Source organism: Thermobia domestica, chromosome 9 (assembly GCF_964235325.1).
Source record: "Thermobia domestica chromosome 9, izTheDome1.hap1.1, whole genome shotgun sequence".
NCBI lineage: Eukaryota > Metazoa > Arthropoda > Insecta > Zygentoma > Lepismatidae > Thermobia > Thermobia domestica.
Window position 1 is genome coordinate 283,057,889 of NC_137462.1, and position 72,089 is coordinate 283,129,977.

General features: G+C 35.2%; 1 protein-coding gene across 4 annotated transcripts; it reads left to right on the forward strand.

Moving 5' to 3' along the window:
- Window positions 1–3,338: 3,338 nt before the first annotated feature.
- LOC145660731 (uncharacterized) lies at window positions 3,339–41,566 on the forward strand. Of its 4 annotated transcripts, XM_081726134.1 has the most exons (4): window positions 3,339–3,619; window positions 9,790–9,982; window positions 18,233–18,720; window positions 38,987–41,566. In XM_081726134.1, the coding sequence occupies exons 3-4, from the start codon at window positions 18,308–18,310 to the stop codon at window positions 39,978–39,980; spliced, it is 1,407 nt and encodes a 468-aa protein (XP_081582260.1). In that variant the 5' UTR covers window positions 3,339–3,619; window positions 9,790–9,982; window positions 18,233–18,307; the 3' UTR covers window positions 39,981–41,566. The 4 variants fall into 4 exon arrangements, with proteins under 4 accessions (XP_081582260.1, XP_081582258.1, XP_081582261.1 ...); XM_081726132.1 differs by lacking the exon at window positions 9,790–9,982 and having other exon boundaries at window positions 3,340–3,619; XM_081726135.1 differs by lacking the exons at window positions 3,339–3,619; window positions 9,790–9,982 and adding an exon at window positions 3,712–3,848.
- Window positions 41,567–72,089: the final 30,523 nt, after the last annotated feature.

Consider the following 72,089-nt stretch of genomic DNA (forward strand, 5'->3'; position numbering starts at 1 on the left):
GTGATAGACTGAACAAAATTAAATTATCTCGCAGCAATTCAATAATATATTGAACAATAAAATTTTAAAAAAATCAATATGAAAATGCAAATTTATACATGCAATGACGTAAGGAATACAATATCATCGTAATGTCTTTCAGTTACCTATTTTTTAATGGTGATTAGATCAAAGATCATCATGAAGCGGTCAATGGTTGCAGTAAATCTGTCTGCTAACTCGTCTAGGCTGAGGTCTAGTAAATCATGACGTGTGGGACAGATGATAACATGATTCAATCTCTCCTGTGTCATTGTGTTTCTAATCTTCGAATAGAACTAAAGCTCTGTTCAGCTTCACATGAAGAAACTAGCATCACAATCAAAAGACGCAATAAGTTTTCAAAATTTTTAAACATTATTCGAACTTCTGGTTCCACTTGCAAGCATGACTGACACAAGACACACCAGTCTTCTGCAGAAACATTTTTATCTCAAGAGAAAATGACACTGCATCTATTTCCGGATAATTTTCAAGTATGTCAACTTGTTCCACCACACCTGATAAAAGCCGTATCTTCTAGTTGCCGAAGACGCAGGAAATCCGACTGAGTAAATCTTGATTACAGGCCTTTCAGAGCTACACCAATGATGGCATAACTTTTTCCCCTATAGTACGCACTGATATATTCAGGAACAAAATCTTCTACCGGTTGTGTGTACTTCCTTGGTACTCTCTTCATTCTTGGCAATGTAAAGGGGTTCAAATGATATTTTTCTACTTTCTCACTACCTTCTTGCATTATCTTTTCAAACCTTTCTTCGTTGTGTAGGTTCTGAATATTTCCTGAAACAATTTCAACACCTTTAATCAAGCCTGTTACAGTTTATTTCCGACTTTGGAATGACTTCTTCAGAAGTACCAGCATACCAATTATTTTCTGTCTAACAAGGAGAAGGCAGACTTCGGTAAGAGAACTTCATGGCCATTTTTTGCGAGGTGGTAGTGCACATTTAAAATGTTAATAATATAAACTGGGAGAGCGCAATGGGCAAAAATAACGGAGAAAAACCGTCTTCAAAAAGTTTTCTACTCGCCGCATATATCGTACGACGCGCAAATTTATCAAGTGGTGGCGTGGCAGAGAAAGAAAAATCTGCTACTCATATACAAAGGATCCCGGGTTCGAATTTTGTTCTAGTCAAACCTCGTTTTCTTTTTTACTTCAACAAATAAAGTAGCCATTTGTAACTATAAATAAAATATTAATTCACCATATGTTAATAATGAATAAAACAATAGAAATTTTCAAATCACTTGTAAAATCTTTCAATGTTCTATGTTAACTAGCAAGAAACCTTAACCTATTCCGTAAATATATGATATCACGAGTTATATTATGGTTACGACAATCGTTATGTAATAAATGTTCTTGACGCTTCCTGTCTACATCTATTGACAGTGTGCGAATTACAATGAAGTTGAGGGGGAAATCCTCTTTGCTAATACTGGATGTTGCTAAAACCAAAGCAGATTTCTCCCTCATTCTCCTTGTAATTCGCACACTATGAACAGATGTAGACACGAAGCGTCAAGAACATTTTTTACACAACGACTGTGTTAACAATAATATTTACGAAATAGATTAAATTTTGTTCCCAGTTAACATGAAACGTTGAAATATTTTACAAGTGATTGAAAATTTCTATTGTTTAAATTCATTATAAACATATGGTGAACTAATATTTTACTTATAGTTACAAATGGATATTTTATTGGTTGAAGCAAAGAAAAGAATGTTTTACTCCAACGGAAATCAAACCCGGGACCCTCTGCACTTGAGTCGCAGATCCTTCTCACTCTGCTACGCCGTCACTTACACGCCATAAGTTTGTGCGTCTCGCGATATATGCGGCGAGTAGAAAACTTTAAGACGGTTTTTCTCTGTTATTTTTGGCCATTGCGCTTTCCCAGTTTGTAATATTAACTCCTTAAATGTGCATTACCACCTCGCAAAAAATGACCCCGAAGTTCATTTAGCAAAGTCTGCCTTCTCGTTGTAAGTAATAAATCCAACAAGCTTTATTCCAGTTTCAAAATGGGATAGAAGAACTGGAGCTCTTGTAAGCTCTTTTTCGGTTTTAGAAATACCATGCAGAGTTTCTAGTATAACATCATATTTATCTAGAATTTCTCGCATCTGGTCACCTCTATAAACATCTTGTAGCACAAAGCGGTTTTATTCTAGTGACATTGCCTATTGGTCCTTTAGATTAGATTCAAGTATAGCAACAAAATTTCCTCTTGCTATAACTGATTGACAAAACAAGACACCTAACCCATTAGCTTATTGCATTGCATTCATGAGTTTCCAAACATTGCCCTGAAGGACTATTACTCCACTAATGAAGGAAGATAAAAATATTAGGCCTACATTAACATAATGTTATAACCCAACGGTTCTTAATCTTCTTTTAGTCACGGTCCCCTCTGAGACTATGATTGGAGCTTTGAAACTCCTTCCAAGAAATATGGACTTAAATATAGATTTTCATATAATTCTTACTTTATTTTACAGAAACTTGATCGTATATAACAAAATAAATTACTACTTTGCTATCTAATACTAATAATACTCAACCAACACTGTAATCTAGCCCAACCTGTGTATTATCTTCGATTCAATTAGTTAGCTTTCATCTTGTCCTCAAGGACGACCTGAGACATATCAAGAACTTTGTTATAATTGTTTCACAGCCTGAATATTATATTCCAAATAAATATAATAATTATTATTTAAATGTTATTCTGTCGTTAGTAAATAAATTAAATTAGATTTAAAATATTGACTATTTCATATTTCAAAATTTTGGGAGGGACGCATCCCCCTCGACCCCCTGCCAGAGATGCCCGTGGTATCTAGCGTTTAACTTGTTGTATTTTAAAATAATTAAACCCAAGGGCGCCCATGTTGTGGTTCCCAAGGGGGGGGGGCAAGCATAAGCGACGTTTCAAAAATAGTTTCAAATTTTGCTGTAACTAATGTAAAAATTCTATTGGATTTTCGATATTCTGAAGTACAATTTCCTCTAGGGGCAACTGTCCGACCTGGCCCCCCTGATGGGCGCCCTTGATTACACCTACATAAAAATATTTCATACTTAAATAGACATTAGATATATTACAAATGACTATTTGAAAAGAAAAAAAAGAAATTTAGAAAAAGAAACGAGAGACAATGTTTTTTTCTTAAAAAAACGTACATTGCTGAAAAAATACGAACGTCTTTTTTTTTTCTATTTACAACAGTAGTCCCCAGTCCTACTTTCTCTTGTATGTAACTTATTCTCTTGGCCGTTTCAATCTGGATATCAGTCATTTTCAATATTTTTTCTTTTTTATCTTTCACTAATAGAATTTTCTCATGGAGTCCATACTTTTCTTCTGTTATCCATTCTCTAGTTGTTACAAAAATGTGTTTTTCTTTCGAAAGGCAATGGTAATTAATCAGTATATATTTACATTTAATGGGAAGAAGAAGAAGAAGTAGAGAATAGTTTCGTGGAATATGATGTATTTTTGCAAAAGATTACGGCAGATTCCGTAAAGGGCAATTATAGTGTTTCTGAATATATAGAAAGTAAGTCGTAAAGAACTTCTGTACACAATTTTAGAGCAATCGTCACTGGTATTATTTTGCTGTGTGTGGAATTTCTAATTTAGTTTTGACTACAGCACTATATTTTCACTTTGTGCTTTGTACTTTCTTTCTGACTTGTCATATATACTTCATTCTCTAACCATTATGTACGAAAACAATGGTAAACTAAACCTAATAAAAGAGGATAATGATACGAATGGAATATAAGGTACAGATTGCGAATAGTTCATCAAATTAAAAGCATTTATTCCGAAGTTGATCGTCCGCCTGGTTTTCGTCAAAAAGCGTAATAGCAGCTAGGAAATTTTAAATCATCAATTTTAGGACAGCTTTAAAATGGTATGGTACGGATAAGTAGGGTACTGTAAGGTCGGGTTAGCTTAGGATTGGGTAAATTTGGACGCATTTTGTTAAAATTAATGGAGTGGTGTCTCTGTGTGAGCACATCAACTGGAGCGTCTGTTGACGTACAGCCATGTTCAGAATCAAAAATGCCAGTTACCTTCCCACAATCGAATCATGCGGTAACCTTGCGCGAACTATATCCCTCCGCTAGCCAAATAGTTCCATGTTTGTAACAGCTTACAAAGACCGCTAACACAACTTCCGCTTTCCTCACATATTATTAAGCACATAAACGAAAAAATTATCCATTCCTGGTAAATTTTCAAAATTTTGCTAGAAACGGGCAACCTGCCTTGGAAGTTAATCCAAATTGTAAAACATTTTTCTTCCTTCAAATGATTCCCTACTACATTCTCTGGTGTAATACCCTGGCATATGCACAAATAATTAAGTTCAGATTGATAATATGCATGCTAACTCATGTGCTCTGGAAATAATTTGGAGCTATCCTCTTAGAAGGAATCATTTCATCACGAAATTCATTCGTATTGCCCTAGAACGAGTTGTATTAATGGACGCAGATTTACTTTACTAGGACTATCCCTTACAGGTGTAAATACGCGTTCGAATATAAGCTATGAAAATGACTCGGCCAAGAGCACAAACCAATTTGAGCTAGGCGATTACAAAGCGAGAACACGGTACTTTTTTTTACTATTATTTCATTTATGAATTCACTATTTCTAATTATTTCATATATTTTATTCAATTCAGTCATTTGGATCTTCTCTTTCCGGTTTTGAGAACGTATGTGTTACAGATACATTACTGTTATCAAGCCAGGTGGTGACTTACTGTTGATGGTTCCTGTTTTTCTCTTTGAGCACGCAAGCGTGGATACGACTTTGCCCTATTTTGTTAGGACAATGTTCCTCTGCGTGTTGTCTTGCTTATGATTTTACTTCGTGCTGTGCGTCGTTGTGACCATGTATTTCGTGCATAATTCTTCCTGTTGGTTGCGTTAATCTGTTTTCTTAAATGCACATGTCTAATGTGATGGATGTTTCCTTTGACGAAGAGGACGTTAGGAATTGAATTTATATCGGTTGTCAATTAGTATGCGTTAATGAAGTTAGCACTTTTTTTTTAGTGATTTTTCGTCCTTAGTGGTCAGTGGAGAGATTTAATTGTGAATTAATTGTATTAGTGGGGCATACAGCAAAATATACATAACGTTTCATGCCATTTGATAAGGAGTGGTTGAGCAATACACTTTTCAGAGGGAATGATAGTGCAGTTCGGCTATTATTTAGGGAGCAGGAAATTGTTCTAGTTGTAATTGACCGCCACAGAAATTGAATTTTTAGTAATTGACCACTAATTGTTACAGTAGTTGACCATACAACAAAAGTGGCGCTACATAAATAATTTGTACAAATAATACTCATATTAGTGAAATATGTTGTAATTATAATTATGTTATGACATACAAGACAAGTATAGTTTATGACAACAATGTGGCTCTCCGTCTAAGATGAGGTATAAAAACTTGAATAGCGACTCATTTCAGGTATCATGTATGAATCCCGCCCATTACACAATTTTGGAGTACAAATTTTCTTTTCACTTGTGCAGAGGTGTAGATGAGCTTGTCTTCTCTCTCTGGCCATCTAAATGTAAACATTCCACTTGGAGTCATGGTGGTAACCTCGTAACTATTCTCCAATACTTTCACGATTTTTTCAGGAAAATGACTACCGTTATACTCAACTATTACACAGTCACCTTCTTCCAAGTTTCTTGTTGTTTCCTGTTCTAGATCACTATGAACAAAATACCAGTTGTCCTCCGAATCACTGGTCAGGTTACACAAATCTTCTTCGTCAAACTCAGAAAGTTCAGGAACAGAAATTGAAGACTCGGAATCAGAGTCTTCATACTTTTCTCGCTTTATTGGCTTAAGCTTACATTCTCTCTTCCGTTTCTTCTCATCCAATTCTTTTCTCTTTTCTTCTTTCTTCTTTTCCTTTCAACTGCTCTTTGCATTTGCAATCTTTCCTTCTCTAACTTCTTACTTATTTTGTTTTCAAAATATTTTTTTCCTAGCTTCCCTGAGACTACAGAGGGTATTCGTTCTTTTGGCACTCTTTTCAAACTTTCATTGCTGCTAGTGGCAGTAGGACATATTAAATATTTTTTTAATGGACTAGGGAGATTTGATGGTCCCGGTACTGAAGTGGCACTATTGTTAATATCAATATCCTGTTCAAAATATTTTTTATCCTTCCGAGGTGTTTTCTCTGGAGATGTTTGATTAAGTACCACTGTTTGGTTTTCCTTATGAGTGTTCCTCTTGTTCTTCAATAGTTCGTACCGGTTCAGAGACCATATCTTCTTGAATCCCAATAGTGTTTTCTTCAACATTACTTCCCGATGGGGTAGGGTGCACTGCTGTAACAGTAGATTTGTTATCTGAATTTCTTGCAGCATGCAGGTTTCTACTAGCGAACTCAATTTCCGTATCCTCTTCATTTTCAGTCCTACCTATTCCCATAGATGTTAGATTCCGTGTTGCTAAAGAGAGTCATCTTTGCGACTGTTCGGCTGGTAGATTACAACTAAGTGGCTCGAGTTCCTTCTGGGCTTGCTTTCACAAATCATACAGCGACTAATCTGAGGGATCTTCTTGCCAAACATCTGAAGAAAACTGAAACACGTAGCTTTTCTTTCCCAATTCTTTCATTTCATTTCTGCTCAAGAAATTCTAGACGTCTCTGAATACTTTCATCTTCCATTCCGTTCTTTTCATTATTTGTGATATGACGGGGAACTGTAACAGCACTTGGATTCCAGGTAAATAACCCGCACTTTTAAAATCCGTTCACTAGAAGAGATTCTGTTACATTCTGCTCTACCACTTCTTTTAGCAATTTTGCAAAGTCGTCTCGCCTAATAATAGGGTCATCCAAATGGTCAATTCGCCATTGATGAGCTTTGTTATTATAGCCGTCTTTCAACGAACGAAATACAGGAAATTTTGGCAAAAAAGATATGAGTAGCGTTGGAATAAAGAGTAAATAAAATATTTTGTTTTTCGTCACAGAGTTGACTAGTATAAAGGCTTAAATGAGATGCGTGTCCATCGACAAATAATATAACAGGAAACTTTATATTATTTCCCATCAATCACGGATATCAAAAGTTTCCAATGAATTCGTAAAATAATTCACACTGCATCCAACCGTAGTTTTCCCTGTGCCCATGTGGGTGGAAAATTAAGCGTTATTTCTAGGGGTAATCGCTTATACTTGTACACTATCAGAGGAGTAACAAGGTCACCATTAGCATTTCCTGTCAACAAAACAGTAAGACCCTGTTTTCCATCTGAATTCACCTGTAGGTATACATTTTTATCACCTCTTCGAGCGAATACCTTATTTCCTTTTGGATTTAAGAAAAAGGCCGTTTCATCACAATTGTATATGCTTCAAGCGTCTTCCAGCACGTCCTGTAAGTTGTTCTCTTTAAAATACCGTTCCACTTCAGTAAACCAATCTGATATGCTTGACTATGTGACTGATGCCCGTGATGATATCAGATTTTGGCAGATTCTTCTAGAAATCGTTGGGTTTCTTTTTAGGAATGATTGTAACCAGCTCCTTCCCGGAGGATCATTTACAAAAGGGTTTTCTTTTTTTGGTTTCTCATTAACCGTTGCACATTATCTTGTAACTGAGTCACTGTCACTGGGAATCCGGCTGATGACATCCTTATGCCAGAACGTCTCCTTGTGCTCGGCTAAGAATAGATGGAAAGGATATACGAGTATCCCTGATGATAATGAATGAAACATTGTATTCGACGAACGGCAAAATATAATATTGTGTATATGTTTCTGAACATCAAGATAACAGAAACCTTTCTAATCAAATATTTGGTTTATTCTCATAATAAATTATTTGAACCGTACGCAGCAGAAAAATGTGTTTTAACCATTTGGAAGCTGGGCTGAAAATGAAATAGAATAGTTAGGCGAGATCAAAACACAATGTACGTAATACCATGACACAAAAGAGTATCTAAAAATAAAGTTACATCATGAGAGTAAATTATAATATTTACAAATGGATGTAACTGGTTTATTTATTGTCTTTAGTTAATTATGTTCATTGTTTAAGTATTAAGAGGTAATTCGAATCACAACTAATTATTCGTACGTTATAATTTTATTTAAAATGAAGAGGAATCAGGTTTAGAAGTTGACCACTCATAGCGTTAGTAATTGACCACGTGGTCAACTACCCTATTCTCTTGTGATTGTAAGCTAAGAATTTAGTATGGTGTTCTTATTACCTTATACTAGAAGTAATAACAATATGGCATGATCATAAAATAATTAAACCTGAATTAGTAATTGACCACCCATGGTCAACTACTGGAAATCTGAACATTTCTGGTTCAGTAATTGACCCCCTTTCTGTGACGCGTAATTTGCACTATGGAAATAAATATTTTGTATCTTTTTAATTACTAACACAATTATATCTTATCTCCTTACAAATAAAAATGAAAAGCTAAGTTACTAGTAGTTTTTGATTAGATGTATATATTCACAGTATTCTTATCAAAATACCTAACAATACTACGAGAATCACATAAAAGCGATATTGTAAAAAGCTTTTCGCCATCAATATCCCATAATTCATTGCGTGTGCCCAACTTACAGTTCTTCTCCACAGAGGTCAGAAGCGTACATTCGCACCGAGTTTGTAATTACAGGGCTTTTAGAAAACTTATTTTCTTGGTTTTCCACGAAACGGTCAATTACTGGTACATGGTCAATTACTGGTGCCATTACCTTATTCTTGGGATGGCTAGGCTAGCTTGCCCCTCCCTTTATGTATATAGTCTTATATTTGGTTCATAGTTTTCATTCGTTGTCTTGTGTGTGTTTTGCTTTCGGGCCTTATTAATTTAATCGTTTTCTTATTGTCTGTTTTGTGCCTTTTATTACAGAGGAGAAATATGCTGTTTTTTGCTATACTTTTTTCAGCTTTTATTTTATACATTGCGTATTTCAAATATTGATAAATTTAGAGGTGTATTATCTTGGGAAATTAGCATATTTCTAAAACTATCAGCATGTAAATCTGTCAATGTTTAAAATAAGTCTCGGAATATTACACTCTGAACCACCATATTTTCTTTCGATTCGAGTCGTGAGGAAATTGTTCCTAGTGATATGTAACGAGATTTTCCGAGGAAAGAGATCCGTAGAAATTGATTCACTGAACGATTCGTTGAATGAAATGACCAAAGAAAAAACCTGCCCGAGAATGCTATATAACCGAGTCAGGGAAGGAATGTACTAGGTGGAGCTGGAGTGTTTTCACGACAGTGCGGAGGTGCATCAGCATGAAGCAGACGTGTCAGCAGCTGAGGATATGTCCCTAAATGAGAATAGTGCAAAATAACACTTCAGATCGCATAAAATCATATAGGTTAGTACTCTTGTTTCGGTTACGCACTTGTAACTTCATACTTGTAAATATAAAATACATATTTCCTACATTGTGCAGAAATAAGGAAATACCCCGCCAGTGAGAATTAATTCTTGTCCAAAGTTCATGACTTGAACATGCATGACTGGAAGTATGCTTCCTGTATCATTACACACGAATGTTACTTAAGTGAATTGTGCTATTTGTAACGTATTGCTTTAGTTTCAGGTATACTAACTTGGATATTTCTATTATATAACGCTAATTACTAGATTTCTTAGATATTACTCTTTCTTTTTATAGTTTTTACCCGTAAATCGTCGAAATAGTACCTCCATATTTTTATTGTGCTCGAAAAGATACCTGTTATTAAAAGGAAAAGATGTGGTGCAGTTGTACAATATGAGGAACAAAATTTGCATAATTTACAGGAAAAGGAGAATACGTTACTGTGAAATACCAATCTATAAAGATCTCATGTGCAGGTTGGATAACTGTAAGTAAAGGCGAATAGTAAAACTAACAAAAAATGTACAATTATTACCGGATATAATTCCTTAAATGGAGCCCTGTACATTGAATATGTACTCCAATACTAATATGTACATCATATTCAATAATAGATGACCGTATTCTTTATTGCTGTTGTGAGGCAAAAATTTTCTAAGTCTAACTTCGGGTATCTTCAAAAAAAGTAAGCCAAAGCTGCAGGTTCGAATCTCCAAGCGAACTTTAGGAATTGTCAAAACTTCTGTAGATGTGTGTTCTTCTTCTTTTAAATATAAAAGGATATGTCTTAATGATATTAAGTGTAGAAAAAAGTAACGTTGTTTGAAAAACTTCACGATACAATATTTCGAAAATATGTTTTCACAAAATTGTTTTGTCATATTGCTTTTCGTACGTAAAAGAACATTTTTTTATGTAAAGGAACATTTCCGTATGTAAAAGAAGAGTAAAAGGAAAGACATCGATCATAATTCTCGCCTGCGTAGTAAAATAAACACAAAGTAGAGAAAAACAGCGTTTACAATGGATATGAATGTCATTGCCTTAAAAAGCAAGTTATATTACGTTAGGAGTTCATACTGAAAGGTCGTGAGTTCGATTCCGATTAGTGTCAATGTTTTTTTGTATGAAATTCTATTTTCCGCAATTCATGAAAACTTATATAAAATTATTACATTGAATAACATTAGTTGTATATATATATTTATATAAGCATTTCAGAACATAAGTAATTATTAAGTTTAAACTATAATATCTGAGGTTAGTGTTCATAGAACGTTTGTATAATATATGTGAATGTTAAATACAAATTAAGACAATCATGTAATATCAATTAATAAGTTATGTAGTGTATTTGTTTACAGCTATTCATCACATAGAGGTTACTTCTCAATATTCTTATTACAGCATGTCATTTACGTTCCTGAAATATATTCCTAGCGTAAAGAGGGGTAGGAACAGAGAATACCCAAAGTCAAATTGTTGTTCCGGATAAACAACTCAATAGCACCAAAACTCTTGCAAGAGATTTTTGATCCCCAAAAATCACGTAAAGGAACTTCAATTGTCCTTATGAAGCACGCCAGAACAGAAAGCCTTTACATAGGGTTTCAGTTCAACACTTTGGTATGCTTTTATGACATGAAAGTGGTGATACCTTCGTCGCTCCATCTCTCGCTATCTTATATATAAGTGGATGTATGTATGTGTGTTTGTTCGAACATAATTGTGATATGTCTAGAGCAATTTGAACCAAATTTCTTACACTCTGAAAAGAGTACTGTCGGGTTAGCTATGGAAAGTCGGATACATATAAAAAATGCCAGAAAACGATCGATGTTTGTGTCCAATCCATAGTTTCGGACTCGCTAGGAGAAATAGTAGTACTTTCAATACCGCTTAACTGCAATTACGATCACGTTAGCACTCAGGATAATTACATAGAGGCGTAAATATGTCGAAATCCACCGATATTAGTGTCGAATCGTAGGTTTTCAGCGTTGCCAAGTTAATTGGTAGCAGTTGCAATGTGCTTTAAGACCAAATTCAGCCCCAGCGGGGGCAATACCCTCTTAGCTTTCCTAGGAGGAATGGGAGGGGCTGACATCAAAATTATAAAAAGACTGACATTAGGAGTCGCATCCATAATTTTAGGAGCCGCCTAGATAAAGAGTGTTACTCCAGATGACATAAAAGTTAAGCCCCGTTAGCATTCTGAAGTAGTGTGTAAAATTGTGACATGTAAATATAATTGAAAATGACCAATGTGAGTTTTCAGTCCATAGTTCCCGGGGTCCCCAAGTTCATTGGGAGCAGTTCTGATGACCATTAAGTTTCCAGTAAGGGTAAGATCACCTATCACATCAACAAATGATAGTCATAGGTAGTAACATATAATTCAAAAGGACTGATTTTAGTGTAGAGTCCACAGTTTCGGTATGACCGAGGTAAATAACAACACTTTTGAACGAAAATATCAACTAAATTTTGAATTTAATGTCAGTATCGAAGGCTTTGCTCGCATAGCTGTAAATATTTTAATATATCTGTATAAATGTATATTCCAGCGTAACTCCGGAATGTCTGGAGCAGTTTTCACCAAACGTGGGAGACGTATTACCTTCACTCTAAGAAGAAAATATTGTTGTAAGAATCTTAAGTTATGGAAGTTGGGATTTATGATATGTAAACATAATGTAAAACAACTGATTTTAGTGTGTTATCCATAATTTTCTCAGTGGTTGAGATGAATATTCATGAACCCAGTGGGGTTTACATCCAAATTCATCCCCTTCTTCACAGAATGAGGGCATAATAAGAAATATAGACTGTACAATCACATTATGCGGGGCAGAAATGTGTGCGTACATATTTGCCGTCTACATTAAACGTGACAAAAATGTACCGTATGTGAAAAAAGGAGCAATGTAACTCTAGGATGACGTGTTCATATACAAACTATTACAGAATTTTCATGAGTAAATTCAATATTAAATTTGGTTCCACCAAAACAGATGTTTTGTTCTTTTTGTGTTACGAAGAGCGCAGAAATTAGCAAAACTACAGACGAAGACGTGAAGCAAAAAGGAACAACAGAATTCAAGTTACATCGTCTGCGAGCTAAGATGTTTTACCAAATAATGAAATCAGATGAGCCTTCAACTCTAAAGTAATTTTTGACATGCAACAGAATAAACCATTACCTGAAATTAATGTGGGTGATGCTTACTACGCTAGTCAGATCTGGTTATACAAGTTAGGGATTATGGTTCACGATGGTACATTTGACAGAAACAATATTTTCTTTTATACCTGGACTGCAAAGGACCTTCGAAATAGGTGGTGTCTGCATTTTCAAAATTTTTAACAGTACTAGAGCAGAAATATCAATCCGAGCATTACTACTTTGAAATTATTTGCGGATTCTTGGCCTGGGCAAAATAAAAACAGATCAATGATGATAATTTTATTATCTTATATGGAACAAAGTGCTTTAGTTGATGTGATTGAAGTAATATTCCCAATTAGAGGACATTCTTCTCTGCCTGCAGATAGACTATTCGGGATAATTGAAAAGGTGTATAGAAAGCATGAAATTTTGGAAGTTCCAGTTGAATACTATCGGATTTTGAACAAATTCGGACAAGTGATAGAGTGTGGGGAGCATTGGGTGTGCAAGGACTTTAAGAGATGTTCCAAAGATGCGTTGAAATTAGCGATGCCAATAAAAGTATCACAAGTGTGTTTACTTAAGTTCTGCAATGAATATAAATCTACTGGGCACAGAAATACTTACGCAGGGTCAAACTCTCAGCTGTTTTAAAGAGGAGCCTTACAAAGTCCCAAGCTTTAGAAATGCAGCTACTCTTCCCAGTGTAAATTGTATAAGTGATGAAAGGAAACAAGACTTTAAAAAAAACTTTTAAAGTTTATAAAGCTCAATGACGACGACCAAAGATTCTATAGAGAGGCTCTTAATAGGAAGAGTTCATTGAAGGAAATTGCCAATGAACTGCTATACGATAATTTTGAAAAGTCTTTCCTATAAAGACACTGTCAATGTCTGGAAGTGTTTTATTCTTGACAGGTAACAAAGTCATAATGTTTCTTCTTTGTTGTACTGAGAAGTAGCATTGTTGTTGTTCCGAAATTTTGTAAATTTTTGGTAATTGGTTACTTATGTGTAATTGGTTACTTATGTAATTTGTTGTTTTATGCAAATATTCAATGTCCAAATAAATAATAAATCGTAATCAAGATAAAAGTATACTAAATTAAAAAATGTTTAAAATATAAATCGTAGAACTAACAGAAATAAAAAAATCATTAAAAACACACAACTCATGTTAATCTTAGTATAAATAAGCACACAGTATAATGAAATATAAATTATTATTATTATTATCTTATATGTTATACAAGATATAGTGATAATAGAGTGTAATCATTGAGCAGTAGCTGATTTTTTTCTAGAGAAAACATATGACTTAAGTGGTTTTGGAGGGAAATGAAACGTTTTCCCGCCATTTAGGCCTAAACCTAAAAAAAATGACCTTAATGGGATTTGAACTCAGGACTTTACGGTTTGAACTCCAACGGTTTACCACGGAGCTATCATTGCTACTTCAGCCCAGCTGCTTCTAACGAGATATAACTTGCTTTTTAAGACAATGACATTCATGTCCATTGCAAACGGTCCTTTTCATCTACTTTATCTTATTTTAATAGATAAGAGAATTATGTTCGATGTCTTTCGTTTCAGTCTTCTTTTACATATGGAAATGTTGTTTTACATAAGGTTCCTTGGTCAAGTATAGTCAGAAGAAAAAAAAATATTAATAAGAATTTTAAAAGTACAGTTGTATTTTTGTACTTTTAACTAACGCTCTTGTAACTACACGAAAGGGATTGATTGTTTATAACCGTTTCATAGCAGGTGCAATGATGTTATTGTACGAATTAAGAGGAATTTATCAAAACTGATAATCGTATAGGAAGAAAATTTTGACCTGTATTTCACGTTTTTTTCAGATGTCGAATATGCAAAATAATTCGCATATTACGTTTCTTCACACACATCAAGAGCAGTGAAATATTATAGTCTTGAAAATAATCAAAACTAACAAATTATCCGTGCTAACTACAAATCAACAGTTGCAGTTGTATCTGTAGCCATTACTAGTAAAGAATATAGACATTCGTTATTCTGTGCTATAGTTTAAGCCTTTATATCGTATAAAGTAAAATTTTTAATTTATTTGCAAATAGCTTCAATATTGATAGCCGAATTATCACAATTGAGCTACGTGACCCATGTAATATTTCAGCGACACATGACGTTATAGAATAATTAAGGATATTATGTGGTTACATTTCTTACACAATTTTAAATTTCATTGTATACTCAGAGAATGAGTTGTTGTTTTGAGTTTGTAAAGTTGGTCCAATAGTTTTCGTTGTTTTGAGTTTGTAAAGCTGGACCAATCGTTTTCTTAAAGAGGGCCGGAGCGGTGTATTTTTATCGCAGGTGGAGTCTCGCCTTTAAAATATTACTTTGCATTTTGAAGATTTTCCCCTAATGATTAGTTTTTTCAGATAATTTGCTGCCTCAAATTAAGAGTCTGACCCTATTTCTGAGTAGATGTAATCCAGTCTATTTCTTTAATACAAAGGCAAAGATTTTTAAATACAAATTTATAAGCTGCACTTTTTCTATAAATGGTTTCTTTGGAAAATTTACAATTTTTAAAATGATTACAAAAACGTATAATTTTCCGTTGAAGTCATAAGCCCACGGTTCAAATTAACTCTTGTACTCGAAAATGATGTTTTTTTAACGCAGCTGGTGAAGCAGGTCCTGTCAGACCTATATAGTTCAATGCAATACCATTCAAAATCAACTTATATACTCGTTATATTATTTTAGTATATACCTATATCTATCCATGTATCTAGAGCTTCTTTGCGGCTTAGCATACACGCTTTTGGCGTGGGAGACGCGGGCTCGATTCCCGGGGAGAAATTTTTCAGTAGGTCCATTTCTTGTATAACACGCCGCTAAAAGGAACGTTACAATCAACTAAACACACTCTCCCTCTCTCTCTCTCTCTCTCTCTCTCTCTCTCTCTATATATATATATATATATATATATATATATATATATATATTCAAAATAATTCGGATATTACGTTTCTTCACACACATCAAGAGCAGTGATATATATATATATATATATATATATATATATATATATATATATATATATATATATATAAATAGAGAGAGAGAGAGAGAGAGAGAGAGAGAAGGTGGATCATTTATCTTAATGCATACTTTCAACTTTTAAACTAATGGTATAAACACTGAAATTTTGTACCAGAGGGGCATTGTTTCAGACCACTGTGACACTACAATTTGAATAGTGCTGCCAAGTTACGTTGTATTCTTTTTCATTTTAAATTGTGCTGTAGCAGGTTAAGACAAATTTCAAATTACACCTATATTGGAAACATACAATGACACTCTTCGGGTGTAGTGTTGCAAATTGAAGACGTTACAGTATCGTAAATATCCAGATTTTGGTGGTCTCTACAGCCGTAGCAGTAGGAAAGTGACAGACTGGAATACCTGCATCCAAAGTACTTTATTGTATAATATTATGATCATGATATGACCGATTTCGAGTGCATAGGAATGAAGTTACAACATATTGACAATTTGACCTTTCCCAAAAGCCTTTATTCGAGAAATTTCTTGGATAAGAGCCTCATCCAATTGTGTAGATAATTTTCAATAAATGCATATATCTGTAACCAGTAATATGATGTCTAAAACCATTCTGGAAGTATGGTGTAAATTTCACGTTTGCAACACTGTTTAAAATTATGTTCTCCTGAAACATTGTTCTATGTACCAAAAAATATTTTTGTCATAGAAGCAAAGAAAACTAAAAAAATAAAATAAAAAAATAAAACGTTCACAGGAACACGCCATTTTAAGCTTTACTGTAATATTTTTTAGGATATGTGTTGTTCCCGGACTAACGTAAGTTTTCTTTAAATTACTTTGACTAAAGGGCAGATCCTCAAGGAGGTAGAGAGGGATACAAAAAATACAGTGTCTTTGCAAGCCCATCAGATTAGGGAAGTGAAAGTTTGCGTGTGCTAAAGGATATAAATGATTCAAATAAGTGATTATGAATGAACTGACACACTCAGAATTAAAGAGAAAACTTGAATCTTTCAGATTTAGAAATATATATACATCAACTAGTTTCACCAGGACTCGAAATTTGGCACTATTCACAACATTTGTATTGATATTTATTCGTTTCTGGCTTTCATTTTTAACGATGATAGCAAGTGCACACTAAATTCTTTCAACTCAATGTTACTGTCAAAACCTGTCTTTGTAGCACCTTAAATTAACTTCAATTGTATCTCGTTTACAGGAGAATAATGTTTTAGAAGCAAATCTCAAGTTACTTTTATGCTGGCCATTTTCAGATACTAAGTGTATTAGTTACAGATGCCAAATGTGAAATTAACAGAACATTTTTATTTGCAATTAAACTCGTTTGTATATTTGAGATTTAGAATGTACTCCTGCACCATTATAAGAAATAAATTAGGAACAGCGTATCTCCGTATTGCGGAAAACTAGAAGTTTCAAATAATTTTTGTTAAAGAAACTTGTTAGAAGGAACTTGTTAGTTATAGTACTATATTTGTATTGTGAAACAGATATATTCACTTTTTTTTTCATTTCTGACGCTGTTCTTAGATCTCTGTCGACCTTAAAAGGCAAATGAGTAACTTTGATAGTTATATAGAATAGCCATTGTAAGCATTAAAATCTTGTCATATACAGCGTGTTTCAAAACAACACCGACAACGTTTGGGAGGTGATCCCTGACAAAAGAATAAGACAAACTATAGACCAACTTGGGTGCACAAATGCTTCCTCTTGGAATTATAGAATGCTGAGAAAAAAAATGAACGTTAAGGGTCCATTGCTCCAAAACTATGGGACCTACTTTAGTCAGGTCGACTTCAGCTAGGAACTAGTATGTGCCCTACCCAAATATGCATGTTCCAAAATCCTGCAGTACTTCTGCAACAATTTTAATAGAAGTAGTAGGTGAGTACTTCAAACTATATGCCCGTAGGAAACTGTCTATCAATATTGTTGTGTGAGTACCTTAGGATTCTGAAACATGGCTTTTTGGATAGGGCACATATTAGCTCCTAAGTGAAGTTTTGACCCGACTACGGTAGGTCCCATAGTTTTTTAGCTATGGAACTTTAAACTTCATTATTCCATGTTTTATGCAGCCTATAACTACGAAGTGAAGGATTTTTACATCCAGGTTGGTCTATAGTTTCTGCCTTATCTTGGTATCAGGAACCACCTCCCAAACGTTATCGGTGATGTTTTGAAACACCTGTATATCTATAAAAAGAAATAACTTCAATACTGTTTGAATGACCAACAAATATATAGTTTATCCTACATTAAATCATGCTTCAATTAAGTATCTTTCATTCCTGGATAATTTATCTTAATGATGTCAGTTTGCGCATGTTTTTAGTTCTGGGGTCGTAGGTTCTCTCAATTTTCTAGTATTGTAAGTGATGAAAATCATTTTCAAATTAACTTGTAAAGTTTCTTTTGTACTTTGGTTTTCTTTTATTGAGTATCGTGTAATATGTTGGTTTAATCTTTTTATGTTTTCAGAATTATCCTTCTAATGGACACCAAGTAGTGAAGATTCAAAACTGTACTAATCAGTTGTTGAAATCAAATGATTAAATGGCTTTGGATTGTCCAAATATTGCTTGGATAAAAGTTGAACTACAGGAAGAAAATGAGCCTGTCGAAGACTCGAAGTATGAACCGTGTAATAATGAATCGGCAATTGCGGATCCAGTTTCAATGTGTTCTGTGTCTATGGAATGTAAGAAGGAAGAAGATAGTGAAACGGAAGGAAACGATGTGATTGATCAGTTCATGTTAAGAAAAGGTGAAACTGAAGAGGGTAATGTTATTGAACAGTCCATTATAGAGGAAAATGTAGTGCCTGATTGTATACTTAGTTTCAAGTGTAAGGAGGAAGATGCGTTGGCAGAATCAACGAATGAAACAGGTGATATTACTGAGAATCAGACCAGAGAGAATGAACAAAGTGATTGTCTTAGAAAAGGTAGCGATGTTGAGGAAGTCAGGTACGTTTTCATGTAGGCATTTATTGAGTTACGCTTTATATAATTTTTCTGTATTTGAAATACCATCTTATTTATTCTTTCGTCATTTTTCTAAAAAAATAATCGAGCGAAATATGAAGTAACTATTCCCAAAATTTCAAATTGTTTTTATCCAGGCCCATTGAAAATATTGGACAGTGAAATATGCCAAATTGGCATAATCTCCCAACTTTACGATATTTTTTCAGGCGTTTGGGAGCAGCTACAGGTCTGCAAATTTTTGAGTATATACTTATGACCCCGCCCTATATGCACACACAAATTCAGACCACTTCGCCAGTTGCTTCCTCTTCCCAAACATGTTCTCAATGTCGAAAAATGTTGCTACTGTAGGCCCTGATTTCACCCCTTTCAAGTGGTTTTAGATAAAAATGTTAAGAGGACAAATTTCTAGCTCTGGACAAGTTGAGCACACCCAGCAATTTTCAAATTGCTAGGATAAATACATGCTGAGATATTCAAAACAACGTAAACACCTGAAATCGGCAAATCGCAAAATGGCGGCAGAAGCTGTGTCGCTACGAGATGTTTTAAAAAAATAATTAGTTGTGGTTTTTAATTATTGTGATATAGTATAAACATTCATGAAAAAATTCGATTTGTTTGGAAAGGTCGAGCGGCAATTTTTCTTTTCTCTCGATCACTTCGCATGGATTGACCCATATGCCGTTGAAATAACTGGCGAAATGATTTAAGTAGAAAGAAGTGTTCCTTTAATCGTAAATTTCAGGGGAGCTGACCATGATCAACTGTATTAGAAAGTATTACAGATCTAGTAGTATGTTTCAAGAAGATAATTTATGACCGCAGTTTATAATCGAACAAATCACGTATCTCGCGAAGTAACGATATAGCTTGAACATATCACTAATCTAGTCATAGATTTGGTGTGTTAAAGTGCTTTCGATTTGCAGAATTTATGTTGGTCAAAATACAAACTTAATTCAAACAATTTTAAAATAACTTCGGAACCAGTTAAACTGGTGAAGGCAAACATTATTCTTTTAGAGTTTATTGGTTCATTAGTTTAGTTCATACAATTTTGAGAAATATTGAGGTTAAAAATTTAATAACATTGCTTTATTTTGTTGCATATAGTGAATTGTCTTTTAACCGTTGGAAAGGCCCCCTAATTGAACTGGTGCTTAGTATGCGCAGTTTGTCTGCACGAGGTCTCTGGTTCTATTCCTAATGGAAAAACATTGAATGTTTTAAGGTGGTTGGTATTCTGCTTACATTCTACATCCAAGTCTCACATTCTCGGTGTGGTAAAATGGTGCTAAATTTCAAAGTACACTAATCCATTCAGTTAAATTGATTTACTGTGAATTTAAATTTTACAATGACTCTTGTTAGTTTTTTTTAGGGCTATTATAATTTTATTTATTATGATCCTTCTATAACAAGATGATGTGGCAGGTTTAAGCTCGTGGCTGTAAGGCTGGTGTACACTGCTTCTGCACTAAGTTCGATTCCCGTTGGGAGCACATGTGATGTGGATCCCATGTTATAATTTAGATCCATGTCACATATAGCTTCTGTGTTTGAAAGGAAAGCTAAGCTAAAATCCAAGTTATCTGAACGGATGTGAATTGACATTATATATCGGTGTACAGAAAACATTAGAGATAATAACTTTTCACACCAATTTTGTTCATTAGACTATTTTGTGCAGTTTTTACTTTTCCAAATATACATTTCGAAGGAGAGAAGAAAATGCTTCGTGAATATATTAGTTAGATTAACGAGTCCTATAAGTATCTCATTAAATCTCCATTGATACGTTGGTAATTTCAGGTTCGTTATATTCCTTATTAATTTGCTGGCTTAAGATTACTTTATTTATGCTATTTCAACTGTTATCTCGGTACTTTAGCTTCTTGCTGGCATCTGAACACATATTTTCGTCTCTCTCTTAATTTCGTACTTCATCTTGGATTTTTCAGTCCAAATATCATATTCACAGCATTTTCTCAGAGGACCGTATACCGCAAGCCTCCTTATTTACAACGTGTTTCAGATAAAATGACCAGTGCTTATTAATCATAAGTGAAGGTAAAATTATAAAACGTAAAGAAAGTTAGCAAATAGCAAGGTCAACTCTGAAGTTATTCCGCGCACCTAATGATTTTTTCTGTATATCTACATCATTAGTTTACTTAAAACTCTCATTAGTTTCACAGAAATGCTTTTTTGGTTGACAAAGATCAACTTCACGTTCTTCACCTACAAATGAGTTTTAATATCCTCAACTTCATATCGTTAGTGTACGTTATTTTCGTTGAAATTATCGTTAATTTTGCAAAACCATAGGTTTTATTCCAGAAATATTTTCTGCTAAGCGTGGAGTTAGCCCACCCGTAAGTAATTTTCACATCATATTGTTAGTTTTTTGTTCCTTCGTAAAATTTCCATGCTTAAAAATTTCCATGCTTTATCTTCAGATATTGTAACTAACTCTTATTATGTGAAAGTTAGTGTTCACTTTTGCATGTATTTAAACGCAGTGTAAAAACTTTGTCCCTTTTTCTCATAAAATTAGTGATTGTACTTGAATCTTGTGGTCTGAACGTCCCATTTGTGAAAATTCTTTAAGAGCAGCCTAATTTCACACTTGAGGGGAAACTTCATACTTCAGCAAAAGGTCTGTTATTGGGAAACAAACCATTGTCTTTGCGAAATTAACGTACACAAAAGATTTCAGTTGAAAATTGTAAGATTTGATAATTGGCTAATTTCACACTTGACAAGCATCTTTATTCCACGAATAACAAGTGAATATTTTTGGAACTGACGGTACTTTAGGGTAAACTAATGTAACCTCACAGTGAACTAATGATACGAATGTTAAAATTATGAAAATTGTGTACGGGAGTGCTAACTTCACATTTGGCGCTAAAGTTTTTTCTACAATAATAAGTGTATTCGTGCGAAATCAATGATAGTTTTAGCAAAACTTAGGTAAAGTGACATTAAAATGAATAGATAAATCGAAGAGTGTTGCAATTTGGTTGTAGGTGGAAAACTGTTAAGTTGGTCTGCCCATTTATTTTTCCAAAGTTAAATGTACTTTTAGCAAAACAAACGATAAAGTAATAATATGATGTGGAAAGTTACAAGATTTGTCTACGGGCTCCCTAACCTCACAATTGGCTGGAAGCATGATTTCTTCGATAATCGAACGATAATTCTTGCAAACCTAATGCAAATTAATGATAAGCTAGAAATTTGACGTGAAAATTTACGAAAATTTTGTTTGTGCGGGTTAACTTCACCCTTGGCGGTAAACTTTATTGCTTGCATAAAACATATATTTTTGGGAATTTAACAGCAGTTTCGACGAAAAGAAGTATAAACTGACAATAATGTTTCAGCAAAACTAACCTAAACTAACCATTAATTGACAATATAAGTGGAAGAAGGTTAAAATTTGTTTTAAAATGTCGAAACGTGAACTTATCCTAGCCATTTTCTTTTCCAATAAGAAATGTATTTATGCGAACCTTATAACTAACGTCTTAGTGAATCTAACGATGAGCTAATGATGCAGATATAAAAATCATATATTTTTTAGAAGGCCGGACAACTTCACAGATGTCTAATGGAACGTACTGTTCACTACACAGTGCTCTAGGAAATAACCCGAAAATTTATATGTGTAAATTATAGGATTTGGCTCAATTTGTAGAAACAATGAAAAAAAAGTAGCGAAATTTATGTGGGGCATCATCTAAAAGATGTCGACCATGGAATTTCCTCCAAGTTATTACACAGCTCTTCTCTGTATGAGGTTATCTTGATGGAAATACTGCTACTGACATTTCAAAGCCACAAAGAGCACGGAAATTGTTCGACGTTTCTATACATTATTTCATGCACCGCAACAGCGACTAGTCAGCATTCCCAGAATATTTCGATTTTTTGTATTGGATTTGACTTCAATTAATTATAAAGCACCTTTTCAATGTTCCCATTCGAGAGTGATTTGAAAATATTATTATCATGGGAATCGTCGGACCAAACAAAATGAACACTATATACTGTGTTTGACACCTGTGAGAAAATAGAATGGCAGCTAGTCATAATTGAAATCTGCAAACTGAATCTGGATTTCCATTTTATATTTTCGTAGTCAAATTGCGTAGGAACATTCGTAGAACTTTATGAGATAAGGTATCCGGGACAAGTGTAATGTAGAAATTGGTGCGCTGGACGCAAACTTACCCAACATGGAAGAGTTTGGCATGTTCATGGAGCTTGACTAATGTTGATAAAATTATAACAAATACATATTTCATAAATGATTTTCCTCACGAACAACCCTTAAAAAAAAAAGAAAAAAAAGCAGTAATCATACGATAAAGTCTGATGGAAGTAAAACAGTTGACGTCTTCTAACATTTTCCTAACTCATGTTTTGTTTCATCCTTTTGCATCCAGTTTTTTATGATCTATAAACACTAAATGTTTTATTGTACATATCCATATGTGTAGCATAACTACTGTAAAAGTGATAAAAGTCAAACTGTAAATTTGCGTGTATGCTATATTTTAACTATCTAACTGCCGAATCCAGTTTTTTTGAAATGATATATAACATGTCTCACAATAAAATGACAGGATAACAATTTGCATCTTAGAGCAAATACCAAGCAAGGTGATTAATTGGAAGTGTTATTGAATTTATTTAAATATGAATGACACTTAAATATTGTTTGACTCTGCAAATGGAAAAAAAAAATTGAAAAGCTAATTTGAGATTTTCACCGCTATTTATTACAACAAATTATTAAGTGCGCAAATAGATTATTAAGTACCATTTTGTTACTGCAAATTAATTGTGTAGCTTTCGCACAACGAATTTACAAACCGGTCACAAACTATGTGGTCAGAATTCAAGCACGTAATTTTAGATTTTTTGATGATCATGTACTTTGAGATCAATTTCATACAAAACAATATATATTATCATGTGCAAGGGTCAAATTTCTTTCCCATAGTTTTCTCTCATCTGTCTTCAGTTAGTAGCCTCTCCGTGTTTTCAGTAGCGTGTCTAACATTAGTAACAGCAGTGCTTTTAGGATTTTTATATTAGATGAAGAATCTGTGGTATTACCCTATGACTTGTTGATTGCAGTGAAAAGGAAAACTGATTTGAACTTCCCACCTCCGTTTTTCCCAATCATATTAGTGTATTTTTCGTTTTTAGTTCTTACCGATGGCTATGAGTCTTCTATGAATAAAAATAGAGGTGACCCGTTTTACTTTCTAGGTTTTCTACTCCCAATGAACTTTGAATATTTTTTTATGTGTTGCCCAAGTTTACGTGGCATAAGCTAAATACCACAATATGAGAAACATAATATGAATGACAAATAATACATAATGAAAATATTTAATGTATGGAATGCTAAATGTATTTCAAGAACGATTTTTCAATTGCAGTCTATCATGTATTTAAGTGATATGGTGTCAATGTATTTAATATGGGAGGTGCAATTAGTACACTTCGGGATCTTCGTACTTCTTGCTGAGGTGATAACACTGACCCTGTTCCGCGAATTCGACTGACTAGTACTTGAAAGAAGGCGTGAGATGATACTCCTATTTGGAAAGCGTTTTCCAAACAGACACCTTTCTTCACGGCTATTGCCACGTGCCTCCCATAAATAAAGTGCATGTCTGCTAGCTTATGGGTCATATACGGGGCTATCTGTGTAATAGGGAGCTAGAAGTGCAAATTATCTTCTTTCACATTCGCATACTTCACAAAATGACCGTATCACTTTAAAGAACAGCACACACCGATTGATGCGATACTTGACTTGCCCAAATACAGCATGTCCACAGATTTCAATACAACATAATAGTACTCTTAAAATACCTATGAACATTTACAGCAAACTGATGATCTTATCACAGCATCTGAAACACTGCTAGGGTTACTGCTGGAGGGAACCAAGGCTTCTGGCTCCTCTCGCGGGCACAGCAGTAATGAAGGTCAAACGTCGACTACAAGAGCCTTGCCTGCGGAGCACTTACCAAACCTCTTTCTTTTACGTCACAGTGATCTCTCGGTGTTGCTCCCCACGCCTTTTTGTTTTGTGAAATAGACAACGTGATGTCACGTGGCAGGCACTGTGTTTGCTTAGGTAATTGTAGCATTTAATTTGTTTCTTGTGTGGGAAAATGTTAGATGTCGAGTGTAAATACACGTTGTCGCAATTATCTATTTTTGTGATTGTTTCTCCCTCTTACTAGTAGAGTCATGTACACGACGTATGTTCTCTCGTATGTCCCACGACAAGTTTCGTTCTTTCCTCGCATGTATAAAAGGTATACGAAAGTGCTAAGCGTTTCGATTTTTTTTTTTTGTGATCATGAGTGCTGTTGCGATGTGTTGTAATTAACGCATTTCTGCTTGTCACGGTCCGTAATGCTTCGTTCGATACTCTTTTGATACTTTGTTCTTGCAGGAAATCCCCATTTCCTTTGAGAATTCCTTTGCCCATGTGCGCGATGAACTTTTCATAATGACTTTCGGATGGAGTACACACGACTCCTGTACGATTCCCTTGGAACTATCTTTGTACCTGTGATGGCATGTGTCCCAGTGAGGTGTAACGTTCAATTTGTCACATTTTGAAGCGGCTCCTATCTCGGGAACGAAGCCTCAGTCTTACACTTGCACAATTTTTTTGCTTGTTTTGTTGTGAGGAATCTCCTCTCAATAGTTGTAAACGACCTTTAGAAACACCATGTATATATATATTATATATATATATATAAGAGCGGATGCTCTGACCATGCGTCACCGGCTGAAATATTCGCCTTATGGGCGGACAGATTTTCATATACCTTAGCGACAACACGGTGAATGTTTTATTTCAGTATACAGAGATGTGTCAAATTACAAGGGAAGATAGGTAACAAACAAATCACAATTTTCACATTCCATTTTGTATTGCAGATTTGAAATTATGGTGAAATAAGTTAATAAATAGAATGAAATACTGTGCTCACTGATGATGAAAGAGTGAAATAAAATATTTTAGCCTTACGTTCCACAGATATCCTTTGGAGGGTAAGGGAGACGATAATGTCAGCGAATGAAATGATGGAATGAAAGTAATGGTAGTAAAAGAAAGAGAACCAACGCAATGACAGTTATCTTTCAGAAGACCCACTTGAGCATGCTGCGATCGAACCAGAGGTTAGCGTGTTACCGCTAAATCACCACAACCCTTAATGATGACGAGTGAACACCTGAAAATGTTAGTGATGCATATCGGAGACTACTTTCATTTTCATTTTATACACAGATTAAACGCTTTATATGTTGTTGTTCTATGTCAACTACATGTTTGTTTGTCAACTAGTTGTGTTAGAATTTTACATATTTCCAGTAGAGTTCCTGTGACAGTTTTTAAATAATTTTAAATAAACTGAAATTTTTTGTTTAATATTTTCAAATTTTTGTTTAACGTTTTGTTCCTATACGAAATCGAATCTGTACCTCGTAGTATATTAAATATTATTTACATACGTATTATTTATAATGTATTGTCTTTTTCCTACTAGATACATATGAAACTGATCTTTTTACATATATTTCCGTAGTATAATCGCAATTTAATGAAGGAAAGTAATATAATCATAACCCATTTTTAATATCAGACATCTTTATTCGGTATAGTACATACAATTTTTGTTTTCTTTCCTCCGATTCACGTTAGATTATCTTATCTATTTCCTTCCCGCTTCTCTCCTAATCAATATATGAACTTATGATTCCCCCCTAAATGATAGCTTTTTGGAGACACCTAGGAGTAAAGCAAAATTGGTGTAATCGAACGGGAATAAGGTCTTACTTTTGTCGTTCAACTCGACTTTTTTTAGTAAAGGTATTACAATGTGCTTATGAGTTACAGAAAATGTTTAAAAATTTGTTGCGAGAGATCTCACAATACGTTTTGTTTGTATCATGCACGTATACTAAAGCAAGATACTCTTCAGAGAAGGCGGCCTTTCTGAACCGAGAAGCTGAACCATGTAATGAAAGTACTATGGTTCAGACAATGACAAAACTCAAACTAGGCGATGCTCATGGCAAGGGGATACAGACTGTAGTTTTTAGTAGTTCTATGAAATAATTTAAAAGGTTAATAATTTAGTTGATGTTTGTATTTCTAGGTAGCGCATTGAATATTCTAAACTTTATTCGAATAACAATTTTAAAATTATGAATGATTTATTTACAATAAAGCTAAATGGATAAACTTGAAAGAAAGATTAACCGAATGTTTCTTTTATGAGAGAAAACAATAGTGTGGGGTCACAACCAAAGAAGCAAATTTTGAATCAATGTCGAATAAAGGATATCGTGATTGTGTACCATTAATATACCAGTGGATATGAAGCAGGAAAGTTAGCCTTAAGAAGAAGAAGGAAATTCATGCGGTGTTCTAGAAACGTAAAATAATGTTCTAGGTATTCCATTTTTAATGCTACATAAATAAATGAAAGGTTAAGAATATCACTACATTCTTTTTCACATTATCTTCACGTGGTAATTCGTTCCCTAGTTATGGAGTTTATAATATACGTACTTTCCTCTCATTTCTGACTGACTGCACATCTGTAACGTTGCATTGCTACACTTAGTGATGTACATTTCTCCAAACTATAATTGCATGCCCGAATTTTTCAAAGTCCCTTAAAATCGCAAGTTTTGCAACAGCACAGTCGACATAATGGTAGGGGAAGTCAAAGGAAAAAAATAACGAAACTTCCGAACACAGCTCACAGTTTGCTGTTCGAAATACTCAGTTCTCTTTTTATAACTTAATGTAATGATACATTTAGAACATCACAGTACTTGGCAAATGCAGAAAACTTTGTTGTAACTAAAGCACACACGCTTTTCGACAACAATATTCGTTGAAACAAGGGAGGAAGTGTTAAAGAATTCGTTCTCTATCCATAAAATGGGAATGAAACTTCATAGTTATTTCAATAACCACGCGTGCAAAGTTCTTGCTTTCGGTGCAGATTTAGAACTTTAGAACCTGGTTCGAATTCCACTCGATACTCTTACCTTTTTCATTTTGTATTTTTTGATTTATTTTTGCGATACACTTTTATAGTACAAGTATTATACGGAGGTGATGAACAACTTTCTAATTTATCCAAAAAAAAAAAAAGGTGTACAGATGTAAAACCTTTTCTATCTATATCCAAGTGTGATTCCTCCTTAGTGCAAATTACTTCATGCATCGATCCGTAAGATTTTCGTAAACCTGAAAATAAATCTGGAGTTCTAGTCTCCGGGAGATTACTATGAGCCCTAATATCTCCTCTATCACTACCAGAACGCAGTTCATATTATTATTATTATTATTATTATTATTATTATTATACGCGTCTTTAGCCTGGGGCACACGTGTCGATTCCCGGCGGGAGCTCATGTAATTCGGGGCTTAAATTAAGCTCTAGTAGGTTCACTTCTCATATAGCCTCGCTGCTGAAAGGTTCGCTAAATTCAAAATCAAATATATTATTATTATACGCGTCTTTGGTGTGAGAGACCCGTGTTCGATTCCTGGCGGGAGCTCATGTTGTTCGGGCCCTACGTTAATCTGTAGGTTTACTTCTCATATAGTCTCGCTGCTGAAAAAGGCCCTAAACTCAGTCAATTATTATTATTATTATTATTATTATTATTATTATTATTATTATTATTAAGTAAAGAATAGAAAAAAAAGATTTGAGGGAACTAAATTTGGTGACATATTTTATTTCCTCCCAGTTTGTCGTTATATCCAGGGCCGTAACTTGAGGGATCATCGGACAACTGGCCCCAAAGGAAGCTCCTCGCCGTTCGATGGGGGCCCAATTTAGGACAATTTTTTTACTCCATGTACGATACAAACATGATATTATAAATGACGCATTAAAGAAGTTCACTACATTAAATAAACAAAACAGCGCACAAAAGGTAAATAAAACAAAAATGATTCTAGTTTCCATTTCAGTAAAGAATTTCTACTATTAGCTGCCCTACCAATAATACGTATTAGTGTACGTATTAGCTTTGAAATCTGTCAATATTGTTCTGTTAATTTGTGTTGTACGAAACGGGCTCAGGAGCGAAATCAATGGCCCCGCAGACCTTGTCGTGCGGGATGGCCCACAGGCTCCGGGGTCCCATAAAGAGTAAGAGTAAGATGGGACCCAAGAATTAGAAAAACAACCTTTCTGTGGGGCCCTGATACGTGTATTAATGCTAGCACTCCCCCCTCCCCAGAAAACTAAGTTACGGCGCTGATTAAACCTATGGACTGTATGTTATCTTGGTGTAGCAGAACCATATTGGATAGGTTTTCACGACGATCTCACATTTTTTCACTTAAAAGTCTTAATATCTCTAAATAGTATCACCCTTTGCTAGAGTCTATCTCAGAAGAATGACCTCAGTTTCATGAAACATTGGCCATCATCTTAACCCGAACAATCTCTCATGAGTATTTTACGAGAGGAGATGAGGTGTGTTCTCTACTGTCTTCAAATCGGTCTATTTCAGATTCAAAGTAGTAGTGTTGTCAACGGTCAGAGCAAATCGGCTCCCGCTCAGTCACCACCGAGCCGAACTGAGAAGTGAGTCGAGCCAATAGTTCATCCATGCATGCCAGCTCGAGCCGATGGTTCATTCCAACTGAGTCGGCTGGAGGAACCGAACCGAGCTGATGGCTCACCCCAACCGAGCAGGCTCGAGCCGATGGCTCACCTGAGCCCAGCTGAGCCCAGCCGAACTTAGCCGCTGGCTCACCTCAATCGACCCGGTTCTAGCCAATGTCTCACCTGAGCCAAGCCGAACCGAGCCAATGGCTCAACCCAATCGACCCGACTTTAGTTTGTTGGCTCAGTTGAACCGAGTCGGAGTTCAAGTTGAGCCGTGGGCTCAAGGCTCGAGCCGAGCTGATTGACACCACTTTCCAACTCGATAAAGCTTTTCCATAGCTATTGTGAAGAATTTATCGATTTAGGCAATGTTTAGTAGTTTTCATCGGCTCAGATGAGTAGGACCATGGTTTTCTCGCCCATTCTTTGGTTATGACCCGAGTACTCTAAATCATATCCTTAACTTTAAGAGTTTTCTGAGCATACAGAAAACCAACTGATAAAGGTGATAAATGTCCTTCTATCGCTTGTTGAAATTGGTGAAAGCAAAGTCGCCTAGAATAGACCTGAGAAGCACACGTAGAAGGCAAGTATATAGTATGTTCATCATTTGCCAATATTATTTTAGTATGAGCAGTGATCGGAAAGCTACTTTTCAAAAGTGGCTGCTTTGCAGCTACAAGATAAAAATTGTAGCTCACTACAAGCATTAGGTTGTTTTTCAGGTATGTATTTACTACTTAAACCCTTGTCACAAATACAGTTTACTTGGCATCATTCATCATAATATATGTCATGGCATCTACATGCGTAACTGAACTTAAAAGTTTGGTTAAAATATTACGTAAAAACTTTGTCAATTTGCATTTCACAGTAAAGTATGCATTTTTTTCTGTTCTTTTTAAAGTATATATATATTACCCCTTTCCCCAAAAAATGTATATGCTTTCGCTGCTAGAATGGCATGTAGGTCTATTTTAAGAGTAATTACTATCCTTTTGACCGATCGTCACTGCGCAAATTATTTCAGAAAACTTTCGTGTAATATTGTTGCAAAATAATGGGAGACAGAAATCAAAAAACATTCCTATTTTCTCCCAATCATCATATAAAAATTTATTAAAATTGTGGGGAAATGTTGGGAGTTATAAAATAGTTTTTCGTCCTGGGAAAGATCTATTTGTAGCTTTAGTGCAAAGTGCACTACACACTATAAAAATATGTAGCTCAGCTAAAGCTACAAGCTACAGGTTTAGATTTGTAGCTAGCTATTGTAGCTTCGCTACAACTAACCCACTACTTCCGTACCGACTATGAGTTATATTAGTAACAACTATCATCTAGTATAACTTGTGCCATGTACTGTATATATATATATAAAAAAAACTTGATGACAAATATAACGCGATACATTTTAAAAGTAACTTAACCAACAGATTGAACTCTAGACGAGATATTTCACGTTTCTGTCAAATTATATTTCTATATCATCATTTTGCTTTTAATGTGCCTATATTAGGCCTATTCAAAATTACCCTATATTTAAAAGTTCGAACTACCTTTTAGAAAATTCATTTCCGATAATTCATGAATCTTCACGCTTACGATGTGAAGCATGAGAGAACATCAACGTGTCGTTGTTGCCAAATTGATACTCATTAAACACTTTTATTGATATTTTCAACAGAACAGCAAAGTGCATTAACAATAAAGAAAATGTGTGTTAATTGCCAGTTGAATATCTTTTTTCCAATGAAAATCAAATACTGGTGCTGTATGGGTGCGAAACATGGTGTTGTAAACAAAACCTCTGAAGTTTTATTTTCAATAATAAAAAAACATGGTTGTTTTCAGTGTTTGTTTTTTAAATGACTAATCAAACTCATAGCCCTACTCACCTGAACCGATAAAAACTATTGAACATTGCGTAAATCCAATAATTCTTCAAGATAGCTATACAAGAAATTTATCGAGTTGGAAATTTACACCTGACTTTCCAAGAACTCTGTTTGGGAACAGTCCTCTTCACAGCCGAACCAAGTATTTCTTTAAGGAGAGATCAGATACAAAAAAACTCACTATGTCACATACAGTCTCTTCCATAAAAGCGACAACCGATCTCACCTCTGCTGACCAAACTTGGTCCGTTTGAATGCGTTGAATGAAACGTGCTGACTCAAATTGTGCAATTAGTTTAAATTGGTTGGCTCGCGGCTTGTTCACCACAGAGCTGAGCTCAGAAAGACCGCTCATATATCACGTCTACCGAGCCGATTCGAGAGGATGGTTCATCTGAGGCGAGTCCAACAGAGCGGATGGGTCATCGCAACCTAACCGGCTCTGTGGTGCGCATTACCGAGTTTTTATTGGGTACCTCTACTAGAAGGATATCACCTCAAAATCCATCGAAATGTGTGTCAATTTTTGAGGATCCGTGACACTTCTAATGGTACTGTGAGAATTTGAGTTGCAGATTTTAAGAGGTCGAATGTTCATTGTTAATGAATTTCGCTGCAGTGCACCTTCACTAATACTGACGCATAAAACATTGAAGTTATCCATAACGGTATTGCAAAATCAAAACATTTGGTGTGCTATAGAAGTTATAGGCATTTTGCATCAGAAGTTACATCATCTGATAAAGTCTTGAAGATACAAATGTGTGGCAGAGCATGTGGAAAATATTCAATACGCAGTTTCCCAAATCTGAATGGTCAACACAGTAGGCAGTGAGTTCAGTATTTTATTCTCGGTGTACCTTTCCCCTCAAAATTGAAACATCGCCCTGCGCAGGATCTAAGATATACTAAATAGTATCCCACTATGGCCTCAACTTACTTTGTTTTCTCTTGAGACAAGTTTTCTATAGAAAAATGTGAAAGCAGTCTCACTTTTGAACACATCATTTATCTTTAGAAAGAGGATACAAACAGTTTTTTTTTATAAAAATAATATCGTAATTCAATATGTAGCTTACATCTACTACTTCGAACCTGAGACAAAACCGATTTGAAAACAGTAGAGAACACACCTCATTTCCTCGTAAAATACTACGTGAGAGTGTTCGGGGTAAGGTGATGGCCAATGTCTTATGAAACTGAGTGCATTCCTGTGAGATAGACTCTAGCAAGCGGTGATACTATTGAGAGCAATTACGACTTTTAAGTGGAAAATGTGAGATCGTCGTAAAAACCTATCTAAAATGGTTCTGATACACCAAGACAACAATAAAGTCCATACTTTGAAGAAATAAAATCCCACCAAATTTTGTTCCCTCAAAACATTTTTCTATACCCTTCTTATAATAATAATAATAATAATAATAATAGATTTTGAGTCTAGCGCCCTTTTGAGCAGTGACGCTATATGAGAAGTAAACCTACAACTTAATGTATGGCCCGAACCACAAGAACTCCTGCTGGGAATCGAACCCGGGTCTCCCACACCAAAGATGCATATAATAATAATTGATTTTGAGTTTAGCGAGTCTATATGAGAAGTGAACATACAGCTTAACGTAGGCCCCGAACCACATGTGCTCCGCCGTTAATCGAACCCAGGTCTTCTGTGCCAAAGACGTGTATACTAGTAATAATAATAATAATAATATGAATGACGTTCTGGTAGTGATGAAGAAGGTATTAATTCTGATACTGATTTTCTGAACACTAGATCTCTGAATTTATTTACAATTTAAGAAAATTCTATAGGTCCGTGCAAGAAGTTATTTGCACTAATGGGGACTCACATTGGGATATATAGAAAAGGTTATATGCCTGTACACCTTATTTTTGGATAAATGAGAAAGTTGTAAATTACCTCCGTGTAATACATATACTATAAAATGTACGGCAACAATGACTGAAAAATTTCAAAATAAAAAAATAAATGAATCGAATGGGATTCCAACCAGGTTAAAAGTATTGGATCAACACAGAAAATAGACTACTTAACAGGCATGGCTATCGCAACAACTAGTGAACGCTCTTTCAGTTGCATTGATAAATAATGAACTCCTTAACTACCCTTGTTTTTATGACGATCTTTATTTTTCGTTGAGAAGTGTGTGTGTGTTCTTTTTTTTAAAAAAAAAAAAGAAAAAAGTTTGCTGCATTAATGGTAAGCTACTGTTTTGTACTAGAAGTATCGTTTTTTGAAGTAACAAAAGAGGAACTGAGAATTTCAAACAACAAACTGTGAGCTGTGTTCATAAGTCTTGTTTCTTTTTTCATTCCCTCCCCTCCTCTCACTTAGAATGCGTTGCTGCTAAACTTACAATTGTAAGTGTCTTAGAAAATTTTCCTGGCGCATTTATAATTTGGGGAAGTGTACAATGGGTGGACAAATATATGGAAACAGCTGAAATATTGAACATTACGTTTTTAATAGTTAGAAGGTCCGTGCCTTCATTAATCTCTAGTGGATGAGGAATGAAGAAGTACAGGTCGTATATGGTTGTCGTTGTATCATTGTTCCACCAAAACAGCTGCAAGATTTTGTAGATATGACGTTCGCGGATATATGGGTCGCACCTTGTTCTCCACACTGACTACAAGGGCTCAATGATATTGAGGTCTACGATTGTGGAGGCCATGGCAAATGCTACACTTCAATTTAGTTCTCATCCAATCAGTCCCGAACGATGTGAGCCTTGTAAACAGGAAGTTTGTCATCTCGAAACACGGCATTACCATCTGAGGACAATGTTTGGACCATGGAATGTAGCTAGTTACTCAAAATAATTACGTAGTCCTTGGAAGTGATATGTCCATGCAAGGGGATAATGGGTTCAGCATAATACCGGGATACGGCTTCCCAATTTATTACTGAATTACCGCCATGCTTGACTCTTGTTAACAGTTTGTATCGTACGCTTGTGCTGGCGTTCTCCATACGTAAATTCAGCCTGCTGTTGGAAAGAAAGTAAAGGAAGAATCGTCCGACCAAATGACAGTCTTCGAGTGCTCCATTGTCCAGTTTTTATGGGCGTTGCAGAACTGCCCCGTATAGGATCATGGTCAACAGTCACCAGTGGTTTAGGAATTGCAGATTCGCCATAATTACCTTGCTTGTGGAGGTCTCCTCAGTGGTTCAACGCACACCATAGCAGTCAACGTACCCAGGGAAAACAAATCTACTTTTTAGTACAAACACACGATCCTACCACTTAAATCTTTGCACTAAGTACAAGCCCGCTCAAAACCGTACTTGTTAGTACGAACCCTCAATAGTGTAGAATCCAGAAGAACCTGAAACAGAAGGTACAGCAAAGATGGCAGAACAAGCAGATATCTTAATAATGGACGAGTTAAACATGGACCTGCCGGAGTGAAATGGTAGTCTGGAAGACATCCATCTGGAGGCAGAAAACCAGGATTGCACAGTAAAATAAGATACGAGCGGCACTCCAGGACTCAGCAGACGACCAGACTCCCCACACGCCGTGGGGGCCCAACCCGGAACCTCTCGGCCCAACTACAGGCTGAGCGGGGAAAGGGAAGAGTGTTTCAAAACGCTACGTAAGCTTGTATACAAAAAACATCTTGCGCAGCACTATGAGGCCGAACACAAAAATGAGATCCAACTTGGCAAGCCCCTAATAAGGCTTCACAAACCAGACTTGAATTTGGTTGAATACGGAAAAGTGCCAACCAATTTCGAAGAAAAGATCCAAAGCATACCAAAGAAAAGCTGAAGTGAAATAAAAAAAGCAAGTGATAAAATACTAGAAGCAACTAGGACCAAAACTAAAAGAAGAATGAGAGTTTGCCCTAGAAGAATGCAAATCCCGGACTACAAGAAACAAGAGACAGTCCAGTGCAGAACAAAGTAGCTCTAGATTTCCTCAAGAGAATGTGCCAACCCCCAAAAACGAAGAGCAGATAAACAAACAACAGAAGAGGACAAAAAATACACACGGAGGAAGAGAGAACACCCTACAAAGAAAGCCGAGGAGGGACTCAATAGAAGATGGAGAGTTCTTGAAGGACTTTGGAAAGTACAAAAATACAAAACCGCCGAAAATCAAAAGTCCTTTTTAGGACCACCAAAACGTGAGAAAAGTGTTAAATTGAATTAGTCAGACCCAAACAAAAGCCAAAGGTCCTTCTTAGGACCACCAAAATCTCAGGAAAGAGCTAAATTGAATATGCTAGACCCTAACCAAAACAAAAAGTCCTTCTTAGGACCAGCAGTATATCGAAAAAGAGTTAAACGAAATATGCCATAATCTAACACATCTGTGAAACTCACAAGCCAGCCCGACAAAAATAATGACCAAGTAAAAAGAGAGAACAAAAGCAGACACAGAAACAAAAAACATGAAAAGTTTAGAATCACTCATATACAATGTTTCCAATAAAACTAATACCCGACCAACTAGAAGTGCTAGAAAAAGGAGTATCCTTCTGCCCAACATAAACACAGTGGTTCTGAGAAAGGACCTGAAACAATTCACACAAAAACTAAACAAACTCTACCAGATATTAATAAGAAAAGAAAGAGAACACAAAAACAGACCATCTACTCCCCATCTTAAAACGAGATCGAACAAAGGTCCAGACATAACCATATCATAAACGTATCCTATAGCACGGCCAACAAGAGATGGTCTCTGACGTTTCTACCATATGCGGTGGGACATTGCAGCCCCTACTTTGATACCAGTGTTACCAACCACGATCACTCTGTCTTATACCATTAATTAAATTGCCACTACAGTTGCACCAAAAAAAGCCTTGACACGCGAGTAGTGGCAAAGTCACTGCGAGCTGTCAGAGACGTTCTCTTACTGGACACACTATACTAACCTCGTATACATTACAGATATAAAAAACTTATACCCAAGCATAAAAAGCAAAAGACGCGTGGAACTTGTATCACACTATTACTTTTCAAGATATGACTAGCTAAAAAAATGCGAGGGAGAAACACTGGGGCCACCAGCCCCTACTCTAATAAAGAGAGGAATGGAAATTCTGATGTATAATAACTACATTAAATTTGGTGACAAAATACTTTTCGAACGCAAGAGCACAGCCACAGAAGCCTCGGTGTATGTGGCCTATGCGAACATTTTGTTCACATGGAGCTAACACAGACAGAAACAGGCCCCACTAAACCTTTAAACGAATATAGATTTCTAGACGACATCATGAGAATCTTCCCAGTCACTAAGCAACAACTGGAAACATATTTAAAATTACAAAGAAACAAAGGTGTCTAGAATTCACCAGGGAAACAGACCAAACCCGATTAAACTTCCTGGATGTAACAATTGTGAAAAGACCATGCGGCCTTCTAGAGACAGGCATCTACTACAACCCCACAAACAACAATTCTTGAGAGCGAACTCAGTACACCCCATAACCCTGAAAAACTGACTAATAACAAGCCAAAGAGTACGACTAACAAGAATCATTGAAAACAAACGAAGAGTGAAAAGAAGATTAAAACTACTAGGCAGAACCTTTATAACAAGAGGCTACAAGAAAGCATTTGTCAGAACCAGGGTGGAGAACCTGCTAAAACAAGAAGACAAGTGAAAGAAATAACGAGTGGATGACAAACTAAATATTCCACTTTACCACCCAAATTATGTGAAAAAACTTCAAACCATTGTCAAAGAATTCTGGAAAAGAGTGAAAACGGAATACAAAAGAGAAGGCTGGTGGCAAAGGATGCATCAAGGACCCCCAACGATAGCATACAGGAGACACAAAAATCTCAAACAACACCTCACAAAAGCAACTTACGAAAAACTATGAAAAAAGAAAACACTAAGAAATAATTAACCACACAGGAAAAACACACACAAGAGAACAGAGGGAACTAGCATTTCAAAAGAGAGGAAACAAAAAAGGCGAAAAAAGAAAGAAGAAAGAGAAACACAATAGAGAAGACAGAAAGAGGAAGAAGAAAAGGAAAAGAGAAGGAGAAAGAGAAAAAAGAAAATGAAGAAGTAAAAACAGAAAAAAGAACAAAAAGAGAACCATAGGGAACAAAAACGCGAATAGAGAAAACAGAAACAAAAGAAAACTGTTAAATAGAAAATATAACAGCCATAAGATCTATTAGCAAACTGAAAACCACAAACTGGGATAAAACACATACATTTTAAGAGTAGACCTAAAAAGGAACGTACAACCAGAACCAAAAGAAATTAGGAATATATATATATATATATATATATATATATATATATATATATATATATATATATAAGAAGAGAGAAAAATATAGAAATGAAAATGGAAGAACAGAAAAGCAAGACGACAGGGACAAAAGTGACCAACCAAAAAGCGAAGGAAGAAGCACCGTCTGACAGAAACTAGAATAATTGTGACCCCAACCAAAAATCTCCCAAAGAAAGAAATACCATCAATAATAACAATAATATAACTATATAAATCGAAATGAAAAAATGAAGTAAAATTTTTGAATTTTACGTCCTACGATTTTGCTGGCTAGATTAAAGGAGACGAGACGGACTATATAAATCCGAAACAATAAAAAGAGACGAAGGATACTCAGGGTTTACAAACCGCCTCTCGTTTGGGCTCTATTGGCATATCCATATACGTCACACACGAACGCTGGAAAGAAAATAAGCTCCACTGACCAAAGGAAAATAACGCTAGCTGGAAACTGAGAAACCGGGCTCGATGCCCTACCTGCATTCTGATATATAGAGTTTTGCTGACTGTCTTCACGCTAAGAGAGTTTGTAGGCAGTGTATTCAGTTCAGCTGTGACTTTAGGGCCTTGGTGATGCTCTGCTTGGTCACAGTCATGCCAAATAAGCATTTGTCTTTGTCACTCAACACCTCTTGCGTTCACCCTGGTGCTTTGCTTACGGGGTTTCTCCGGAACACTCGTAGGCAGTGATGATTTCTTAGACAGTGCCTCTTGATACACCAAACATTTCCGATACTTTCGTCACGGAAGCCCCCACCATACGCTCATCCTCAATTTGTCTTCTTTGAAGCTGTCAGCTCAGACATGATTCACGATAACCTGTAGTGATCTGTCGCTAAAATGTAACTAGCCAAACTATTCGATCGGCCAGGTTGTATACCTCACAGGACGTGCCATGATCACAGCGATACGGACAACTCAGACACAATTCATGTCTGAAATGGCTACCCTGTCTTTACCAGCCGTTCCTTATTATTGCCCCTCCCCTGTATGTATATACTATATTCTTTTGCAAAAATGTTTTTGTTATTTGCGAATACTGTATGTAGTAGTTAGAAGACAAATATGCGTTACGAGAATCCAAATGATAACGATGGTAGTTTTCAGTTTCATATTATTAAATACTAGTGTTGTGTTTTGTGTGGCAGGTGCACAGTTTCTAATTTTAGAGGTTCAGCAAACACTACCTCCAAATTATCCACTTCTAAGAAGCAGTGATGATCTTATTTGTAACTAAGCCTTGTTCACCTATTTTAAATATGTACCATGCAAGTAATTGAATTTATTATGAGTTATTTTAATTTCCAATTTGTTTTCTGTTTGTCACATGTCCCATAAATTCATTCTTTCCAGGGAAGGAAATATATTTGCTTCACAAAACGAAATGTTTTCTCATCAAGATGAGAGGTCTTATACTTCCGAGGAATGTCACGAAGAATTTATGCGAAAATTATATTTGGGAAGACGCGTGTCAACATATGATAAACCGCACACATGTCAAGAATGTGGAAAGGGATTTAGTCAAAAATCGAATTTGGCAAGGCATATGGTAAGTCATAGAAATGAGAAAGCTCATACATGTCAGGTCTGTGGGAAAGCATTTACTTTGAAGGCAAATTTAAAACCACACATGTTGACACATACAGGTGAGAGACCTCATGTCTGCCATGTGTGTGGAAAGAGGTTTACTCTCAAAATAAATTTTAGAGACCATATGTTAATTCATACAGGAGACAAACCACATACGTGCCCAAGTTGTGGTAAAGGATTTAGTCAGAAATCAAATTTGGTAAGACACATGGTAATACATACGGATGACAAACCTCACGCCTGTCATATATGCGGAAAGGGTTTTTGTAGGAAATCAGACTTGGTAAGACACATGGTAACACATTCTGATGACAAACCTCATACATGTCAGTGGTGTGGAAAGGGATTCAACGGAAAATCTTATCTGAAAATTCACATGCTAATACATGCAGGTGACAAACCTCATGTCTGTCAGGTCTGTGGTAAAGGATTCAGCGTGAAGTCAAATTTGACAAGACACATGATGGGCCATTCAAATATAAAAACTCATATTTGTCAGGTATGCGGGAAGGGATGCTGTGGAACGTCAGATTTGGCTAAACACATGCTTGTACATTCGGATGAAAAACCCCATACATGTCAATGGTGTGGGAAGGGATTTAAAAATAAATTTTATCTTAAAACTCACGTTTTAATACATACAGGTGAGAAACCTCATAAGTGTGAAATATGTGGAAGGGGATTCAGTGTGAAGGCAAATCTGGGAAGGCATATGCTCAGACATAAAGATAAGAAGCCTGAAGTTCATGGAGATTGAGCTAATACATTAGGATCAGACCATATTTCTCAAGGAACATGTCGACATATGGATTAACATTTTCTTAAACTTAATCTAATAAAGTCAAGACCAAGTTTCATGAAACGTTGGAAGACAGAACAGACAGGCTTTATATGTGTCAAAAGAGTTGAAAATTATTGTCATAAAGGTAAATTTCAATACATTTTTGTCATCCATATATATATCATAGGAGCACGAGGTCTTAGTAAAAAATTGAGCACACGATGTTTAACCATAAATCCCAGAAAGTAAGAAGACAGAAACGTAAGGTGTAAATCAGATATAATCTACTTCCTCAAATTTCGTTTTTATGCTAAACGTGGAGAAAAGGTTTTGTAAGACACGGTGACTAAGAAAAGAAGGTTGAAATGACTGGTGTGCAGCAAATGATCAATAATAAATCTCTACTGGGCAATTATACAGTAAATCACATTTATTGTTGCATATTTGTCGGGAGGATAAGATAATGATCTCAATTATGAGGAACGCTATTCCTTGGATATCATGGAAGAGTACACGAAAGAATTAAAGACTAACCAATATCTCAGAGATATAATAACCTAATTGTTAAAGATGTGGATAGATATTTTACAAGAATGCCTAGGTTAAAACCTGCAAGATGCTAATACGCGTTTGAATTCTGTAGAGCAATTTAGTAAAACAAATTTAGCAAAAACATTACTATTTATGGATGCAGAGATGTGCGACCGTTTACTTGCGTGCAATGTCTGAAAGTTAAGCAGAATAATATTACAAAGTGGTGTCTTTAGACAGAAAGAAAACATCTGTGGTTTAAAATAAGACATAAGACAAGTCTAATATTTTGTATTTAGAAATATACATTAAAAATTACATTTTATTCAGTTTTGTAAGCGGTTTAGTCTAACACCAAAACGCTATGTTGTTGCAAGTGCGGGAGAAGTGTCGCAATAAACCAAGGAAAGCCCTAGTAAGCCGATAATAAGAATTGACTTTTCTGTTCTAGTTGTTAGCGGGTATGCTTTTCGTTCTGAAGTGGGAAAACTCAGAACGCATTATAGACAGATAAGCATGTTTGTACACGATACCGACAAAATCGGCGGAAGCCCCGAGAATGTCGGTCTTGGCGTACTTTGCACATGTTGCCGACAATATCTGTGGTAGCCCGGATAATATCGTTGCCGGTGATGAGCGAAGTAATCGACACACACAATATATTCTGCACTGTGTTTGTAAAAATCCTCTACATATATGAAAACAAATAAATGCAATAAAATTCGGGAAAATTATTTTTTAAAACAAGGACTACAAAAACTGTTCTGAAGAGGTGTGGAGGACGGTGCAAAACTTAGAAAAAGTATGTCTAAACATGTTTAGATTTAACAATGCCGTTTTAAATAGATTTGGTAAACATTTTCGTTTCGATGAGAATTGATTTTGCGGTACTTGGAAAGTATGTTAGTTTTATGTTTTGTTGAAACACTGTTGCATATCGTATGTATGTATATAATTTTGTTTTCCATTCAATGAACATTAATGTCATAGTAGATTAAATGATAAGATTCGAATTAGTTGTTTTCTTTTACATTGTTCCATACATACTTGTTGTTTCCCGGTTCTTTTTTGTCAATAAACTCAAAGTCTTTGGCAATGCTTGCATAACCTCGCCATGCTTTTTGCTTTTCAGTTTTGTCCTTGAAACAGTCTGTTGTCTTATCCCATATGCAAGGTCTACATTCCACAAGTTTAATAAGGGTTGAAACCATATGGAAAAATTCTTGCCATCTCTAAACTTGTAAACAAAACTAGAAAGGTAAAAATTCAATAATACACAGTCAGTGTAGCTTTTGAATCAGTCAGTGTAGCTAAACTGCAGAACTTTATCAGGTGGTCGATCCGTGTACAAAGGGGAGAGGGAAGACTTGGATACCATTCCTGCACTGTTCGCCTTTTCCCTTTTCGTCTTATGACCTCTAGCAACGGAATTTGCAAGTAAAATCTGTTATCACTTTCCATCTTGATGTAAGCCAGAACGGCTAATCTCGACGTGAACTTTCCCGTTTTGCTTTACGAACACTACGTTGGAAGGCTTGCAAATACATTCATAGATATAATTTGATTTTTTTATTCATTTAACAAAATAAGCACAGAACATCTGTATAAAATGCTATTTATTTTTCATATGTATAACTGAGGAACAGCATATAAGTATTCTATTAGAGAAATCTGTTTACTGCTCAGTCTACCTATCAAAGTACGCTGTGGAATGTTTGTCTCCACTTATATTTCTGGTGTCTTGGAACATGTCGTTCTCAAAGCATGACCATCGAAGCTTTATTTTCTTATTATTCCTGTCTCAGTAACTCAATTAGCCGATATATATTGAGATGAGGGTTTTATACAGGTAAAAACACGTACTTACAACTTTCGATTGTCGAACTCAGTACTGATCAGGAACTTTTACTCATCAGACTCAATATGAAACTACTTGAACAATGTAGAGATCTTTAAATGAGGCATCTAACCGGAAACCTGTTCCCTGATTAGCCTCTAAGAACCAATCATATTATAGAAAACGAAGTTACACAAACATTTCAAAATCCCTTTTCTCCCTCCTCTTTCTTTGCAAATGCATACAAATAATTTAATTACATGAATATAAACAATAATTCTTATACCTTTTCATTTTATCCCACTGACAACGGACTTCCCTGCCTGGCTACCTGGCAATCGCTAACATGATAAAGAAAGTATATATTTCTACGAAAACATTTTGTTTGTCATTTTAATTACATTTATATTTGTTAAAGCAAGGCTGCCACTATATGAAAATTATTGAAAAGCGAAACGGAAATTCCCGTCTTGCCTTACTATAACAAATCTTTAAGTACCAATTTTTAATTGACGTTCCTGGGATAAGAATCAAAAGGCAAAACGAGAAAAGGCGAGCAGGGAAGTAACGCTTGAATACATAACTTTGGTCTTTATTTTCAATTGCCATTCCATAAATTCTTTAAAATATGGGGGGTGGTTTTATAAGTGAGAGGAAAGAAGTGCGACTAGTGAAGCGTGGAGTCACATCCCTGTTGTTGAGATCACACTCAAGAAAATGCCAAACGAGTCACTTGTTCTTGGGAGCTTTGCAAACAGTGTTTGATTGTGCTGGTTTCGTTTTAAAAATAATAATAATTCAACTTTGACTTGTCAACAAATACGCTATTCAATCATTGCTTATTGACTGGGATTGGGAAGTGATCTGAGTAAGATGGGGACACTTGGGGGAAGTTTTTTTCCTACTGCGCATGCTCAAACCCTTGACGCTAATTGGCTGGTGCAGGTCACGTGACCCCGCTCCCTTGGCCACGCCCCTGCACGCTGATTGGCCGGCATCGGTCCACGCCCCCTTGACGCAGATTGGCTGGCCACGCCCCTTCACGCTGATTGGCCGGCCTTGGCCACGCTCTTTTATGACCTCCATTTTAGGAGTATCTAATGCGCTGATTGGCTGGTACCGGACCCCGCCAGCGCACATGCCACATAAGATTCGTTCTCTTTTATGAGCACTTTTTTTCAACATAGCAGAGAATGGAGACCAATTTTTGACCTACTGCGCATATGCGCAAAACTGTTCCGATTCCGCCGGAGCAGAACCGCCGTTCTCTTTATCAATGGCACCAGAACACACACACACACACAGCAGACCGCAGACTGTTCCAGTTTAGGAGCAGATTACGGCTATGCGCAGAAACATAAAATAAGACATAACACTCCCGTTCTCTTTTACGAGCACTTTATAGCAACATAATAGAGCAGAGAATAAAAAAATAACAACACACACACACTTGATTGCTTATGCGCAGTAAAATTAAATTTCCAATTAATTACACATTGAACGCATGCGCAGAAAAATTACAGTCACATAACAAACTGTTCCAGTTGCAGTGGCAGTTCCGGTTCAGGAGCCGATTACGCAAACTGTTCCGATTCCCCCGGAGCAGACTACGTGCAACAAGTAGGCCGTAAAAGAGTATGACCTATTATTCATCCCCTAAATAACATGGTATACACCCACGCTTGATTGCGTATGCCAAATCCAATTTAGTAGAAATAACACGCATGCGCAAAAACATTTACATTTCCGATTTGGATGAAACTCGGCATATGGGGGTTTCCGACCATATTGATTACGAATATCACACTTGCTTTTACCTGGGTCTTATAGTTTATGTGGGATGATATGAGATGGAGTTTCCAAATCTAGTAATTGGTCAACAGGTACTACAACTTCCAGAATAATGACCATCGAGGTCAAAGGTCAACATACTTAAAACACAATAACTCGAAAACGGATCCACATATTGAGATGCTGTTTCCAAATCTAGTAATTCGTCATCAGGTACTACAAGTTCCAAAATAATGACCATCGAGGTCAAAGGTCAACATACTTAAAACCTAATAACTCGAAAACGGATCCAGATATTGAGATGCTGTTTCCAAATCTAGTAATTGGTCATCAGGTACTAAAAGTTCCAAAATAATGACCATCGAGGTCAAAGGTCAACATACTTAAAACTTCATAACTCGTAAACGGCGCCACATATTGAGATAGTGTTTCCACATTTAGTAATTGGTCATCAACTGCTACAAGTTCTAAAATAATGACCATCGAGGTCAAAGATCAAAATAATTAAAACCTAATAACCCGGAAACTGAGCCAAATATTGAGATGCTAAATCCAAATCTAGTAATACGTCATCAACTACTACATATTCCAAAAGTACTGACTATCGAGGTAAAAGGTCAAATATTTAAGCTTCAATAACTTTAAACAAAGCCTGTGTGACCTATTCAGTTTTGTACCAAGCAGAGAGAAGTGAAGAATGAATAAATATGACTGGCTTACTTCGAGAAAGAAAACAACGATATACATTTTAACTAGCTGAGAATTTTAAATCATCTTGTACTATTTAAAAAACAAAAGGATAAATTTGAATGACCTATTCAATTTTGAACCAACGAGAAATGCCATTTTCTTTAGCTCAAAATTTTATATCATTTTGTACTACGCCAATAAACGGAGGAATAGAATATTTAGTTTTGTACCAACTAGAAGAAAGAAGTGAAGAATGAATAAAATTTAAGTGGATTATTTTCTTTTGTACCAACCGGAAAAGAGAAGAAGAGCTACTTTAACTAGCTCATTATGTACTGTTTACAGAAACGAAAATTGACTATTTTAACTAGCTCAGAATTTATGTAACAATAACTTCGATGTTCTACTTTTTATACCAACGAGAAAAAATAAACCATTTAAATATACGAAAGAATAAATTTAAGTGACCTATTCAATTTCGTACCAATGAGAAATGCCATTTTAACTGGCTCAGAATTTGAGTGGTCTAAAATGGCGAAGAAGGACTATTTTATATAATTTTACTACTCAAATAAGCAATGGAGTATTTAGTTTTGTACCACCGAGAAAAACAAAGAAATTGCACCATTTTGGATTATTCAAATAAACAAAGGACTTATAATCTGTGTCAACTCAAAATCAATTAAACGAAGTAATGCATTTGAGTGAGCTATTTAATTTTGTAACAACCAGAGGAAAACCGAAGCTGAGTATTTTATACCATTTTGTTTTATTTCAACAAACAAAGGAAAAAGCAAAAAAAGGACTATTTTAAACTAGGATAATAAACGGAGGCATAAATATATTTAATTTTGTAGCAACCAGAGAAAAACCGAAGAAGGCCCATTTTAACTAGTTCAATATTTCTTTACAATTTTGTACTACCCAAATTTTATTTTTGCACCAATCAGAAGAAAATCAAAGAAGGGCAATTTTATACTTTTTGTACCATTAAAAAACCGAGGATAACTTGAGTAGTCTAAGTTTTTGTACTCATTCGAAGAACCATTTTAAGTAGCTCAGCTTTTTCATACCTAATATTGCCATGCATATAAGGAAAGGAATAAATAAATATGGGTGTCCTAACCATTTATATCAGGCTTAGAGTTTTATACCTTTTTGTAATATTTGTACCAAACAGAAAAAAGCTACACAGATAAACAAAGGAATAAATTTGTAATAACAACAAAAAGCGAAGCTCAGCTTGATATACCATTTGAGTGACCTATTAAATTTTGTACCAACGAGACATCTCATTTCCAGGTCATGTTTTACTATTTGAACAAACGAAGGGGATAAATTTGAGAAAGCGAACATGGACTCAGAATTTTATATCATTTTTTAATACTCAAATTTGGATGGATTATTTAGTTTTGTACCAAGCAGAAAAAGGAAACAAAGGTATAAATTTGTACTGACCGGAAAATCGAAGAAGGATCAGCATTCTATATTTTTTGCAATTTAAAAACGGGTGTCCTATTTCCTTTTATACCAACGAGAAAAAAGCCGAGAAGGATCGTTTTATACCAAACCGAAAAAGCAAGGAAATACCTTTTAACTAACTAATAATTTTTGTGCTAACCAAAAAGCGAAGAAACACCATTTTAACTAGCTCAGCATGTTATAACTTTTTGTGCTATACATTTGTGTGGTCTACCCAATTTCTTGACCATGTTGTAATATTTAAACAAACAAAGGAATAAATTTGTAATAACCAGACTCTAAATTTTATATCATTTTGTAATACTCAAATGGACGAAGGAATAAATTTGTGTGGGTTAAGCAAAGAAGGTCAATTTGTACCTTTTTGTGCTATTAAAATAAACGAAGGGATTAAATTTGAGTGACCCATTCAATTTTGTACCAAGTAGAAAAAAATTGAAGAATGAATAAATTAAATTAAATTTTGTTTGCAATTAAAAAATGCGGAGAAGTTCTATTTTTAAATAGTTCAGTATTTATGTACATTTTGTACTACTGAAAACCGGAGAAAAATAAAGAAAGACCGTATTCTGCTACTCAAACAAACGAAGGAATAATCTCAGAATTTCTATACCTTTTGTGCTATTCAAAAAAGGAAGGAACGAAGAAGGATAATTTTATATCCTTTCGTACTAATCAAATAAACGAAGGAATAAACCTATTCACTTTTATAGCCCCTTTTAGTTTTGTACCAACCACAAAAAAGGGAAGAAGGCCCATTATAACAAGCTCAGTATTTTTATACCATTTTGTATTACTCTAATAAATTTGGGTGGTCTATTTCATCTTTGTAACAATCAGAGGAAAAGTGAAATGATACATCTTATACCTTTGTGAAGGATTAAAAAAACGAGTGGTTCATTTAGTTGTGGTGCTACATTTTTTGGTGTCATCCAAATCACAATTTAAATTGCCTCTCCCGTCACTATATGGGTATTGACGAGTGTTTAGCGAATTAGGTTGAGAAAATACTAATGGCGACGCTAAAGTCCAAAAGTTTCCCGATCACTAACAACATAGTTGAATGTAAGATTTAACCAACCAGAACTGCCATTGGTTAGAGACGAGAGTTGCGTCATAATTGTGTAGAACAGACTCCATAGCAATTAGCGTTCTAAAGAAAACTGATGAAGGCGACAAATCATGACAGCATGGTTGGTCATTTTTGATCACAGCAGAAGGAATCATATCAAAGTAAAAATCAGCTCACCAAGGAAAAGAAAAGCGCCATGTTACACACCATCTATAAAGAGTGCTGAATTATTGATTCTGTTGGTGCAGATATTTATGCAACGTTACGAATATGTTACCTAACATTTGTATTGCTAGTATAGTGAAGGTCCTAAGGTACTATCTATTGCTCTACGATTCAATTATATTTGCTTAATGAAAACTTTTTTAAAACTTTTTTTCCTCGTCTAAGGTAAAAATATATGATACTTATTAAGTCCAAAGAGACAAATATATATTTTTGCATTTATGTATTTTCTTATAATGGAATATAAGTTTATAGAGTATATTTGGAAAATAATAGAACATACATCATGACGTTATATTAACGAATTATTTTATATTGCCTTGAAACATATTATTAAACACGGAGAATGCATAGAATGCTTTTATTGTAGGTATATTAGTAGATCTATCACACTTGAAAAAACTCTTTATTTGATTTGTTTTTGCTGAAGAGCAGAAAAACGACTAGCATGGAAATTGCTTATGTTTCACCTAGAGAAAAAGAAATTCAGCGTGAAAACGAAAAATCTATACTGTTAATGCAGCCGTCTGACCCCGATTTGCCAGATGAATTACGTGATAAAGACGCTATAATAGATATAATGATGAAATACTCCCGGAAAGTGATGATGACAGTGTTTCAAATATAACCTGTTTTGAAGTGGAAGCTAATGAGTGCGGGTGTACTAGTGAAAGTATTAGTGATACATGTGTTATACAATTATTTAATGAGTATACACCAAATTCAGTATTATTATGTGAAGCATGTTCTGAACATAATGAAAATGAAAAAGATCACAACTGTTTTCTGCAGTATGATTACGAATTATTACAAAAGGTGTGGACGATCCTAATTAAACGTGAAATGAGAGAGAAAATCTATAAACTTTATTTAAAGAAGCATTTTAAATTTTGTAATATTAAGAACACTTATACTGTGGAGAAAACATTTAATCTGGTATATCAATACATTACAGAGTGTGATTATTATATCAAAGAAATAGTAGAAATGTTTTTAGAAAAAGATAAACAATTGTTTAATTCTGTAAATGAACACTGAGACACTGCAGCATATGCATTTGATTGTGTACGAATAGACGAACATATTAGAACTAAATACTTTGTTCTAAGTTGAGAAATAAAAAGAGTTACAGAGAAATGGACTGTTAAAATACTGAAATACCGGCAACTGAATTATCAGTGAGAGTAATGTATTGTTTTCTTTAAAAAAATAAACTAATCTGGATGACACAAAAATATACAAAATGTAGCACCACAACTAAATGAACCACTCGTTTTTTTAATCCTTCACAAAGGTATAAAATGTATCATCTTCACTTTTCCTCTGATTGTTACAAAAATGAAATAGACCACCCAAATTTATTAGAGTAATACAAAATGGTATAAAAATACTGAGCTTGTTATAATGGGCCTTCTTCCTTTTTTGTGGTTGGTACAAAACTAAAAGGGGCTATAAAAGTGAATAGGTTTATTCCTTCGTTTATTTGATTAGTACGAAAGGATATAAAATTATCCTTCTTCGTTCCTTCGTTTATTTGAAAAGCACAAAAGGTATAAAGATTCTGAGATTATTCCTTCGTTTGTTTGAGTAGCAGAATACGGTATTTCTTTATTTTTCTCTGGTTTTGAGTAGTACAAAATGTACATAAATACTGAACTATTTAAAAATAGACCTTCTCCGCTTTTTTTAATTGCAAACAAAATTTAATTTAATTTATTCATTCTTCAATTTTTTTCTACTTGGTACAAAATTGAATGGGTCACTCAAATTTAATCCCTTCGTTTATTTTAATAGCACAAAAAGGTACAAATTGACCTTCTTTGCTTAACCCACACAAATTTATTCCTTCGTCCATTTGAGTATTACAAAATGATATAAAATATTGAGTCTGGTTATTACAAATTTATTCCTTTGTTTGCTTAAATAGTACATGGTCAAGAAATTAGGTAGACCACTCAAATGTATAGCACAAAAAGTTATAACATGCTGAGCTAGTTAAAATAGTCTTTCTTCGCTTTTTGGTTAGCACAAAAATTATTAGTTAGTTAAAAGGTATTTCCTTGCTTTTTCGGTTTGGTATAAAACGATCCTTCTCGGCTTTTTTCTCGTTGGTATAAAAGGAAATAGGACACCCGTTTTTAAATTGCAAAAAATATAGAATGCTGATCCTTCTTCGATTTTCCGGTCAGTACAAATTTATAACTTTGTTTCCTTTTTCTGCTTGGTACAAAACTAAGTAATCCATTCAAATTTGAATATTACAAAATGATATAAAATTCTGATTCCATGTTCGCTTTCTCAAATTTATCCCCTTCGTTTGTTCAAATAGTAAAACATGACCTGGAAATGAGATGTCTCGTTGGTACAAAATTTAATAGGTCACTCAAATGGTATATCAAGCTGAGCTTCGCTTTTTGTTGTTATTACAAATTTATTCCTTTGTTTATCTATGTAGCTTTTTTCTGTTTGGTACAAATATTACAAAAAAGGTATAAAACTCTAAGCCTGATATAAATGGTTAGGACACCCATATTTATTTATTCCTTTCCTTATATGCGTGGTAACATTAGGTATGAAAAAGCTGAGCTACTTAAAATGGTTCTTCGAATGAGTACAAAAACTTAGACTACTGAAGTTATCCTCGGTTTTTAATGGTACAAAAAGTATAAAATTGCCCTTTGATTTTCTTCTGATTGGTGCAAAAATAAAATTTGGGTAGTACAAAATTGTAAAGAAATATTGAACTAGTTAAAATGGGCCTTCTTCGGTTTTTCTCTGGTTGCTACAAAATTAAATATATTTATGCCTCCGTTTATTATCCTAGTTTAAAATAGTCCTTTTTGCTTTTTCCTTTGTTTGTTGAAATAATACAAAATGGTATAAAATACTCAGCTTCGGTTTTCCTCTGGTTGTTACAAAATTAAATAGCTCACTCAAATGCATTACTTCGTTTAATTGATTTTGAGTTGACACAGATTATAAGTCCTTTGTTTATTTGAATAATCCAAAATGGTGCAATTTCTTTGTTTTTCTCGGTGGTACAAAACTAAATACTCCATTGCTTATTTGAGTAGTAAAATTATATAAAATAGTCCTTCTTCGCCTTTTTAGACCACTTAAATTCTGAGCCAGTTAAAATGGCATTTCTCATTGGTACAAAATTGAATGTCACTTAAATTTATTCTTTCGTATATTTAAATGGCTCATTTTTTCTCGTTGGTATAAAAAGTAGAACATCGAAATTATTCTTACATAAATTCTGAGCTAGTTAAAATAGTCAGTTTTCGTTTCTTTAAACAGTACATAATGAGCTAGTTAAAGTAGCTCTTTTTCTCTTTTCCGGTTGGTACAAAAGAAAATAATCCACTTAAATTTTATTCATTCTTCACTTCTTTTTCTAGTTGGTACAAAACTAAATATTTTATTCCTCCGTTTATTGCCGTAGTACAAAATGATATAAAATTCTGAGCTAGATAAAATGGCATTTCTCGTTGGTTCAAAATTGAATAGGTCATTCAAATTTATCTTTTTGTTTGTTTAACTAGTAGAAGATGATTTAAAATTCTCAGCTAGTTAAAATATATATCGTTGCTTTCTTTCTCGAAGTAAGCCAGTCATATTTATTCATTCTTCACTTCTCTCTGCTTGGTACAAAACTGAATAGGTCACACAGGCTTTGTTTAAAGTTATTAAAGCTTAAATATTTGACCTTTTACCTCGATAGTCAGTACTTTTGGAACATGTAGTAGTTGATGACGTATTAGTAAATTTGGATTCAGCATCTGAATATTTGGCTCAGTTTCCGGGTTATTAGGTTTTAAGTATTTTGACCTTTGACCTCGATGGTCATTATTTTGGAACTTGTAGTAGTTGATGACCAATTACTAAATGTGGAAACACCATCTCAATATGTGGCGCCATTTACGAGTTAAGTTTTAAGTATGTTGACCTTTGACCTCGATGGTCATTATTTTGGAACTTTTAGTACCTGATGACCAATTACTAGATTTGGAAACAGCATCTCAATATCTGGATCCGTTTTCGAGTTATTAGGTTTTAAGTATGTTGACCTTTGACCTCGATGGTCATTATTTTTGAACTTGTAGTACCTGATGACCAATTACTAGATTTGGAAACACCATCTCAATATGTGGATCCGCTTTTGAGTTATTAGGTTTTAAGTATGTTGACCTTTGACCTGGATGGTCATTATTTTGGAACTTGTAGTACCTGATGACCAATTACTATATTTGGAAACAGCATCTCAATATCTGGGTCCGTTTACGAGTTATTAGGTTTTAAGTATGTTGACCTTTGACCTCGATGGTCATTATTTTGGAACTTGTAGTACCTGATGACCAATTACTAAATGTGGAAACAGCATCTCAATATGTGGATCCGTTTTCGAGTTATTAGGTGTTGAGTATATTGACCTTTGACCTCGATGGTCATTATTTTGGAACTTGTAGTACCTGATGACCAATTACTAGATTTGTTAACAGCATCTCAATATGTAGCTCCGTTTTTGAGTTATTAGGTTTTAAGTATGTTGACCTTTGACCTCGATGGTCGTTATTTTGGAACTTGTAGTACCTGATGACCAATTACTAGATTTGGAAACACCATCTCAATATGTGGGTCCGGTTACGAGTTATTAGGTTTTAAGTATGTTGACCTTTGACCTCGATGGTCATTATTTTGGAACTTGTAGTACCTGATGACCAATTGCTAAATGTGGAAACAGCATCTCAATATGTGGATCCGTTTTCGAGGTATTAGGTTTTAAGTATGTTGACCTTTGACCTCGATGGTCATTATTTTGGAACTTGTAGTACCTGATGACCAATTACTAGATTTGTTAACAGCATCTCAATATGTAGCTCCGTTTACGAGTTATTATGTTTTAAGTATGTTGACCTTCGACCTCGATGGTCATTTTTTTGGAACTTGTAGTGCCTGATGACCAATTACTAGATTTGGAAATACCATCTCAATATGTGGCTCCGTTTACGAGTGATTGGGTTTTAAGTGTCATACAAAGGGCGTATCCCATATAAACTATAAGACCCAGGTAAAAGTAAGTGTGATATTCGTAATCAGTATGGTCGGAAACCCCCATATGCCGAGTTTCATCCAAATCCGAAATGTAAATGTTTTTGCGCATGCGTGTTATTTCTACTAAATTGGATTTGGCATACGCAACCAAGCGTGGGTGTATACTATGTTATTTAGGGGATGAATAATAGGTCATAGTCTTTTACGGCCTACTTGTTGCACGTAGTCTGCTCCGGGGGAATCGGAACAGTTTGCGTAATCGGCTCCTGAACCAGAACTGGCACTGCAACTGGAACAGTTTATTATGTTACTGTAATTTTTCTGCGCATGCGTTCAATGTGTAATTAATTGGAAATTTAATTTTACTGTGCATAAGGAATCAAGTGTGTGTGTGTGTGTGTGTGTGTTGTTATTTTTTTATTCTCTGCTCTATTATGTTGCTATAAAGTGCTCGTAAAAGAGAACGGGAGTGTTATGTCTTATTTTATGTTTCTGCGCATAGCCGTAATCTGTTCCTAAACTGGAACAGTCTGCGGTCTGCTGTGTGTGTGTGTTCTGGTGCCATTGATAAAGAGAACGGCGGTTCTGCTCCGGCTGAATCGGAACAGTTTTGCGCATATGCGCAGTAGGTCAAAAATTGGTCTCCATTCTCTGCTATGTTGAAAAAAAATGCTCATAAAAGGGAACGAATCTTAAGTGAAATGTGCGCTGGTGGGGTCCGGTGCCAGCCAGTCAGCGCATTAGATACTCCTAAAATGGAGGTCATAAAAGAGCGTGTCCGACGCCAGCCAATGAGTGTCAAGGGGGCGGGGTCCGGCGCCAGCATATCGGCGTAAAATGGGAGGGTCCTGCGCCAGCCAATCGGCGTGAACAGGGCGGGGGTCCGGTGCCAGCCAATCAGCGCAGTAGATACTCCTAAAATGGAGGTCATAAAAGAGTGTGGCCGATGCCGGCCAATCAGCGTGAAGGGGCGTGGCCAAGAGGGCGGGGTCACGTGACTTGCGCCAGCCAATCAGCGTCAAGGGTTTGCGCATGCGCCGTAGGAAAAAATCTTCCCCCAAGTGTCCCCATCCTACTACTATCTGCACGCAATTTTGATGAAAATAAAAGGAAGTAATAATAATCGGGATTTTTTTTCATGTGATTATGTTCATAGTGTATCGAACTTTGAAAATTACATTTAGATTAATTTTTAGACTAACAAAATTAGTAGATTAAAAATATACTTCAAAGAGAGAACAAAAATAAAAAGGGAATAGAAAATAAATCAACGGAAATTGGTTATCTAAATTTCCTATATTCTGTTTGATAATAACTATTTAGAGAGAAACCTTCAGATTTCCAATATTTTACACTTTATTTAATAAAGAGAATTAGCTACTCCAAAACAGACTGCAATAATAATAATAATAATAACAATAATAATCATAATCATAATCTGTTCTGAAGTTGTTTGTACTACAAGATAACATTATACAATTATAATAGAAAAAATGGAAACAACGAAATTCCAATGACAACAAACGAAACAAGAATACACAGTGTCTTGTCACTCACTCTCTTCAATTAAACCACTGGCCGGCCGACATTATCGACCACATGTGGATCGAATCATAAGAAAACATTGCCCCCGACAAAACCGGTTTCGGCGACATCGCCGGCAATATCGAGGGCTTGGCCGACAGCATCTGCGTGTCGGAGGATCGGTCGATAATGTCGGTGGCGTGGGCAAGTGTTCTGTAGAAATCTTGTCATGTACTGTTCTTACAGAACTTAAATAGGAATGAATTATGACATCTGAAAATATTTTTTTATGTGGAGAAAGTATCTTCCACATATGAAAGTTTTTAGCATTCACTAGTGATTCATTCTTAATTTTGTTGAACATTCATTCCACTTCTTGTTGAGGAAGGTAAAGAAAACATTAATTTTTTTTTACCAAACTCAGCAAAATCGTAATATTACAATCACAAAATGTACATATCCAGTGAATGTTTGTACGATACTATATTGTCGATTAATATCTGCAACGGAAGAAACGTCTTTCTGTTTCAAAGAGTTGATTATTCAGTTTGTTTTTGCATATAACAGGCCACTGTTATCAACGTCTAATTTTATAGCCATATCCGTCTGTATTTATTCTCCAAACATCATTATATAAACGAATAAACAATTATCCATTAAACTCTTGACTATCATGAGTAAATACACTGACTGTAAATCATATTCACATAGGAAGTTGTAATTTAACAGTAACTCAAAACTTGGTACACATGAAAGAAATATGTAATAAACTTTAAGTTCTATAAGGTAAAAACACCTGTAGTTGACATCCCCTCTAGTAGTTGACACTTTAGATAAACTTTCCAAATAATAAGGTAACCAGATATCAGAATCGTTTAAAATCATGAAGCAATACGGCTACTACCCTCTATTGTGAAAACAAATAAACTAATTGGCAATACTGCATTGTGGGTAGTCATGGCGGAGGATCTAACGAAGGTTGTGTGTGAGTTGATGAGCGTTGTGAGTTTTTGTAAAGGATTTTGTTAACCAGGTGAGTATTTCTCTTAAGGTATTACTCTTGTGTTTTTGGTTCTGTCTGCTTCAAAATTATTCTTTGTTATTTTCTGATAAGTGCTTAACGTGTTTCAATAAAGATCTTTGTCCTACAACGAACTTGTTGAAGTATGGCGTGGGTGTCAACTACTGACTATAATTTTTATAATGTTCACTAGTAATTGACATCCCTTGTCAACTTATAGCACAAACCAGAATTATAATAATATTGCTATAAATCAAGGGTGGATAACTCAACGAAATGTGCAATATTTACAATTTGTTATCTGTTACGGTTACTATTTTGTAACCCATTTCTGCACCTAGTTAATAACGTTATTGGTCAGTGTAACTTTTAAAATGGTACGCTCTGAATTACGTTACACTGAGTAACGTTACTCAATGGAACATTCTGCATTTTGGTACTGTAGTTACAGTCACCAAGGGATTAGCATTACTCGAAATACCCACGTATGTCGTACCTGCTTGAGATTGTTAAGATAAAACTGGTTCCACTGAATACCAGTTCTCTCTCGAACCCAAAGGGTTTTGTTCCTTGATTTTAGCGATATGAAACGTATTGAAATTCTGCAGAACATTTTTGTGTAAGTAGACATATTTTTGTTATGATGAGTACCATTTCTATGTTTCTCTTTTCTTTATCGGTTCCTTTTGTACCTGTATTTCATCTTCTTCAATTCTGATGGTCTTGGAGTTACGCTTGAGTAACGTTTAAACATCCTTGGCGACAGGGAGTCTAAGGTTGGCTTTAAAAGAATCTCCATTATACTAGTAAATAAATTTCACGTTTTTCAGTCTGTTTTCTTTTTCCTCATACTTAAGATTCAGTAAACACCTTAGGCCCCCAGGCACATGTCCTTTGAGAATAGCATTACTTTGATTGCTCTGTATTTAAAAAGAGGAAAAAGAGAAATGATCAAAGAGTGAAGTTTTTAATGTAAGCTTATTGATAAGATTTTTACTTCTTGTGATGACACTGCCGATAGTTGAGTTGATTTGGAGTTTAACGTCCTTTTCGGCAGTGAGGCTTTATGAGACGGGACCTACTGATTAACATGGAATCGAAACCACATGTGCTCACGCCGGGTCTTCCAGGCGAAAGGCGCGTACGCTAAGCGCTTAGGCATGAAGGGGCTCACTGCCAGTAGTCACCATATACGTTTATTTTACAACAGTCTTGCACTGACCAATGTGGTTGAAGCTCGAGCTCACTTCCCAACAAGGATCGAACCCGGAGCTACATACACCGAAGTTACACATATACTGGCCCCCAGGGAAGCAGGAAGGACATTTCATTTGCTTGCAAGCAATTTAGTTTATAAATCAAATACATATCAGACATCAGTGGCGTAGCGAGAAACTGATCAAGGGGGACCAACACACAAGATTTGGTAGAAAGGATCTTCTGAGGGGTGCACCAATAACAACCAGTAGGCCTACATTTGAATTGAATTGGATTTTTAAATGCCTTTAGGCACCTGTGGTGTGAATGAGGAAATGCCTGGATACCCTAAGTATCTGTTCTCGGTGAATCCTTTTGTTGAACTTTTAGAAAATTGACTTAAACTATCGATTTTGGAAAACTTCCCTTTGATTTAAGCCCAAATTGAAACATGACAGGAAAATTTCGGAAAGTGTTGCTATTTTCACTCCTAGCTTCTCTCTTTCGGTAGTGTATATTTACAAGGAAGGGGGTGCACGTGCACCTTTGCACCTTTAAACATATTTCTATTTTATCTTATTTTTGTAAAAAAAAAAAAAATCTGCCACAGAAAGAAAATTGTCAAAAAGTGCTACCCATTCAGAAGACTATTTTCTTCTCATGTGAATGTTTTGACTTCTCGTGGCAATGTGGTAATCTACAGTTTATTTTATCTCATTTTCTCCCTTTGATTTTTAATGTTCATTGTATTGTTTAAATGCTTATAAGTTAACTTGCGAGAAAGTGTCATAGTCGAAGGTTGTACTACTTGTAGAACTGATATTAAAAAGTAAATAAAAGAATTATCATGGAAACAAATTTTTCATGTATTCAGAAAACAAACATAGGGTTCTTGCGGTTCTAAATTGCGGTTCTGAAATTAATATATCGCAGGCATTCGTTGATATAGTAGCCTACATGTTGGTTTTCACCAGGTACATTCGTGAAGTGTCCCCTCGAGATTCGTGTAAAATTGATTTAAATACAAAGTTCTCTGCTGTCTAATGTGTATTGTACTAAATTTAGCTGCCCATGCCGGTAATTGGCATATTTATGGGCCTTCATATATCCGGAATTCTATCATACACTATCATAACGCTCGGACACAAAATTCATTTTAGTTTCTTTAGATGTTACTCACTGGACATGAATATGGGCATATGAAAAACAAATTGGACCAAGTACTGCTTCTGACACGTTACCCATCCTGGCCGCCATCTTAGATCCGCCATATTAGATTTTACTTTTGGTTTTTCAAATGGAAATAGGTGCAAGTGTTACATCGGACATTTACGTTTACATTCACTGGTGTAATGTATTTTACCGTAGCTTGTACTATTTGGAAGGTATTACATGTTCATTCCCTCCAGCCACTTTGCGAATAGACATTGCAGGTTAATATCAGCTACGCTTACGTTTTTGATGTTGACAAATCAAAACAATTTCTAACTGGTAAACTCCCTACAACATAGGTGTCATAATCTTATTACATTTCCATGAGTGATTGTTATTACTTCCATGTTATACTATAATAAGGAAGTATTGTATTACTGTCAAAATGCCTAATGTAGATCCAGATACGGCCAGATTTGGGTGAAGGTCTACCATTTCCGTATTGACATCTGTGTGTCTGCATGTATATAAGTTCAGAGAATATTTCATCAACGATAACACATAAAAGATTGCATATACACACGGGGCCCTGCACAACTTTCTGTTTGGTTCAATATGAAGTGCTTGACATTTAATGGTATATACAAGCTACGATAAAACTCAGTACACCAATGAAATTCCGAGAAAAGTTTACATTAATTTGATGTATCATTTGAACCTATTGCCATTTGAAAAACTGAAATATAAATCCAAGATGGCGGCCAAGGTGGGTAATATATGTGAGAGAAGGAGTACTTGATTCAATTTGTTCTGCATATGCCCATATTCATGTCCAGTGAAATCTAAAGAAACTAAAAGCAACTTTGTGTCCGAGTGTTATAGTAGTGTATGATTGAATTCCGGATATATGAAGGCCCATAAATATGGAAATTACCGGTATGGGCCGCTTAAATTAGTACAATACGCATTGGGCCACGGAGAACTTTGCATTTGAATCAATGTTACACGAATCCCGAGGGGACACTTCGCGAATGTACCTTGTCAGTCTCCGTACAACTTGGAATCGCTTAACATTAGTTTTACGGGAAGAAAAAACGACATCATTTGGAACAACTTTCCAGTTTCGATCATCTGTATATCCTCCTTATTTATTCGGTGTAAGGACCTCAAACTTATTTTGTTGGATCTTGCTTATCGAAAGGTTTCTAAAACTGCCTTACTGCCCCCAAAGTCTGAAATTCAGGGTGGGGTGGGGGCGGATGACTTCCTGCCCCATTGACGCCCCTATCTAGCGGTTCTCATATGAAACTATCCCACGGCCTTTAACGTGGTTTTAGTTATACTTATTGCGGACTCTTGACTGCGAAAATATTACGTTTGGAAATAGAATTCATTTGCTGAGCAAACCTGAACCATATTGAAAATGGACTTGGATCCATAGTGCTCTGAACGCCTCATATATTACTTTTCTTCAATGAATTATTGACTTAAAAAACAACCAATTACATAGGCTTGCAGAAAATATTCTAAAGTTAGCACAACATGAAGTGTGCTTCAAACTATCATTACTTTTCGAAAATTTATTATTTTAAGATAATTCCATTAGTATGAGTGTTCTGAAATAGTAATCAAATTTTTGCAATTAAAAATCACACCCGCCTCCATGAAACGCGATCTTAGCCCCTAAGAGCATAATTAGGAAATTTTCAGAAGCAGTAACTCCGAAATGACTTGTTTTAAGGCTAAAGTAACCGCACAAGCGTATTTCTGGTAAAGTTCTAGCCTTAAAACACGTAACATGACTCCATTTGTATTTGAAATTTTGAATTCCAACCAAAAATGGCAGCCATGATGCTTGATAGCACTATCTGATGTGTCAGACCACTTAAAAGTTTCATCATTCTCCCTCAACCCGTTCTTAACGCACAAGGGTGGTGAGGACTTTTGTTTCACCATGCATATTGATAGATTGTGTGAAATCTCCACAGTAGGTAGATTTTAAAATCTACCTAAAAGGCTAATTACAACCAAGAAAGTACTTATGAGAATCACTGGCAAGAGGGTGTAATAAAAAGGGGTTGGAATATGAAATACGTTGAGAATTACTAATCTATACTGAAATATTCTATACCCAGCACAGTGTTATTAATCAGGATAAAATAAATGAAAAGGTCGGTTGCTAGTAAAGAGCAAAAAGTCCTAAGAAATAAGTTATTACATGATTTTGAAACATGTTAAAAATCGTGTTTTAAACTGTTCAAAATGTTTAAGACATGTTTTTTTTCGTCTGTGTTTTAAAACATGTTTAAAACGTTTTGAACATCTTTTTTTTATGTTTTAAACACATGTTTTGTTCTTTTTTTTTTTAAAAAAAAATAAAACTATTTTTTCCAACCCTTGTCTGGTGTCTAAGTAATATAAAACAAAACCATGTACCAAATTGGTCGCCAGGTTGGAATTTTCGATCGCCAGATCGCCAATGATGACTGAATATTTCAGTTTGGCGATAGACATTTGCATAAATTATATCATGCAAAAAAAGAAAAAAAGAAAGAAAGAAAGAAAGAAAAAAGAAAAAAAAAACTATATGATCTTGTTGCTGGATTCAGACTTGAGGTTTCGTGGCGTGCCTGTAATATATAGCAAATCAATATATAGAGGTCATTACATATGCCGGCATGAAAAGGAAAGAAATATGGCGTTTGAAGCGAATAACTGACAATGTACAGGGCCAAATGAACACATTCTCACACCCAAGATTATACTTCAGCCCCTTCACCTTCCGTCAAATAAAATATATCCGTAGTTCTTTTGTTGTTGTAAAGGCGAACCTGTCCTTTGCCCTGTCGCTTTGTAAAGTATAGCGATCTTTATTCTTTGGACAATGGGCTATCTGCGCACGATATTTCGATTATATTCAGCCAGTAGTTACGGAGAAATAAAATAGAACATACAATTCGAGCCGAGCCTATCGCCGGCCGAGCTCGGCCATCACATGTAGTGATCTTTATTCCTTAGATGATTGGGTATTTTCGCATCAAGTTTGGTTTAAATTTAGCTGATAGTTACCGAGGAATAAAGTACTACATACACACACACATAATTACAGTACATCTGGAGTAAAAGTACAACATCCGGTCAGCCGGGAACTAAAAAGAAAAGTCCTAACATCAGGATCACAAATAGAACATACTATATGTAAGCGGAATCCACTTTCAACATCGCAATATTAATGGGGGGGCTTGAGCCGGGTGATCCTCCCTGACTACGCCACTGCCAGACATGACCTACAGCTTAAGGGGATGTCTTCCCATCATCAGAGGCTTCAGAATCTTCATAAGATAACATGTAAAATTTAATTCATAAATATCTTAGAAAATACTGCATTTAGGAACTGGTAATTTTGTTGCCAAAGAGTAATACAATTCAGATGACTGTTACAATTTTGCACCTAATTACTTGGATTAATTGTAATGCATTCTTCCGTATTGAGTTACTGCAGGTAAAGAGTCAAAATACCACTTGGAAACCTCATGAATTACTATGGATGACATTCTTTGAAGAACAAATGCTGAGGAGGGATGTATTATGACAATTTGAAAAGTGAAACCCGTGTCTACCCCTCCAGTTTCATAATAATTTATGCCTTGAGCAGTCTCCCTTCCCACCTCCCACTTCCTACTGATTTCCCACAACTTTACGACGCAACTATCTGAATGTGCTTTTTCGGCTAAGTTGGTATGATTCACGTGTCAACAAAATACTTCGTAGAACAAAGATAATGATCTTTGAAACCTCAGTATAGAATGTCTTTCCAATTGCTTTTCTACATCTTTTGTTGGTTGAAACGGATGGATTCTCCTTCGAAGCAGTAGCTTTAATCTCTTCCACTCACAAATGTACAACCAAAAAAGTCTAAATGTTTCTTATATATTTGCCTATTTCTTTTGTTTTCTGGAAGGATAGATTTCTTTTCATTTTATAATATTTATCACAAAAACGCACACAGTACGATGTTTCTGTGGTTAGAACGGATTATTTTTTTTTATTTTTTTGAATAACCAGAGTTTGGTTTATCAAAGCTCCATTATAAATTTACCATATCCGCGTGTGTCAGTGTGTGACAAAAATAAATAAATAAATAAAGTATTTCATGGATCATCACCAAATTTGGTAAAAATACAAAGAGTCAAGAATTAGGAAGTGAGTTTGTTATTAAAATAGTCTTCTCAAACCGAAAGTGGTTTAAATAAACCATTTGCGGTTTGATCATTGATCATCATAGATCGAAAAACGTAATACGTATTAAGATCCGGGTTTCTGTTTCGTAAGAACATATTTAATCTCTATTATTAACTCTCTACTAAAACCGGAAGTGGATCATTCAACTATAATTTCTCGTTTCAATAAATATTGGTCTACATAGAGCAAGAGCGGTAGATGAAAGCAGTTTTCCCCATTCGGATAGCTCTCAAGTGTCTCAAAAGTGCAGTGGCGTAGTCAGGGGGGCTCACCCGCCTCAAGCTCTCCCCATTAGTGTTGTAATGTTGAAAGTGGATTCTGCTTACATGAAGTATGTTCCATTTGTAATGTTAGAACTTTTCTTTTTAGTTTCCTTAGTAAGCATAAGGGAGCTTGTAGTTTTACTCCAGATGTAATTAAGTATGTGTATGTAGTACTTTATTCCTCGGTAACTACCAGCTAAATTTAAACCAAATTAGATGTACAAGTACCCAATCATCTAAGGAATAAAGATCACTACATGTGATGGCCGAGCTTGGTTGGCGATAGGCTCGGCTCGTCTTGCCTTGTATGTTCTATTTTATTTCTCCGTAACTACTGGCCAAATATAATCGAAATTTGGTGTGCAGATAGCCCATTATCCAAAGAATAAACATCTCTATACTTGGTGGCCGACTCGGGAAAGGACAGGCTCGGTTCGGCTATCTTTGTATATGGTACTTTATTTCTCGGTAACTATTGGTCAGATTTAAATCAAATTTGGTTTCCAAGTATCGCTTAAGGAATAAAGATCATTATATATTATGTCTGGGCTCGGTCGCCGACAGTCTCGACTCGACTTGTCTTGTACGTTGTATCTTCTTTTTCAGTAACTACTGGCCGAAATATTTTAAACAGGGACGCAAGTGTAATCAGGACAAAAATGTCCTTCTCTCCTCTTGCCTTATTTTATCTTACTTACTTGACAAAAGTTATATTATTTTGCTTGCTGAATTATTTTCCTTCAACCTTCAGAAAATCATGCTTTTGCAAAGCTCTGCTTTCTTTTAAGCCCCAAACAGAAACATGATAGCAAAAACTTTCGGAATGTGTTGCTATTTTCACTGCTCGCTTCTCATTTTAGATAGTGTATATTTACAACAAAGGGGGGAAGTGCACCTTTGCATGCAGTCCCTAAATCCGGCCCTGTATATATATATATATATATATATATATATATATATATATATATATATATATATATTGACAACCCAGCCACTCAGTGCCTAATTGGGGATGCAAAGTTGAGTGCAACTGGATGCCTTCCACTCACCATCTAGAATGGGTGGGATAAACTTTGATATTCATTTGCGAGAGGTTTCTCATTGGGGATAAATCAAATAAAGATACGTCCACTTCATTAATTTAATATCACTGTATTTCTTTGACTTATGAGTTTACTGTAAGATTTCAGAACGCTAGTAATGACGGATATTAAGAATGATTTGCCAGACGGGTATAGAAACGGTCAAGTATTGAGCCTTTGAGCCCTAAATCGGTGCAACACATACCTGGATAATCTGGTGAAATTCCCACGTTGCTCTGGCGTTGAACTCGGCTCCTTTATGCTGAATCTCCTTACTGTTGAAAGACGAGAACGAGCATTGAGGTATGGCTCCTCTCAATTGCTACTCTCGGCGTGATGTTCTACGTTGTTAGAATGATTTGGTATATGAAGTATTTCCTTCTCCTGTCATCTGGCTGACTCGTGACTAAAGCTTGGTTCTCCAAGAACTCGAACCAAAGACTGATCACTAAGACTTGATCATAGACTCGATCAACTGCACCCTGAGGACTCCTCTATGGACTTCCAGGACTTGACCCCAAAACCTCTCTCGTCCTCTGGTTTTGTTGAGCTTTGTCCAACCTCCGTCGTCTGCTTGTCGTCTGCTTGCAGCACGTGCGACACCGTTTTCACATGGAGAGACAAATTCCTTCCATGTGTCAAGACTCAAAATTGCAATCCTCGACACGCTCTGATTTCCCGATTCTAAGCAATTCTCCGCATATCCGTAATTTCGTGAAATTCGTGAAATCTTACAGATTCACTTTATACAATGTATAGAATCTGGCTAATGTGAGGATAGACACATTGTCAACATTTCCTTCCTACATTGCCAGACTCTCAACGAAGACATTCTTATTCACATTTATTTACAACAAACTGCTGACACAAACATTAGCAACATTGTGCAGCTTGCATTATACTCTAATACACAACATTTAGTTCCCTTAACCTTAATAAATGATTTTTATGACATAAACATTAAAACAGAATCAAAATATACAAATCAATTTACTCGAAAATCGAGTGCTGCTACATGGCCCCCCTTAAAAACTTGGTTGCCTCGCAATCCAAGGTAGACCTCGTAAGAGGGCGATTTTCCATAAACACCCTGTACATCATATAAACTGAATCAATATTGAAAGATAAATATAAATTTGAAATTAAATATGTATAATTGTGCAGAATAGTTATATAAACAGTAATTAATATTCCTTCACCTAAAATTATTAATATATATATATTTGAATCTTTTAGTTAATTCCTATAATTATAAAATACAAAAACTTCAAATGTAAACTGGCAAAGTATATGCTCACGACATCTAGTGAGTTTTCGATGAAATACTTGCTCATCACATTTGTTCAAGAGTGGTTGTGCATAATTATATATGCTCGTTTACAAGTACTCTTGTATAATCTTCTCTTCGCAACAACGCTTTTAGAGTTTCATGTTACCAAAAATTTCCACTACTCTGTCTGTCCATACGTGCCAACCAATGAATTTATTGGCCGTATCAATACTGGTTCAACTTAATTTATTTCCACCGCTATGTGATTGGAAATCTAAAACAAAAACTTGTAACATAGTGTTAAAACATAGTTAGTTAATATTTTTACATTAGCACTGTAAAAACTTGAAAATATAATTGTTTTATTTTCATCAAAATTTTAATCACTGACATTTTAGCATGAACGGAAATAAAATCTTGCCGCAGGGCGTTGGATATGCTGCAGATACTTCCAGCTTGGTAACTGCAAGATCAACACTTTTCAATCAAGGTAACTTGACTTCCTTTTCTGCCCTTCTGTTTGCGCGTCACTCTTGTACGGATAACACTGGGTGTTAATATTCACTATAAATTATTTCGTTATTAGTTTTAAAACACTGTATTTTATAATACCACCACGTCGCAAGGATAAAAAAATTCACTTTTCATGTTTTTCGGGCACTCAGTTTTCCCGTGTTTGTCGGAATTTTCGATGAAAACGTCGGTTTTCGTGGATTCATAGTGTCCCATTGATGTATTAGTGTGTTTCTCATCTTCTGTAGTGATGTGGTACAAGTGTGTGTTTTCCCGCTCAGTTTCAGTGCTCTTACTACAATCCGCTATACTACAATCTGGCAAATTCTTAAAAATAGTGATATCAGTGCTTTGTGGGATAGCTTTTAGTGTAGATTTGCTGTTATTTAAAATTGTGGCGTAAATTGGTGATACTTGGGAAAGTGCGTAAGTCTCAGACTCATCTCTACCATTTACTTCTAAATCTATGTTTGATCTTACATTATTTTTACTATTTCTTACACTATTTTCGTATTTTCTCTCTATCCTATTTAATCTTATCAAAATATAACATGTGATAATTACTATTACAACTAATACACTTCCTAAAACTAACGCTGATATTAACAATAATATTGTATTGATGTCCATTTCCTTCGTTTTTGGATATTATCTGAAATAGACGAGAAATAGATAAAGTCGGGATAGGCCTACTTAAAACTCGTAGAAAATTACATTTATTATAGTTAATTAAATAATTAAAACTCCTATCTTGTGTCTGCCTACACTTTTTGCGCCCTAAAAGTCGCATCTTTTTGAAGCAGTCTTATTTTGTTCTTTCTGTGTCGAGCACCCTTGTTACTTTCTTAGTAATTCTTGTGCATAACCGTTAAAACTTTAGCTATGTGTGAAGTCCTTCTAACCATAACTTGGAGACTATGTTTCACACTTAAAAACTCATGTTTTCACTCTTTTTCTACCATAAATATAGCATTAAATTATACTCGCTATATCTCTCTATATTTAAGCTTTTATTACTTATTTCATACGTATTTATGTAGTTTAAACTTTATTTTAATCATCTACGTGGTTAAATATCATTAATTTTATTAAATACTAATTTTTCTAGAATTTTTAAAACCATATTACATAGATTTACGCTCGAACTGGGATGCAACGTCAAGCTTACGGGGACTACAGCGAAGCGGGATAGAGTGACTCCTTCGTGTTCGTTCGAGTTCACTCGGAATCATTCGCATTTCCGTCTGCTTGAGAACTGGAGTGGAGACTAACCTAGCCTCTCGCGGAGATACTCTCTCGCGGGGTCTTACTTCTCATTCTTACCTCTTGCTGCTCAGAGCATTCAAAAGCTGTTTGACGCAAATCCATACTGAATAATATGTGAGCATTGCTCGTATCGTTTCCAAATTACGTTCCGCAATAAAATTAATAATTCTAATGATTCTTTTCAATCAATATTGATTGATTATCACTAATTATAATAAAATATATTATTTTCTTTTCTTTTCTTTTCTAAAACTTACAAAAATTTTCGGACTTTAAAAATAATGAGTAAATACGTTATTACTACATACACTAAACATTCTTTAACACTATTTGTGAATTATTTCTAGCTTTATCTATGCTTATTTGCATCTTTTAACCCTTTAATTCACCATGTACATACAATATAAAATTCATTATTCGCTATTTTATAGAAACACTTGTAGTAATTATGCATATATACTATCTACTAATACTATAATAGTAACCTATTACTATTTCGTCTATTCTTATCTATTATTAACTATTTCTATTGTTGTTATTACTAATATTATTACTTTCTACATTTATTTTCTTTATCCCTTCTTGAATGTTTAAATGTTTTTTGACTTTATCTATCCTTGATTGATGTCACTATCCTAGATTCATCTAGGTTATCTATTCTCATCTATTTCTATCCTTATTTCACTATTTTCTCCATTTCGTTCACACTTTATACGGAAATGGGACATCGTTTGGTACACCGTATTACAATACAACCTATCCGGTTTGGGTAGTATGACTATTATGGACTATCATAGACTATAAACTTTGTTTACTTAACTTCATACCTTCATTTGGTGATGGTGTTTACTATTGGTGATGGCTGTTTGGTGAGTATGGAATGCATGATTTGAACACTTTTAACACATTTACATGTTTGTTTACACTCGACTTCATTTTTTTTTCAAAAATTACCAATACTTAATTCTATTGTTTACAACGTGGTTTACAACCTTTTCTAGACTTTTCTCATTCTAGTTCACGGAATATTCAAACAATTTATATATAATATGATACTAAATAATGTTATTATTATTATTGTTATTATTATTATTATTATTATTATTATGATTATTATGGTTCATTGTTTTCTACTTTATATTTTCTTATCGATTTATACAATCTGCAGTACAACGTTATTAATGCAATGACTGAAACAATTAATACTAATATGATGGCTGCTATTACATACATTATGTAATTCGTTCTAATTATTAGTAGTGGTACAGTGGTATCCACTTTTAGTTTTAATAAATTTTCTGCTAGATTGTTGAGTTCCTCATGGTGTATACTAAAATTTAATTGCTTTAGCGTCCAATTCCCTATCAAACTTAGATGTTTATTATTTACGCTTATTACTTTTCTTGTTGGAATCGCCAATTCTCCAAAAATTAGGTTATCAAATGAACTGTAATCAATGAAATACGAACAATTATTCCCAAAATTTTACTTTCGTCGATGTAACTTCGTGATGTTTTCCTAGCTTAGTCACATATCCTTCTACCAATGATGAGTATAATACTCCAGCATGAGTATATTTGTACACTACCTTGCCTAGGTATTTCTCTGTTTGTTGTTCGCAACCACTTAGCGATCCATTGAACACAATGTTGTTCAAGCACTTAGCTGCATTATCTAGTGATATCTGCTCGCAAAAATACAAGAAACTCTTGAATTCACATTTCGATCGATCTAGTGTGTGATATATTCCATTAGCTAAGTATACCACTTCCGGTAACTTGTAGTACGTTCGAAAATTGTTCGTTAGAAAACCCATTGAAATTACATTAAACATTTTTGATACAGTATTTTCATAAACAATAGGCGTTTTTAGTAATAAGTCGATGTTGTTTTCATTATAGTCATATTTCATTAAGTAAATCGATGATACTCGATAAAACATTCCTATATCAGAACGATAAATTGAATGCTTCAAGATATCATGACTAGTTATAAATTTGTTCACATCTAAATTCGACAAAATATGATAGGATAATTGGTTGCTAAGTATGTCGTTGAATATTTTATTCACTCTTTCTCTAGCTAAATGAGAAATAGATTAGTCAAAATTTTCCTTTGAGCTTGCTGCAAGTAGCAATACATCTCTTGCAGTTTACTCCTTACATTCTGAAGAACATGATGTACCTTAACTACCACACCATGCATTATTGAAATTTCCTCATTATGCGATATTTTTAACTTGTGAATTTCTTCAGCCAATACATTTTCGTGTTCAGATAATTTTTGAATCGAGGTCGACAACTGTTGTGTGTGTATTAGGTTATAGGTTGACAAACCTATAGACCCAAATCCTAATAGCATAGACCAAATTGAACGTTTAGTCCTTGTTGACTCCATACATTTAGAACTACCATTTATGAATACAAATTTACATGGTATTGAATTTATTATATTAATTCTAAATTGTCTTTCCCTTTCTGCGTACTCTTCTAAAATATCATATGATTCACTACACACTTTGTGCATCGGCACAGCTTCGTGAAAATTAACATGTAATCGAATAGTTGTATAAACCATATTTGACGCATGAACCGCCAACGAATCTTGCGTTAGGGCTATCCCTACGTCCTTCATAGTTACTTCATGATGGTCAACTGACTTTCCAAAATGAACCATAACTATCAACTTTATATAGATCACCCACATTGTTGTTTCCATATTCTAATGTTTCCTTTTCAGTCTCGAATAAAATTCTGGAATTAGTAAAACCTAATATTAATTTCCTGTTACTATTCATTTATTTATTTGTTTGTGTTTTAGCCTACTGTCAACAATTTATTTATTCCTATGTATTTTATATTTTATTTTACTTTCTCGGTGTCAACTGATTTTAATTATTTAATTTAATTTTACATTCCATACATTTATTATTTATTCACAACTCTAGTAACTATAATTCAAAAAGTGTCTATCGATTCGGGAAATTTCCTGATGGAGATTAGCATTTCCTCCAATCTCGGGTTTAGGGTTTGGTTGAGAAAGTGCCCCCTTTCTGACACTTCATCGGTAGACCCAATTTGTACCATAGTTACATTAGACCCTATGTTAAAATTTTTTTTTCACCAAATCAAATTTATTCATCACCATCTGATGTTTGATCTGTGTCACCCAACTGTTCACCATTTTTACTTTCTACAAATAATTTTAATCGTCTTAAGTCTATAGTGTCACTCTTCTTTTCACCATTTTTAGTTTCATACTGTACTTTGTATGAATTATTGTTTATCTTGTCCACAATTACCCCTTTTGTATTGTAACGGTTACCAAAACATGCGGGCAAACCTGCTCTTGGCATTTCCTAATTAACACTTTTTGACCAATTTCAAAACTCGGTTGATCAAACTTTTTCTCTATTTGCTTCTTCTGAGATCTAAATCTTCTCTGCAAATTTTTATACGCTAGCTGTCGTGCCTCTTTTATGCTCTGAAGTCTCACCTCATTGTCGACGTATTCGCAAGGAATGTCTAGGTCCTGCTCAAGAAACGTTCTTGGTTCGACTCCATGCAATAGATAGTATGGCGAAAAACCAGTACCATCATGCACTTGCGTATTAATAGTAAATATCAAACTTGGCAAGATCTCGTCCCAGTTTGAAAAATCTTTGTCAATGTAATGCTTCATTACTTGCTGTAATGAGCCAATGGCCCTCTCTGCACTTCCTATCGAATAATGGGCGCTTGTATTCGCAAAATGCAATTGCATTCCAAATTTCTCTGACATTTCCTCCAAGATTTTGCTGCGATGAGATGATAGCCTATCCAGACGGATCTGAGATGGAACCCCATGTTTCGTAATCAGATCTTCGAATATTACCTGCGCAACGATCTCTGTCGTTACTGCGGGTACCGCTCTAGCGATAACAAATCTAGTTGCATTATCTACAAATACTAGAATGTATTTATTTCTATTGTTACGAGACAATTTGAAAGGACCAACCTCATCCATCACAACTGACTGGAATGGAGCATAAGAGGGGTACGTCTGCGCGTGAAATGGTACTCTTCCTGTCTTTCTTTTCTGTATCTGGCAACTTATACATTCACCTATCTTCTCCATGAAGAATTTCTTCATGTTCGGAAAATATATTAACTTTAGTGCACGTTTATAACATTTCGTGTAAGAAAAATGTCCGCCACCATACACCGAACAATGTAGGTTCTTGAATACCTGTTCTGTTAATGCATAAGGAATACATAATAATAACTTTGTACCGCCTGCCATTCGTTGTGTTCTATAAAGCCTATTGTCCTTTACCGTATACCATCGAGCCTGTTTTTCGGCCTTTACATCAGCATCCTCTGGGTGTTCAATTGCATGTATAATCGGTCCGAAAAATGAATCTTTTCTCTGTAACTCGCCAACATCAATGTCCTTGTCAAAGGTCAAATTAACTTGGAGATCTTCGGAATTCACTTTCAACGTTTCTAACTCAATATCTTCCACTGTTGGTTCAATGTCGGTATTCCTGGACAAAATATCACTAGGATTCTTTTCTCCAGGACAATGCACCGGTGTGTACTTATACTGAGCTAAGTCTAAACTCCATCTCACCAATTTCGGAGCTAACTTAGGTGACGTTTGCAAATACTTTAATGCCTTACAATCGGTGTACAGCTCAAATTCTTTATTGAACAAGTAATAATTAAATGCTCTTAATGAACTTATCACTGCCAATATTTCTAACTCCACTATGTGTCTGGTCTTCTCTTGTGGACGTAACACGCGACTGTAGTACGCTACTGGTGTCCATTCACCATTAGCCTGTTTTTGCATTAAAACTCCACCAATCGAACTAGTCGATGCGTCAGTGTACACTCTCGCGTCCAAATCTTCCCTCAACGGAGCTAATAATGGTGCATTCATTAACGCTGATTTTAATTGATCGAACGCCTGCTGGTGTGATTCATTCCACTCGAACTTGTGACCCTTTTTCAAAATTGGTTGAAACGCTGATGTGATTTTGGCATAGTCCTTACAGAATTTTCTAACGTAATTCGTTAGACCAAGAAAAGATTTTAACTGCTTTACATTATTCGGGGCCTTACATGCTTTTATTGCCTGAATTATCTTCGGGCTAACCTCATATCCTGCGTCACTGACAATGTGTCCGAGAGCCAAAATTTTCCTTTCTAGGAACTGACATTTCTCTACAGATAGTTTGAGTCCGTAATGTCTCAACCTTTTAAAAACTGATTGTAGTATGCCTACCATTTTCTCCTGATTATTCGTATATAAAAATACATCATCCATATAATAGGAAACTGACTCTGGATTCACATTTGCCAGGGTCATCGCCATTATTTTTGTATATATAGCGGGCGCTTGAGTAGTAGGGACCCCCGTTGGCGCGAATTGACCTTTGTGACGTCATAGGTCAAAGGTCAATGACCTTGGCCCAGGGTCAATGACCTAGGGGTACATAGGACCACCCCCTCTAAATTTTGGCAGGGGTACCTTGGCCCACCCCCTAAATTTTGGCAGGGGTACATAGGACCACCGCCCCTTAAATTTTGGAAATTGCCAAATTTAAAAAATTTGGTATGGTAGCCTAGGACCATAGTATGTACCTCTATCAGTATTGGGTGTCTATGTCGTTCCCTTTCATGGGTAAAAAATTGCCAAAAATTCAAATTTCGGGGGTTTTTGACCTAATTTATCCCCTTTGATGAGGTGTTTTACCCTATATGGTTATATGGGCGTATACAGGGGTGCATTACCTTTCATAACATATGGATATATTAATGCACCCCTTGAAAAATTTGGGAGGGGTACCTTGGCCCACCCCTTAAATTTTGGAAATTGACCAATCTAA

Coding starts and splice junctions, on each gene's coding strand:
- LOC145660731 (XM_081726134.1), top strand. CDS start 18,308: ATGGCTTTGGATTGTCCAAATATTGCTTGGATAAAAGTTGAACTACAG. Junction 18,721..38,986: donor AGCGATGTTGAGGAAGTCAG/GTACGTTTTCAT, acceptor CATTCTTTCCAG/GGAAGGAAATATATTTGCTT.